This window comes from Castor canadensis, chromosome 14 (genome assembly GCF_047511655.1).
Source record: "Castor canadensis chromosome 14, mCasCan1.hap1v2, whole genome shotgun sequence".
NCBI lineage: Eukaryota > Metazoa > Chordata > Mammalia > Rodentia > Castoridae > Castor > Castor canadensis.
The window spans coordinates 17,321,185-17,393,273 of record NC_133399.1 but is presented as its reverse complement, the minus strand read 5'-3'; the positions used below and the strand labels follow the sequence as shown (position 1 = coordinate 17,393,273).

At 36.7% G+C, this 72,089-nt stretch overlaps 1 protein-coding gene, 1 long non-coding RNA gene and 2 pseudogenes across 2 annotated transcripts; all 4 read right to left on the bottom strand.

Moving 5' to 3' along the window:
* Positions 1-10,236: 10,236 nt before the first annotated feature.
* On the bottom strand, positions 10,237-19,995 carry LOC141416119 (olfactory receptor-like protein OLF4; annotated as a pseudogene).
* Positions 18,760-18,826, bottom strand: LOC141417088 (small nucleolar RNA Z39; annotated as a pseudogene).
* Positions 19,996-39,532: 19,537 nt separating the features above from the next.
* LOC109678943 (putative olfactory receptor 7A2) lies at positions 39,533-40,501 on the bottom strand. Its single transcript, XM_020154315.2, has one exon. It carries the CDS (start codon positions 40,499-40,501, stop codon positions 39,533-39,535), a length of 969 nt encoding a protein of 322 aa, XP_020009904.2.
* Positions 40,502-51,955: 11,454 nt separating this feature from the next.
* LOC141416695 (uncharacterized) lies at positions 51,956-58,784 on the bottom strand. Its single transcript, XR_012441305.1, has 2 exons — positions 58,375-58,784; positions 51,956-56,481 (listed from the first exon to the last, which is right to left on the bottom strand). It is a non-coding gene; the product is annotated as an uncharacterized lncRNA (long non-coding RNA).
* Positions 58,785-72,089: the final 13,305 nt, after the last annotated feature.

Sequence of the window (72,089 nt, the reverse complement as noted above, 5' to 3'; positions counted from 1 at the left end):
CATTATTTGGCCTTTTGTTATTTAATGTTTGTCCTATTTATATTCTGGATATTAATATTTTATCTGTTGAATAGCTCGTGAAGATTTCCTCCAATCTGGGGGGATGTTTCTTGATTGTGGTAATTTTTCATTTGAGTATACAGATTTAATCACAATTGTTAATTCTTGTTCTCATTTCCTGAGCAACTGGGTTCCAATTCAAAAGTTATTTCTTCTTTCTCTCTTTACAGGTTTTCTTATAATATTTTCAAAGTTTCAGGTCTAATATTAAGATCTTTGATCAAGTTTTAATTGATTTTTTTTCAAATGAGAAATACAGGTCTAGTTTCATTCTTCTACACTTGGATATCCACTTCACCCTCACCATTTGTTGACGTGTCTATGGTTTCTTCAATTTATGTTTTGTCATCTGTGCTAAAAATCAGATGGCTATAGCTGTTTGGTTTTATTTAAGGAACCCATATATTACTCTGGTGGTCAACATGTCTTTTTTGTACCAGTACCATACTGTTTTTTGTACTGTTGCTCTGTAGTATAATTTGGAGTATTGTATTGTGATATCTAAAGAATTACTATCTTTGAACAGTAGTACTGTGGTTGTCTATGGGGTCTTTTGTTTTCACATGAATTTTACATAGAAATTTTAAAACCATGACCAAACCCCTTTAAACAATCTTTCATGGTTCTCATTGTGGAGAAGCATTACCTCCTTTCTTAGGTCAATTACAAGTTACTTTATCTTTTGGTTGTTAATTGTGGGATTCTTTTCATAATCTGCATCAGACTTTTCATTATTGGAATGAAGTAGCATAGATAGAAGTAGTATAGATAGAAATGCTACTCATTTCTCTATGTTGATTTATATCCTGTTACTTTGAGAAAGTGTTTATCATATCTGCAAGTTCTTCTGACAGATTCTACTAAGTATAGGATAATATCATCTGCAAATAGGGAAATCTGACTTCTTCCTTTCCTATAATTTTTTCTCTTGCCTTACTCCTCTGGGTATGCATTCAAGCACCTTATTCGAGTAGAGTGGAGAGAGTGTGACACCCTCGTATCATTACTGAGTTTAGAAGAAGTGGTTTTGATTTTTTCCATTGCGTATGATGTTTATTACAGGTTTTCTGTGTATACTTCTTTTAATATCTTGAGGTACATGCCTTGTAGTCCTAGTTTCTTGAAGGCTTTAAATTATGAAGACACATTGGGTTTTGTTAAACAAATTTTCTGCCTCTATTGAAATGTAATTTTTACTCTTTGCTTGGTTTTGTATTACATCTATTCCTTTGCATAGGTTGACCCATACTTGCTTCCATGAATTGCAAGAGACTTGACAGTGGTGTATGATCTTGTAAATGAGTTGTTGAACTACATTTTACTGAGAATTTTCGTATCTATACTGATCAGGAATATTGGGCTGTAATGTTATTTATTGTTGTATCTTTATCCAGTTTTGTTATCTGAGTACTATTAACTTTCTAGAATTAATTTGGTAGAGTTCCTTACCTTTCAATTTTATTAAATAGTTGGAGGTGCATGGGTGTTGGTTATTTTTAATGGTCTGGTGAATTCAATGAATCCATGAATCCTAGGATTTTTGTTTTTGGAAAACTCTTTATTACTTTTTCACTTTTATTACTCAATATATATCCATTTAAGTGGTTAACATCCACTGGTTCAAATTTTGTAGTTTATATGAGAACAGAAATTCACCCATTTTTTCTAGATTTTCCAGTATTTAGAATACAAGTTTTCAAAATATTCCTGAATGACACACTGAACTTCATTGGCATTTGTTGTGATAATCTCCACTTTTATTAATTTGGATCTCCTTCTTGACCTTTGGTTAGTTTAAGGGTTTGTCAATCTTACATATGTTTTTAAAGAATGTACTCTTTGTTACATTCATTATCATTCTTTTAGTCTCCATCTCATTTTTATCATGAACTTTATTATTTCTTTGTGTCTACTGCTTTGGGGGTTTTGCTTATTAATGTTTTTATATGAGCTTGAATTGCATAATTTTGTTATTTGTATGAGATTTCTCTGATTTTGTGGGATTCTATAGTGGGATTGAACTCAGAACTTCATGCATGATAGGCAGGCACTGGACCTCTTCAACCATATGGCCAACTGTTTTTGTTCTGTTTATTTTGAATTTAGGGTCTGATTTTGCCCACCTTGGCCTGTATACTGGTCCTCCTATTTTATACTTCCCATCATAGCTGGGATGACAGTGCACCATACTCCACTCTTTTCTATTGAGATAGAAACTTTTTTTCACAGAATGGCCTGGAAACATGATCCACCTAATCTCAGCTACCAAGTAGCTAGAATTACAGGTGGGAGCCAATGGTGCCAGGCTTAATTTAATTTAATTTGATTAACATGAAATAATTGTATTATTAATGGTGCACACTGTGCTATTTCAACATATGCATACAGTGTACATTGAACAAGTCAGTGTTACTAATTATTTCCTTCTATTTGTAATAATTGAGCTCCTCAAATCTGTATCTTCATAACATATATAATAATATCACATGAAATACAGATCTTCCACCATCCTGTGGAACAACACAACTTTTTCCTTCATTCTGTATTCATACTTCAGTAATACTGTGTCATTCTTTCCTTTCATGTTTTCCAGGATTCAAGCTGACTTATTTAAACATCCACAGAGGATTCAAGCTGACTTATTTAAGCTTCCACATAGGAGAGAGAATATGTAGTATTTTTCTTCCTGTGTCCAGTTTGTTTCACATAATCACCAGTTTCATCCATTTTGCATCAAATCACTGGATTTCATTACTATTTATGAATGGATAATATTAAATTGAGTATATATTCTGTCATTTTCTTATTCCACCCCTACATGTACATGAATGTAAGTTCAATCCATACATTGACTCTTGTGAATAATATTGGAATAAATGTGGGAATATAGGTATAAATGTGTAATGCTGATTTCTTTTTAAAGTGTTATTATCAAAATCTTTGTCAATGAGTTTTTAGCATTTTTCTACCTTAATTCTCTCCTTATATCAGTCCACATTCACTTTTCTGGTTCACACTGTGTAGTTAACCATACACATCTAATTTTCCTCCATTCAACAAAAAAATCACTCTATATAAATTCTTTATCAAGAACTGTTCTAGATATTAAGTTTGCAAACACAGATGATATACACTTACAATTTGTGAACACAGATGAGGCACAGTTCTGAATTTCTAGGGACTTTTACAAAGTATGAGTCAAAAATCAGTAGACTGTGTGGACTTAAAGGAAACAGAAACAAATGAAAAGGTGAGAATGCCCTGACTTGTCATTTACTGAATCTCAGAACACATTTCTGTAAGTTACTTTACAAGACTACATTTTCAAAGGAGGTCCACTGGGATCAACTCTGAAAATAGGTGTTAAATATGTATGATGTAATTTATTTAACAAATCTAAAACCAATCACTACTGTAGGTAGCTAAAAAAATGCTTGATTGTAATCTAAAAAATTGACAAAGACTGGCTAAAAATAAAATGTGTAATCCAATTTACAAATTTATTTATAGCCAAGGGAGGAAAAACCCCAAATAAAGAAGCAGTAATATATAATATTTAAGCACACACACACATATATACATATATGCATGGAAAATATTTAATGAAGTACGCAGGGCTCTCTGGTCCTCAGTTTCACGCACATTGCTATATAAGAGGTTTCCTATCATGGCTCTTGAGAGGCTCTATCACACTGAGGAGTCTCCTCAGAGCCCCTTTCTCTCCTTGCTCCTCAAACTGTAGATGAAGGAATTCAGCACAGGGGTCACTATGGTGCACAGTCTTGAGACCATCAAATTGTCCTAGAAGACAGAGTGGCTGCAGATCTGAGGAAAACCCTAAGGAAACTGCTACACTTTGGTCTTAAATGTCCACCACAGGCTCAGGTATTGTGCATTTAATTGTCACCTTGTGGGCTGTGAGGAAATTGTTGACTCCTGAGGACTCTGAGCTAATCCATGCATTATCCCTTAATAGATTACTGATATGATGACGTTGAAGGTGGTGGAAACTATAAGGTCAGGGTCATAAGTTGAAGGAAGAATGTCAGTGGGAGTGTGCACAGGAAAGATGTATTTTGCCAACTTTCCTTGCTGTTTCTTCACTTCTTCCTTGATGTCATGAAAAGAGCAATTTTGCCCTGCCACATCCTCTGTGTTCTGTGTCATCAAGGTCCAGCAAAACTGAGCAATTCAACCTTGGATTAAATCAGCTAAAACCATGAGCCTTTGCAATGTTTCTCTTACATATTTGTCATAGTGATGAAAAATGGCTTACAAAGGTATGTCTTGACATCATACCATTAAGTGGGGTTAAATGAAAGGAAACTGAGTTGAAAACAAGGGAAGCAAGATGAAATTCAAAGTGCTTAAACACAGCTTGCTTGGATAGGTTTTCTTTTCTCTTTTATAATTTTAACTAAAATTTGTAATTTGAGATAATTGTACATTTATATTTACTAGGAAGACAAAGCAATGAGAGATTCATGTCCTTTTGCTCCATTTCCAAATAGTAACATGGAGTAAAACTATAAAACAACATGTGAGAGAAAACACTCAACCTTTGTTCTTATATGAGCTAACTTCACTTAAAGTAATGATGTCCAGTTTTTTCAAATGTCCATTCATTGCTGGGAGGATTACAATTTAAAAACTGTGTGCAGAAGCTGGAGAGGATGGAAGGTAGCACAGTGGTTCTGGGCTTCTCTGGAGTCAGGGAGGCCCTGAGTGCTATCCCTACCCCTGCACATAAAAGACTTCAAAATACTGTTTTGTGTGACATATAGAATAAGGCCATATAATTGATGTTGCCTTGAATTGTAAAAGTGAATGTTTAGTTTGGGAATATGGAAAGGGATCATGACATATAGGCATTTATTACCCACCCAAGGTGAGCTGGGATGATCAGGTGGTATAGGGATTTGAACTCAGGAAAATCAGCTCTAGGGAGGACAGAGGGGAGACTGGTAACTCACCACACAGCACAGCAACTATCCTGCATCACACAGGAGTTGGGCATTTCCTCACCCTCCCTCTGTCATGTCACATCTGGGAGATACAGGTGATGGGAAGCTTCTGCCTGGGGCCTGAGTGTCTCCACAGGTTTGGACAGGACACAGGTCCAGGTTGCAGGCCCAGCCCCACCCTAGGGTTTGGAGGGGATGGAGGGCCCAGCAACACCAGCAAGGGACTCTGTGAGGTCTCCTGCTGAGCCAGGCTGCAGGTCCAATATTGCCTCCCCCACACCACATCCTACTTTAAGATGTAAACCCCTCATTATTGCTCTGTGCATGACACAGAGAACAGATTACAGTACAGTCACCCTGTTGTCATGGCCACACGTGCTCTGCCAGAAGGTTCAGGGACCATCAAGGTCAAGTTAATGTTCAAGTGCTTTCTGTCAATGCCACCTTCGTGTTTCTTTATCAGTGGCACTTCTGATTGGACAGTTCATATAGCCCCACCCCCTCTTGACTTAATTACAGCCTGGAAGCCAGGTAGGTACATTTGATTCTTCTGTGCTCAGAATCTGTTCTTGTCAGCCACGTTTCCATTTGACCAGAATTTGGTCCCAACTTAGAACCAAGACTGCTATCTTCTCCCAGCTCCACCTTTCAAAAAACACTTCATTTTTGTTATTGTTGTATTGGGGATACATTATGACATTTATAACTTTTATTGCAATATATCATAGTTGAAATAACCCCCTTCATCATTCTCCTTTATTACCACTCCCCCCATTCCTGGAATAGTTTCAACATGTCTTATTTCATGTGTGTGTGTGTGTGTCTGTGTCTGTGTGTACAAAACATTTCCAATATTTCCATCCTCCTACAACCTTTCCTGATATCCTTACCCTTCCCACTGTTACAAATACTGCAAATAGGACATATTTTGCATTTCTGTTCTCTGCTTTTGTTTAAAAAATGACAATTTTGTCTAAGAAAACTATACAGGAGGTATGTATATATAGATTATAAATCTAATTAATTCACCCCCCTTTATTTTTCTCCTTTCTACAATGGTTGCTTTCTTTTAGTGATTTCAACAGGTTTTAAAATTCTATATCCATTCTTGTATAGAAAATGCCACAACCATATTCACTTTCTTAACTTCTTGCATTTACCCTCCACCCTCGTGTATGTAACCTTCCTGTAGCAGGATCTGTTTTTCATATTGTTGCTGTAAATCAGGTCTATATCCCACATATGAGAGAAAGCAGGTGGCTTTTGACCTCCTGAACCTGGCTAATTTCACTTAAGTTGTTCTCCAGTTGCATACATTTACCTGAAAATGACAAAATTTCCTTCTTTATAGCTGAATAAAATTCCATGGTATATAAATACCACCATTTTTTAATCCATTCATCTACTTATTAATCCCTTGTCAGATATATAGCTGGCAAAGATGTTCTCACAACTGTGGGCAGCTTCTTCAATTTAGAGACCATTTCTTCTGTTGTATAGAAGCTTTTTAATTAAATGTAATCCCATTTTTCAATCCTTACTTTTAGTTTCTGAGCCATTTGAGTTCTATTGAGGAAGTAATTGCCTATACTTATTAATTCCAGTGTATTCCCTCCTCTTTCTTACACTAGCTTCAAAGTTTCAGGTGTTATATTAAGGTCTTTAATCCACTTTGAGTTGATACTTGTACAATATGAAAGACATAAATCGAGTTTAGTTTTCTGCATGCAGATATCCAGTTTTCCAAACAACGTTTCTTTCTTTTTTTTTTTCAACATTCCTTGAAGAGGCTGTCTTATCTTCCTCACATGATCTTCATCCCTTTGTCAAAAATCAGCTGAACATATCTGGGTAAATTCATATCTGGGTCCTCTTTTTCTTTTGTTCCATTGGTCTTCATATCTGTTTTTTTGCCAGTACTATATGGTTATTGCTGTGGCCCTGTACTGTACTTTGAACTTGGGTATAGTGACACTTCCAGCGTTGCTGTTCTTTCTCAGTATTGCCTTGGCTATTCATAGTCTTTTGTTCTTCCAAATTAACTTTAGACTTGATATTTCAATCTCTGTGAAGAATGTCACTGGAATTTAGATGGGAATTGCATTTTGAAAATGTAGATTGATTTTGGTAATGTAGCCTTTCTCGCTTTGTTGATTCTACCAATCTACCAGAATGGGAAACCTTTTCATCTCCTGAGTATTACTCAATTTCTCCCTTCAATGGTTCATAGTTTTACTTCTAGAGGTCTTTATCATCCTTTGTTAAGTTTGTTCTTAGGTATTGTAAATGGAATTATTTTCTTTTATTCTTTCTCAATCTGTTTATTGTTTGGTGTATAGAAAGGCTTCTGATTTTTGTAAATTGATTTTGTATCCTGCTAATTTGCTTAAGCTGTTATGGTGTCTGGGAGTCTTTTTGGAGTTTCTTGGGTCTTTTAGGTATAAGATCATGCATGTGTAAATAGGAATAGTTTGACTTCTTCCATTCCTATTTGCAATCTTTTTAATTCCTTCTTCTTGTCATATTGCTCTGACTAGGAATTCCAAGACTATTTTCAATAAGAGTAGAGAGGGTGGACATACTTGTCTCCTTCCTGAGTTTAGAGAAAATGGTTTTAGTTTTTCCCCATTTAGTATGATGTTGACTATAAGCTTGTCATATGTAGCCTTTTTTATGTTTGGTAAATTCATTCTACTCCTAGTTTTGTAAGCGTTTTTGTAAGGAAAGCATGCTGAATTTTACTGAAGTCTTTTTCTGCATAGATTGAGATGAGCAAGTGCTTTTTGTCTTTGCTTCTTATCATAACATAAGTATTTTTTATTTTTTCTTTGCTAGCTAAAGGGCTTTTGAAACCTGAGGGCTCTGACCTACTCTCTATATAAATCTCTTGATGTATTAAATTATGGGCATTATTGGAAAATACTGAAAATTAGCAGGTAGATCCTCGTAGGAAAAATCAGATCACTGGGTCATGCTCTGGAAAGATGTGTCTTGTCCCCCTGTCCTTTGTTTTTTCATCTCTGCTTCTAGGCCACCATGAGGTCAGCTACTTTTATCCACCACACTCTCTGGGATACTCTGCCTCACCACAGTCCAGAAACAATGGAGCCAGCTTGCAATGGACTGACACCTCTAAAAGCAAGAGACATAATAAATCTTTGTTTCTATCATGTATTTGCCAAAGCAATAAAAAATTCACTAACACAAATATGTTATAAAAACCTATGGTCATGTGGGTGAAATTGAAAAGGAATTTTGTGTTGAAGTTGAAAAGGAAAACAAACCAAACTTGAACTGTATCCAAACAGCTTGCTCTGCAAACTTTTCTCATGTGTAATTTAAATTTTTTAAATATGAGATACTTGTAAATTGACCTGCAATGGAAAGAAATGACACAGAGAGACCATGAACGCTTCTATAACTTTCTACCATGCTAACATCAAGCAAAACTATGATGTAATATCACTCCCAGAATATTAACAATGGTAACCAGGAAAGGACATCAGCAGAACATACAGCCACCTGCACAACCATGTTTATTGGGTTATTATTCACAATACATAACACAAGGAATCAACCTACACCACATCACATGCAGAACAGATGAAGAATATGTGGCATGTTCCCACAATGGAATATTAGTGTGCTTTAAAGAAAATGGAGTTCTGTCATCTGTGGCAACATCAGTGGAAACGGACAAATATAATACTGTATAGACAAGCAAGATTCAGTAAGACAAGTACAACATGATCTCTGCCTTACCCACTTAAGTTGTAAAAATGTGACCAGAATGAAAGACAGTGATTACAAGAAGTTCAGAAGTTTTAAAAAGTTGAATGAAAGGAAGCCACATTTGATCAGTGTATGTTGAATTCATGTGTGGGAATTCCGTACTGAATTTCATTCGTATGTATAATTGATGCAGGTATCTCTAAAAGAAAATATTTTTAATACAGACAAGTATTCCAAGTATTGATGTTCTATGGTCACATCCACCTCCCTTCTTTTCCAGTGTCTCACTCCTAAAAACTACCCATTTATTCATCATTTCTACATCATTACCCTGACAGTAACGTTATCTTAAGCAAGACAATATTCACCTGGGAAATATGGGGAGGGTAGATATCTCTGAGTGTGTGTGTTGCCCAAGACTGTGGCAGACATTGAAGACATCAAGTTGAAATATAACCAAGATCCTAAACACAAGAAAAATCCAAATTATGAACAATAAAATACCCTAATATGCTAAAGTCTACATTATCAGGAAAGGCAAAAACTTACACACCAATGAATGATAAACACACAAGCAAACAACTATTTTCTCTGATTTGATTTCTCTATAAGATCATATAAATTATCTGAGTTACCAGATGTCTTCTGCATAGGAGTGCAGCTTAAGCAACCAGTTTTGATGTCCATCAACAATGAATGGATAAATAAAATGGGACAGAGAAAGAAAGTAAGAGAAACAATGGAAAATTATTCAGCCATGGATAAGAATGTAATTATATATTTATATTGCAGAAAAATGGAAGGATCTGGAAATCATCATGCAAAATAAGCCAGACTGAGAGAGACAAATATCACACATTCTTTCTCATATGCAAAATCTAGACCAAAAATGCCATGAGTATAAAATGAGGGATTGCTTCTGTGTGGGAACCAATGGGAGAGAGAGGGTGAAAGGAGAAGGGGATGGTGATTATGATTAAGCTACTTCATAAGCATGTATCAATATAGAGCAACTAGCTCTTAAAATTGTTTAAACAGGGCAGAAGGGATAAGAAATAGTAATAAATGGGGTAAATTTGGCAAAAACACGTTGGTGCATGTATTGAAATGTTATGATGAACCAACTTTGTAAAACTGATAAACAGTAATAAAATCAGAAATAAAAAGTTATTACTACCATACACATCATCTGAGATGTAAAATTTCTAAAACTCTGTCTTAAATAATCATAGTGAATTTCCAACTGATTTGAATGCAATGTTGGAAAAAGATCAGGAAATAATAAAATGAGATAAGCATAGAATCATAGAGAGCAGAAAGTGATAAAAGAGTAAATTTTGTATTTGAAATGTAGAAAGAACCTAAAAAAGACACAGAAATTCCAGAACCCCCAGGAATGTAAATAGAATGAACAAGTTCTACATCCAACATCTGAGCAAAGAATCCAGCGCCTGACTAGACCAGGCTTTGTGTCACACAATCACAGGCACTTATTTATTCTCAGAACAATTGACCCTCTGATTGTTTCTATCTCAGAAAGTCTTTTCAGAGCCTTCTTGATGTCCTTATTCCTCATACTGTAAATGAAAGGCTTCAGCATGGGGGTGACCACAGTGTACATCACTGAAGCTATTTCAGTAGAGGGAGAGTTTTTTGTCACAGAAGAACTAATATAAACACCCAAGCTTGTGCAACAAAATAAGGAGACCACTGAGAGGTGAGATGCACAGGTAGAAAATGCTTTGTACTTCCCCAGAGATGAAGAGATTGCATGAATAGAGGACAGTATCTTACAGTAGGAATAAAGCATGCCAGTGAGAGGATCACCACCAGTACAGCACCAAAATATGTCATCACATTGTAAAGAAGTGTGTCAGAACAGGCAATTTGGACCATTTGGTTCAGTTCACAGAAAAAGTGCCGAATTTCTGAGTGTCCGCAAAAGGACTGTTGAGCTTTGTAAGATGGAATACAGGAAACTCACCATCCAGGACACCAGAACCAGGAACACACAGAATTGGAGGTTTATGATGACTGTGTAATGTAGAGGGTGACAGATGGCCACAAAACGCTTATAAGCTATCACTGTCAGCAGAAAAATGTCCAACGAATAAAGAGTATGAATAAATGCATTTGGATGATGCAGGATTTATAGGTAGTGGTCTTTCTCTGTGTATGGATGTTCACCAGAAACTTTGGGAGGATGGTGGAAGTTAAACAAATGTCTACAAAGGACAGGTTGGAGAGGAAGACATACATGGGTGTGTGCAGGTGGGAGTTTGAGATTGTAGCCAGGATGATGAGTAGGTTTCCAAACACAGTGACCAGGTACATGAAGAGGAAAAGACCAAAGAGAACAGGCTGTAACTTGGGGTCCTCTGAAATTCCCAGAACCAGAAATTCTGAAATCTGTGTGTCATTCTCTGGTCCCACATACTTGATGAGACTAACATAAAAAGAGAAAATAAAGGCATTGTTTTGTAATGCAAACCTGACAGAAATGCTGTCTTACACGTTCTGTAATTACGATGTGAGCTATCACGCTTTGTACGTGAATCTTCTCCATTTGCCATTTCTGAGATACACACCAGTCCAACTCTCAGCCTTTTCAAGAGAGGACATTCATTCAAAATTTTTACACACTAATGTTTGCATGCACTAGAAAGATATAATTTAGTGTTGCTTATGTTTACGGCACTGTTCAGGGGATGATTGATTTGTGCAAAAACAGCAAGTGTTCCTAAAACCTATGAGGGAGAAATAAGACCAGCAAATGAAAAGGAAGTATGTTTAGAAAGAAGGGGAGAGAGAGAGAGAGAGAGAGAGAGAGAGAGAGAGAGAGAATGACCCTAACGGGGGGAAATTCAAATTGGTCAGTAGTCCTAGAAGAGTTATAAGAACAATCTTCCCTGTTCCTAGCTGCTTTCAGCTCCAGACATATCCCCTTGAAGTCTAGCAAGAACTATCAGAAAAGCACACTGATATAAAGCAAGAATTCCCCAAAGAAAACAACAAAATTTGGACAGTTTTAAATGAAGAATTAAAAAAGATTTTCCTGCAAAATTCAGCATTAATTTGGTTAAGTTTCAATGATATTTCATTTTAAATGAAACATAATAATTGTCCATATATGTTGTAAAATGTGATGCTTGTATACACACAACCATGGTGTAATGATCACCTTAGGGTATTTAGCATGTCCATCCCTTCAACTATTCATCATTTGTTTGTCCTTGAGAGTACTTATAATTCCACTTTTAGCTATCTGAAATAGATATGTCATTGTTAACTATGGTGACCTTCCTATGCAGCACATCGTTATAGATATTCTTCCCATCTAACTGTACCTATGAACCCATTGATCAACTTTTCCCTATTCTATCTCTCATGCAACTTCCAAGGGTCTTCTAGGCACTATTATTCTCTCTTCTTCTGTGAGACTAAGATTTTAGATTGCACAGGAATCCCAATTGGTATTTCTCATTCAAGTTCATAGATTTTTTTTCACACACAGTAGTGGGGAGGGCAAGGGCAGATGCCATTTCTTCACTCTGTGTGATATCCTCTCTGTGTTATTTCTTCAGTTGAAACCTTTGGACAAATACAGTGGGCATACTCCAGACCTGCCTATGCTGTCATGCCACATGCAAGATTTCCCAGTGCAAATTCTGTAAATTCTTCATACACCATGAAGATTCATCCCTTTTCCACTGGACAGAATCCTGCATTGGCTGATCCCAGGGGACACCACATCACATACACACATTTACTACACTGTTCTGAGTCTCAACATCATGATGCAAGATCCAAATGAGCAGAGGCTTCACCACCTTGTTCATTGTTCTGTGTTCACAGAGGAATATGAGTGTGTGTTTGAGAGAATACTATCTTTAAAATACATTGTGAAATGGAAGAATTGAAAGGAAGAGCATGTTGAGTGTTGTCAAGATAAGTGTATTAAACAAAATGTAGTGGAACATAAAGAATAAAGTGAGCATTGATACATAACACCAATAATTTAATGCTAACAATACATAAATAATTAAATTGTCAAAGATCTAGATATTAAAATATATAACAAAAATGTTCCTCAAATATTAGGTCATATATGAGGTGGTCAATTACTATTTCTTGAATGAATCCTGGATTATGCATCAGTCTACACTGACACTTAAAACATGCCAAGGTATTTTATTTGAATTGCCTTGTAGAAACTTGAAAAATAAAGCTGATATAAAAGGTTTGTATCCTACAGAAAATGAAGCTGGTGCTCTAGCTCACAGAGCGACCAAAACCAGAGGTTCTTTAAGGCCTCAGTATAAAACTAAACATTTTTGAAGGAACATCAAGAAAGATGGAAAAACTCTTTACCAGCGGAACCTGGGTGACCAAAGCCATAAAAGATAACAAGACTACTGAGTCCTGCTCAATAGCCACTTTAATGAAGCATACTGCTGCTTTTATAAACTTTTACACAGAGAGCATTTGGTCAGAAAAAGCTTGCCAAGTATTATGTGTCAAGGTTACATTAGCATAGGGAAGCACAGTTAAAATTAACTCTTTGTTTTGTCTCCTTTAAAATGGGAACAGAGAAGCAGGAGAAGGACACGGTCAGCATAACTTTCTTATTTACATCTGAAGGACACGAATCCATCTGGGAACATTGAATACTGTTTTTCTGGATGTCTGGCTTTCTTACAAGGCCAGATACCCTTCTCACACAGGCAAGGTCTGGTCTGAGACTTTTGCCCCAGTTCCTTGGAGCTTTCTCACAAGGCCAGATGCCAACTCACACATGCAAGGTCCCGCTGCTGGCTCTGACAATTCCCTCTTTTTTATTTTTTTAAACATAGCAATCCTAGCATGACCATGGCTTGTAGAAGTTTTGTAAGATTTTAATTGTTGTTGGAGACAGGAGTGTCCTATACAAAAAATGACAAGACCAACTCTAGCAAGAAAAACCCATTTGATAAGTCTTTTTGATCATGCCAATAATTTAGACACTATTTTAGTCATTAAACCTTTTAAGAGAAATTGGTGTCATTCTCTTGTTAAGTTCACAGGCAACCAAACATCTTTTCTTGCCCTTAATATAAACAATGCTTGAGAAGACCAAATAATAAACAAAGAATTGTCAACACAGGAGTATCTACAGTCAAAGCAGTCAACACTTTTTAATGTAAAATTAAAATTAAAAGTTACAAGAGCTAAGACATATGGTGAGCTAACACATGCTTGTGTATAAAAAGACTCATTATAATCAAAGACATAATCAAACTAGTAACATTTGTTTCCAGAAAAGTTTTCTTTCCAATAAGTCATCGGTGTAGAGGCAGCAACCAATTTCCAGATCTCAGGTTGTTCTGGATAAGTAATATTTTGTATTAGCAATCAGGGCCTTGGGGATGACATTCCCCCATCATGCCATGCCATTAGTCCTTTCATGTGATGTTCTCTATATAATGGACTATTTTGCCAAGTAATTTTGTTAATATAATCACAGACCATCCTATTCCAATCTTCAGGACAATTGTGTACAAAACGTCCATGAGGACCCCAATCAATAAATGAAAAATTACAAGTAGATACAAGTAAATTTCCAGCACAGGCATGACAATGGCTCCAATGAGGAGGGGAATATTTCCAATGTTTTTATGATATAGTCTTGTATGTGGCCTGCTCCATTTGTTCATCTTTAGAAGTCTCCCTCAAAGGGGCGGTCATCACTGTGTTGGACATGTTCATTGGTTTTCCTGGGCCTGATGCTCTGAAGAGGAACCCACAGTGTTTTGGGGGATCCATGTACATCTGTAGAAACACAAGCATAACCCTTGCCCTTTTTAAGTAAGAGCCCAGGAAGCCAAGAATTAAAAGATTTGTACCAAATTGGGATTTGTATGTCTGGCAAAGAAGGAGGTTCACCAAAATGCTTATCTGTTGCAGTCAAAATATCATCGTGAGGTAAATTTTAAAAATTTTAAGTGAAAAGTGTTAATACAAGGTATCTCGGGGAGTTCCCCCTTTTTTACTTTTTTTTATTTTTTTTCATTTTTCTTTTATTATTCATATGTGCATACAAGGCTTGGTTCATTTCTCCCCCCTGCCCCCACCCCCTCCCTTACCACCCACTCCACCCCCTCCCTCTCCCCCCCTCAATACACAGCAGAAACTATTTTGCCCTTATTTCTAATTTTGTTGTAGAGAGAGTATAAGCAATAATAGGAAGGAACAAGGGTTTTTGCTGGTTGAGATAAGGATAGCTATTTTTTAACAATTCTGTTTTTAAAGTTCTATGTGCCCTTTTAACAATAGATTGTCCTTGTGGATTATAAGGGAGGCCAGTGACAGGAACAATGTTCCATTCTTACAAAATTGTTTAAATTGGAGACCTGTATATGCAGGTCCATTGTCTGTTTTAAGTTTAGAAGGCACTCCCACAACTGCAAAGCATTGTAATAGAGAGGCAATGATGGCTCAACCATTTTCATTGCATTGAGGAACAGCCCAAATGAATTTAGAATAAGTATCAATAACAACATGTAAATATGGCTGCTGTTGAAAAAAGGTTATGTAAGTCACATCCATTTGCCATAATTCATTAGTAAGTAGAACTCAGGGATTAGCACCAGATGGGTGAGATCTACAATGTAAAGGAGCACATACAGGACAAGATTTAACTATATCATGAGCAGTATGAAGAGGAATTTTATATGGCACATGTAATCTGTTGGCATTAGTATATAAATGCTGATGTTCTTTTCAGGGGATGAAAACACTGTACATGTAAGTTTATCAGCAATATCATTTCCTCACAGTAGAGGGCTGGCAGATTAGAACGAGCTCTAATATGAGTAACATATAAGGGATCAGTACGGGTTTGTATTAGATGTTGTAATGTGGGTAATAATGTTTTCATAACTTTATGAGTAGTAGAAATAAGAGCAGTTTCAATATCTGGAAATGGTCCTACTACATAAGCTGAATCTGAGACAATATTTAATGGTTTATCTGTAATTTTTTGCAATAAATAAATCAGAACTGATAATTCTACCTGTTGTGCAGAAGAATAATTAGTTTGAATAGTTTCATGTAAATCAGGTCCATGTATGCCTCCTTTACCAAATGATGATCCATCTGTATAATAAACTGAAGCATGACATATAGGATTTAATTTTACTATAGTGTTAACAATAAGTGGAGTTCATTTTTTAAATATCCCACAACTTTCTGCTGGGTAATGCTTACCTATATATCCATAATAATTACTTATACTATTCCTTAAATTGTCATCAAGGGGTAACAGATTTTTAAACTGTTTGCTAGTAAGGGGTAAAATAATGAGTTGTGGATCAAATCCCAAAATCTGTAAGCATCTTGTTTTTTCCTGTATAATTAAAGAGGATGTTAGATCAATATATGAAGTTAACACTTTTTGTTTGAAATATACCACTCTAAAGGAGAGTTCTCTTGGGCTAAAATTCCTGTAGGAGAATGTGGAGAAGGAAATATTAACAGGGAAATAGGTTTTAAAGTATCAAATCTTGTTGGAAAGGCAGCCCATATCCATGACTCAAAAAATTGTAATTCATTTTCAGCAGCAGTTGTTAAAATCCGAGGGCTGTCCAGGGCGGTATCACCTTCTAAGATAGAAAACAAATTAGTAAGCTTATAATTTGGTATACCTAAAGAAGGAAGAAGCCAATTAATGTCTCCTAGTGACTTTTGAAAGTCATTTAGTGTTGTTAATGTGTCTCTTCATATGGCAGATTTTTGAGGATGAAGAGTGAGTCACTCAACTGCATGACCTAAATACTGAAAAAGTTTAGTAGTTTGTATTTTTTCAGGAGCTATTACCAGTCCTCCACCTTGTAAACCTTTTTGTGTGGTTTTAAAATTTTTATGTAATTGTTTAGAACATGCATGAGAAATTAAAATGTCATCCATATAGTGGATGATATATCCATCAGGAAATGTTACTCTAATAGGTTGTAACATTTTTCCTACAAAATACTGACACATAGTGGGGAATTAGTCATACCCTGTGGCAGCACTGTCCATTGATATCTCTGTAAAGGTTCTTGTTGATTTAAGCTGGTGACAGAAAATGCAAACCTTTCCCTAACTTTGGGATGTATAGATATAGTAAAAAGCAATCTTATAAATCTAAAATAATCAAAGGCCATTCTTTAGGAATACATGCAGGAGTAGGCAATTCAGGTTGTAAAGCTCCCATAGTTACCACAGATGCATTTACATTTCTTAAATCTGTTAGAAGTCTCCATTTTCCAGATTTTTTCTTAATAGCAAACACTGGGGAACTCCAAGGAGAAAAGGAAGGTTCTATATGTTCGTGCTCTAATTGTTATTGAACTAACTGTTTTAAAGCCTGTAATTTTTCATTATTCAGGAACCACAATATAAAAATCATAATGAATCTACCCAGCATCATTGCTCCATCCTGTCAAATATTCTCTACAGAAAGGAGAAGCAGGACCATAAGTTGCACAAGCCTTTTTAAAAATTTTTAAAAGATTCATATCCAATCCATTATAAATGTTATTGCCATTCATATTAAACATAACAGGAAAGAGCAGTCGCAATTCATGTGGCCATGGGGGGATGGGAATGCGAGCTGCTAATGAAGGATCATTCTTTCTTCCCAAGCCCTTTTAGGGGCAAATATGTAAGTAACACGTTTCCTCTTAAATGTTTCCCCTTTCAGGATGATCATTCCAATCGTCCTCCTCTGGAGGAGGAGGAAAAAAATCAGCAGTCTCTCTTGGAGGAGCCATTGCAATTGCTGGTGCTGCAAGTGGCAGTGGTTTACTTTCAGTTTCCTCCAGCACAGTAAAGCAAAGACGAAAGCACAGTTTACTTTCCTCAGAGATTTTTTCCATATCTCCTGTATCTAATTCATACTCATGAAGGAAGGCTACAGTATCTTTTTCTAAATTTTCTTCCCTTCTCTCTCCCCCAAGTGTAAGAATTACAGATTTAACCAGAGCCCAGGTTATCCAAAAATGAACAGGTATCTTTTCTCCCTGTCTGTATGCCTTTTCAACATTTTTACGTGCTCACTCCCAAACTTCTTCACCTAAAGTACCTTCCTCAGGGAACCAGGGATTATATTCACAAATTACTTCTAAGCAGTCCTTTAACTGCTGTTTGGAATCTCAAGCTCCTCCTCATAATAAAAAATGATACATGAGTGAAAGAAAAGGCTGGACTCTGCACTCATTTTGCCCCATCTTGTCTCACTTACCTCTTTCTGTGAGGGTCTTCACATCACTTTCAAAATTCTCCTTCAGGTCCTTGTTTCAGGCTCCAAGTGTAAGCCATTTACCAGCAGAACCTGGGTGATCAAAGCCATAAAAAATGAGGGTACTACTGAGTTCTGCTCAATAGCCACTTTAATGAAGTACACATTGCTTTTTTTTTTTTTTACTTTGAAAGAAGATTTTATTTTCACATTTGTCTACAATTAGAATAAATGCATTTCCTGGAATAAAGACAGAGCCTTTGGATTTAAAATACCCCACTATAAGATTACATACATAAAACTCCAATTTTTTTTGCATAGGGGATTAAAAAATCAAATTAGAATAGTTATACAATCTAGAATAAATGATAAAATGTATCACATAAATAAAATAAATTTATATTTAAATTATATATATGTATAAAATAGTATCTTGTGTGTTATAATTCAATTAAGCTTCAATTTCACATAAAGTATAATGACTAAATAACAGTAGTTAATTTAAACTGAAAATGAAAGAGAGTCAAAATACCTTAAAAAGAGATATCACTTTCACATTGGTCTACAATACAGTAAACAAATTTTTTGGCATAAAGACACAGACTTTGGAGTTTAAACTATCCCCATTACAAGATTACATCCATAAAACTCCAATTATTTTTTCTGCAACAGTGGATTAAAGTTAAAATAGTTATACTGTCCAAAATAAATGAAAATAAAGTAGAATTGAAATGAAAAGATTCTTACATATTTTAGAAAGCATATACAGTATCATGACTTTATTCATACTGATTTGCTTCATCATATGCAAAAAGATTTGTATTTAAATCATAAATTTATAAAATACCATCTTGACAATTATAATTCTATTAACCTGCAGTTTGAGGTGAAGTGTTTTTTTTTATGTAAAATGTAATGACTAAAAACAGTAGTAATTTAAACTGAAAGTGAGACAGAAGTCAAAAATATTTTCAAAAGAGATCTTCCTTTTTCTCTGGTCTACAGTTATAGTAAATATAATTCTTGGCATGAAGGCAAAGCTGCTGGGATTTAAAATATCCCCACTGCAAGTTACATACATAAGACTGCAATTAATGTTTATGTAATAGAGGATTAAATAATCAAGTTAAATATTTATACTATCTAGATTTAAATAAAAATAAAATATATCATCTAAATAAAATATAATGGCAATAATATAACAGGATTCATAGTTAAATCATCTACACAATATTATTCTGAGAACTATAATTCTATTAATCTTCAATTTAAGGTAAAGAATAACAAGTAGGTAATAGCAGGAATTTAAATTGAAAATGAGAGAGCAGTCCGAAGTACTTTGGAAGAGATCCTAATGTTGCCAGGTTTCTTCTCCTGGTTTTAGAAGTTCAGTAGCAAGATCGTTTCAAGGTGGAATCGACCTGCAGAATACTCACTTCCTCTTTGATCATGTGGATACAGTGGGGGACATCCAGCTCTTGGGGGGAAGATGACTGGGGAAACCACTCAGTCAACAGACATTTCTCACTGGGTACAAGGGACCTCTGAGTGGAGGAACAAAACAGGGCCCACTACCTTGCTTTCAACAGGCACATTTGAATTGTGTGCTGGGTCAGTAAGTGGTTGTCCTGATGGAGGGACCATCACCCTTCCCTGCTGTTTGCACAGAGGACACGGGGACCCTTTCTCAGGAGGTGCTCCATGATGTCCAGTCAACCCATCACAGCTCGAGTCCCCTCTTTCCTTGCCAGTGTGATGCTCCAGTGGATTATCGGGGCTTCTTGAGTCTTTTCCTTCTCCCTGTTGAGGCACAGGTGGAGGTCTGAGTGGACCTTCCAACACAATAGGAGAGAGGAACGCTCTCCTTTCAGATGAAGGTTGAGCCAATGGTGAGGGACCACGTGGAAAATGCTCCCTGCCACATGCTGCAAATGCATTTGGATCTTCTTCTAAAAGTTTCAATTCCGACTCCAATTCCATTAACTTTTGTCTGTTGTTGGCGTTGACTTGCCTAAGATACTGCAGCTGTTATTCAGCATCCTGGGCCTCCAAACAATTAAAGTGAGTTTTCTTCTCATAGGAAATAATGTCCCTTTGGTGATTAAGTTTGGTTCTCTCCAATTTTTCTTCAAGCTCTCTGGCTACCTTCTTATAGGTCTGCAGCACTGCAGTTTTGTGGCTGATGTTTTCTTTTACTTTGGGAAGTTTCTCCTCTGCGTCTCGCTGGTGGTGATCCTCTACCATTGATTTCCTGTAGAATTTCATTCCTTCTTCAAACACTTCAGGAATTATTTTAGCTTTCTGCTGAAGCTTCTCATTCTCAATTTCAAACTGTGCATGTTCAGACAGTAAAATGACTTGTTTGCTCTGGACATTTTGTCCCTTTTATTATTCATATGTGCATACAAGGCTTGGGTCATTTCTCCCCCCTGCCCCCACCCCCTCCCTTACCACTCACTCTACCCCCTCCCTCTCCCCCCCACCCCCTCAATACCCAGCAGAAACTATTTTGCCCTTATTTCTAATTTTGTTGTAGAGAGAGTATAAGCAATAGTAGGAAGGAACAAGGGTTTTTGCTGGTTGAGATAAGGATAGCTATACAGGGCATTGACTCACATTGATTTCCTGTGCGTGGGTGTTACCTTCTAGGTTAATTCTTTTTGATCTAACCTTTTCTCTAGTTTCTGGTCCCCTTTTCCTATTGGCCTCAGTTGCTTTAAGGTATCTGCTTTAGTTTCTCTGCATTAAGGGCAACAAATGCTACCTAGTTTTCTAGGTGTCTTACCTATCCTCACCCCTCCCTTGTGTGCTCTCGCTTTTACATTGTGCTCAAAGTCCAATCCCATTGTTGTGTTTGCCCTTGATCTAATGTCCACATATGAGGGAGAACATACGATTTTTGGTCTTTTGGGCAGCTCTGGACATTTTTAATATGTTCTGTCAGGTCTTTGCTTGCTCTCTCGACTTCACGTAGCTGAGTGTAAACTTGGTCTCTTTCTCATTCCAAGGATTTTAAAGAAGCATTTAACTTCACAGCATTCATCACGTGCTGCAGAGCTCCTTTGGTCTGAGTATCTAAGTGAGCAGGATTTTCTGAGCCAAGTTTCATCGCTGTGTCCAAGTCACCATCATGTGTTATGTGTTCTCCCAGAACAAAGGCCCAGACTTTCAGCTTTTGAATGCCTTCAGTTAGCCACCTGACATGATTGTCTTTGTCTTTTAGAATTCATGCTGCAGCTGTCCCAGGCTCTTCAAGTGTTACTTTGTGTTTATTAAGGTGACTCACTTGTTCCTTCCACACTTCAGCTTCTTGGAGCAACTGTTTGCAGCTTTCCTTCAGCTGATAATTTTCACTCAAAGCCTGTGCTGTTGAATCCTTAAGATTCGCTTCACTGACTCGAAGTGTTCTTAAGGTTGTTTTGGCTGTAGCTACTTTGGGTTTGAGAGATTTTAGTTCATCTTCTAGGGACTGTATGGTTTTTGACATTTCCACATTCAATTCAACTTGTGTATAATGCTTACATTTCTCTTCTAGCAGCTCTGTTTCCGGCAGGAGTACTTCCTCCAGTTTATGCTTGGAGATGTCCAGCTTTCCACAGGCTGCTTCTTGCTGTTTCTCAACAAGGCTAAGTTTTTCAAGTAGCTCACATTTTTCTTCAATCAGTGTAGAAAGCTTTAGAGCAAGCTGTTTTCTCTTCGAGCGTAAAGCCGGCTTCTAACTGATTGAAAACTTCTCCACAAAAACAATGGGGTAGAGAAAAACCCAATCATAGTTACGCATATTACTAGTTCCCATGGAAAATCATGGGGCTTTTGCCTCAGTTCTGCAGGGTCTGTTGTCATAATCCTGCCAAATTCCTGCAGGACCAGCCCCAAGTTCATTAGAGTGACAGCTTTGGGCACTTCCATAGCTTCAAGGCTGCTTTGGCTGTTGCCAAGGCCAGGCTGAGCCTCGAAAGACAACAAACACTCAAAGTTCTGCCTAGAACACTGACTCCAGAGCAGACCACTGTGGAGTTGGGGGAGAGGGGTGTTGGTTAATGTGCAGTTTACCCCTCACACAGGGGAGATTTATATGGTACTGGCCAGACCTTAACCAGGAGTAGGCATTGTCTTTCATAAAATGGACAGGGACATCTCAGATGTCCTAAAGTTCACCTAGGAACCTTCACAGATAGAGCCTAAGAAAAATACTATTGGGGGGGAAGAAGTTACCATTTTTTATTAATGAATCTGCACGTAGATTTCATTGCAGACAAGTCAGTTTATTCACACCTATCACACCAGTGTTAATTCCCCTTGCACCACAACACAATTGCTCTGCTGCCATCAGACTGGTTCCATTGGTACTTCCTTGAAATGCTGAAGAGAGACTTTCCTTTTCATTATTCTACCTTTCATATATTCTTCTTGTTTTCACTTTCTTAGGATATATCATTGTACAGGGGGGAATCATTGTGCTAATTCCCAACAGCCTTACATTGTACATTGCTTAGACCACTCTCATCAGCTCCCCCATCCTCTCTCCCTACTCAAATCACTTGCAAGAGATTTCATCATTCTATTTCATGTATGTATATGAAGCCCATCAAGCATATTCCCTCACCTTCACATCCTTCATTCACTCTCCCCTATCCCACAAGTATCTACCCCACACTATATCTATTTTACAATCCTATCTTTAATTTTGAATTCCAAAGTCAATGTTCAAAGGGGTTTCCTGATGTACCTAGCTGTGAGTATACTTTACTTTGTTCAATTCAACCCAGTCTATATGGTTTCTTTCCTTCCAAATGTATTGAGACTTGTTTTATGATCCAGAATTTGACTCTGGATTAACAATCATCATGAATGATCTCTGTGACCTTTAAAAGAATTTTCCACCCCACCATTGGGTGGACTGTTCTCTAAGTTGGTTAAATGGCATTGTCAAGTATTTAGAGAATTACCAATTTCTACTTAACAATTCTGAGAAAGAAGTATGAAAATCTCCAACTGCGATTGTGAATTTGTCTATTTTTCCTTTTACTTCTACTAGTTTTTAGTTTGTGTGCTGTGAAGCCCTGCAAATGGGTCCATTTGCATTTAGTTTGTTGCAGTCACATGAAAAACTGATCTTTTCAGTGTTATCAAGTGTCCCTCTTTATCTCATATAATCTGTTTTTTCCTCTGCCATTTACTCTGTGTGATAATAATATAGCCATTCCAGGTTACCTTTGCATGGGACATCTTTTCTGGCCTTTTACATTTAACCTATCTGTGACTTTATACATGAAATGGGTTCTTGAAGAGAGGCTGTAGCTGTCTCACTTGCTTTTCAATATGAAAATATTTGCTTTTTAACTATTGTGTTTAGATCATTCATATCTTTGCTGTGTCATCGCATTTAAATATTCCATCTTTTCATCTGTTTTTTGTCTTTTCCACCTGTCATATATTCTCTTTGCCATTTTTGGATTCAGTATTTTTAATCATCCATTTTATATTCATTTTGGCTTATTTACGTATGCTTCTCTGCCTTTTTTCTGCTTGGTCTGTAGGTTACAATGTACACCATAAACTCATTGTGTATCTTCAAATAACATTAAATCATCTCACATATAGCTTAGGAATGCTACAATTGTATATTTCTATCACTTTCATTTTCCATTCTTTATCCTATTTTTGTCATATATTCTATAATATATTGCTTTTCCTTTAATCAATCATCATTAAAGAAATTTAAAGCATGGAGGGAACGTCTTCTGTACTTTACTCTGGATAGCCTGCTTTGTTCCTGTGCAGATCTGAATTGCCATCTGGTGTCATTTTCCTCTTCCCTGATGAAGTTCCTTTAATCCTTCTCATAGTGCAGATGTGCTGCCAGTGAATTCTCTTATTCTGTCCTATCTGGTCTTTGGCCTTTGATCTTGAAATCCGTACATTACATAGAATAGCCTACCTGGCAAACCTTCTTGCGTGAAGCCTCAGTAAAAGTCCACATTGCTTTTCATAAACTCCTTTTACACAGAGAACATTTGGTCAGAAAAAGCATGCCAAGTATTATGTGTCAAGGTTACATTAGCACAGGGAAGCACAGTTAAAATGAACTCTTTGTTATGTCTCCTTTAAAACAGGAACAGAGAAACAGGAGAAGCGCACAGTCAGCATAACTTTCTTATTTACATCTGAAGGACATGAAGCCATCTGGGAACCTTGAATACTGTTTTTTGGGATGTCTGGCTTTCTCACAAGGCCAGATACCAACTCACACAGGCACAGTCTGGTCTGAGATTTTGCCTCAGTTCCTTGGAGCTTTCTCACAAGGCCAGATACCAACTCACACACGTGAGGTCCCACTGCTGGCTTTGACAAATAAGGAAAGAAACTAATAAGTAAGAAGATAGACATATTCCTCTAAATGCAATTTAACATTTGAGGGGAATATACCATTCTAAAAGTAGGTGGACACATATGGAACTCCAAATTTGTATTGAAATGCAGCTAACTCTTAATTTGCATAATATAATAATGAAATAATGAAGAGGTTGCTCCATATCAGAAATAAGAAACCCCCTGCAGTCACTTTGTGTCTCTCCACAGATAAAGCAATTTTTCATTTCCACCCATTAAATACAAAGGTCATTGAAGACACATTCTACTCACATTGAACCCACTTTAATCTTCTCAGTTCCTCATCTCACTGGGTTTCCATTGTCATCACTTCACTGTTCAATGTTCGCTTCCTTTTCTAGTATGATAAATAAACACATCGATGAATTAAATAAAACAAGCTACAGCCAGCTCTCAGCTCTAGGCTGGGATGCCTGCTGGGCTGTCAGACCCACCTGGGAATGTTTTCTGAATAGGAGGTACCCATATGCTAATCCAAATCACTTCCAGGATAGTTGACCCTGGAGACTCAACTCACACAGGCAGACAATATGGGAGAAACAGTTGAACTTCAGTCCCCAAGCATATAAAGTCTTCAAATCAAACAACTATCTCCCTTCTAGACCAAGATTGTACTTGCTGAATGACCATAGACTGGGCAGTATTAACAGCTCACTACCTCTGGTCCCTAAGCACATATCCCCCTTGTTGTTCCAATCCTGAGCACATCTTTTCCCCAGGGGACATGGCTCTGCACTGAAAACAATTTTTCTTTGTGATTCTCCCTTTCCAAGCCAATTCATTAAATATCCAGCCTATCAGTTTTTATTCCTAGCTCTAAGAAAACTCATCTGCATTCTGGAATCTAAACTCCTAACACTATATGAAACCTCCGTGTTTTCTCCAAAGTCTAAGATGAAAGAACCCATTTTTGACTGAGCTCTTTGGCTCCTTAAAGCTTTGTCTAGTGTTTGGACACCATACCTGATATCTCAAAACACTTCCTAATTCTTCAAAGAGATGATCTGCAATCATTTCATATAAAAGCATGGTCAGTAAATCCTTGACTTCATACTTTACCCAAAAAATTAAAATATTCTGTGCATAACTCAAGAGCTACTACTCATACATGTACAAGTACTTTTAAAAATCAAAGAAATACATTTACATCATTTCATGCACACTACCCTGAAATTAGCAACTGGTAAGCATTCTTTTCATTTTTATAAAAGTTCATTCTTTGTGGTCTGAACTGTTCTGAGTATCACTCTACTTTTGTATAAACGAGCTCACAGTGCTTAAGTATTCTTCCCAATTGAGCCCATTGGCAAGTAGTGTCCAAATATATGTTTTTTGATTTAGGTATGTATGTATTATCTCTTTATTTATTTTGATGGTATTGGGATTTGAGCTCATATTCCCACACTTGCTAGGCAGGCACATTACCACATGAGCCACTATTCACTCAGTAACAAAAAATATACCATAAGTGCAAGGACTGCATGCCTGGAACCCAGCAGGTGCTCCTTAGATATTGTTGAATCACTGGATACATTAATGAATGGATAGGACCACTCTTTTGTCTGTAGCTATGCATACTTTTTTCCAAATTGTTTTGGCTGTTCAGTGTATTTTCTGGTTCTGTACAAATTTATGGCAACTGTCCATATTTCTGTCAGGAATGTCCTTATTTTGATGCAACTTACATTAAGTCCACAGATCACTTTGTCTATTTTGAATATTATTATAATATTGATACTTTGCACAAATGAACACAGGATCCCTTTGTGTTGTTCAACTTCTTTCATCAATGTTTTGAGTTTTTATTATAAAGAAATTTCACCTTCCTTTTTTCTAGATATTGTACAGCTATTATCAATGGAATTGGCTTCTTCATTTCTTTTTCTGCTAGTTCATTCTGGGTGTATAGAAATGCTATGGACTTCTGCATGATGGTACTTTATCCTGAGCATTACTGAATGCCTCAATCACTTCTAAAGATTTCTGGTGAAGCATTTAGCTTTACCTGGGCCTCAGTAAGACATCACCTTCCCCATCACCATTGCTGTCACTCAGGATGAGGGCAATGACAGACTCAGTTATGTCCCAAGGAAGATTTTTGGTATCACAGTCAATTTAGTAAATGTAGAGCAAGATAGTATTTACAATGATCATCTGGTGGATGCCAGATGATTTTGTATGAGTTTTAAAATATTCACACATGAACTGCATAAAGAAGGTGGAGATGTCAATGTTTTTCATATAAGGAGCCAAAGTCAAGTTTGCTTTGCTGTCAGGATGGAGAATATAGGACAGAAATATAAACTTTTATACAGAAAATCAACCACTGCATCCAACACCTGACAACCTAAAATTAGAACTGATTTGGGTGGGAGCAAAGTTCATGGGAAAAATCCTCAAAGTGCCTACACTTGACTTGGACCATAGACCATAACCTTGGTACTCAGTAACAGAATTACAATGTGATTTCACAATCTAATATCTACAGATATATATATCCAAAAGGCATGAAATTGGAATCTCAAAGAAATACCCCTATGCTTATGCTAAAGGCAGCATTGTTCAACACAGACATGATATGGGGTAACTTGGAATCCACTCAGGATCAGTGGGGTAGGTAATGTAGCACAATGCAGTACAAGTCAGCCATAAAATTAATGCATTTTTTTTCTTTAGGGATAGCATACATGTAACAGAAGCCACTATGTTAATTTCAATAAGGAAGACAGAGAAAGAAAATGTCACATGCTCTCACTCATAAGTGGAGTCTAAAAGAGTTGCTTTCATTAAAATAAGGTTATCAGGGACTCAAGTAGCTGTTGTAGGGTGGATGGGGGATGATGAGCAACGAATATTATTAAATTATATTTTAATATTAGGAATGAGTTCAAGAGATGTATTGTATAATTTACTGAGTATAGTTGTCATTATAGTATGTACTTGAAAACTAATGGATTGATATTAAGTGTTCACAAAACAAAAGAAATGGTAACCATATAAGCTAATGCCCTCTTAATGAGATACATGTATTCATTCTATAAAGCATATATACTTTGTTGTATAAATACTTCACAACATCATGCTGCACTTCATGAATAGATGCAATTTTATTTTTCAATTAAAAATAAGTGTGTGTCACTAACGTCTAAGGTTTGCTTCATCAATATTTGGGAGGTGGCATAGAAATGCATAATGTCTAGGCCATGCTGCACCTGACAAATCACAATCTGTATTGAACCAGCTCCCTAAGTGACCCAGTTCACACTAAATAGAAATCAGATCTGCGGTTGTGCTTCTCATCTACACCACTGGTGACATTTGTGGTGAATGCTTCTGTTCATCTTAGAAGTTTGGACAACATCCCTGCCTTCAACCCACTAGGGAAAGTAACACCTCCACAGTTGTAGCTATCAGGGTTTTCAGCAGACATTGTCAAGTGCCTGCTGAGTACCTTATTCCCTAGGACCACTGACCTAGAGCACAAGAATGGTAGATATCATGATGGAGTTCAAACAAAGCTCAGCCTTACTCATTCATAGCTGTGGAAAGATCACTGAACCTCACTCAGTCACAAGTCTTTCATTCAAAAACATGAACGAGTAAAAAAAACATGAAATTGGCTTTTTAATTTTACTGTTGATTAATTAAACATTAATAATACAAGGGATTCTCATTGTGATAATTTCATCCATGTGTACAGCATACCTTGAATAAGTCCTCCCTCGCTACATTCCTATTCCAGGGCTCACTTTCCCCTCTCACTTCTTGAAATTTAAAATGAATCCCTAATAAGACTGACATTATATAATTGGTATGTGTAAAAATTAAACCAGACAATACTTTTCAGATTCAAACTTCAGTCCAGAATGCATAAAATATTTAATTTTTTCTCTTAAATTTGTCTATATTCAGTATATGGAAATGCAAACAGCAACTTTTAACTGGAATTCCAATCATAAACTCTTATGTGATTTGTAGAAAACAACCAAAAAAAGCAAGGGTTGTTGTAATGCCCATGATTTTATATCAGTTCTCTTCCTTGAAGAAGAAGGAAGAGGAATTTCCTGAACTGTTCGTGATCTGTGGTCACTCTATATGGCAGGGCTTTAGAGTTCCAAGAAATCTAGAAAATTCAGGTACCTTGTAATTTGGAGAAAATTGGAAGAAAGAATTGGGCAGAAGCAATGAGGATGTTACATCTCAGGAGAACAAGAGATAATAAAGACTGTATTCACCTAATTTCTAACCTACTCTCTTAGGAACATAGTAGGAAGAGAAAATTATCCTTTCTGGTCAGACAAATGTTCCTCTGGGAAACAGATGTTCAGAGGTTGGAATAACAAGAAGAAATGTGTAAATAAGCAGGTATGGAAGAATAATAAATACAACCACTAGAGGTTTCCCTCAAAGGGTGCAATCCTCAGCTGGACAAGATATAGTGGTTCCTTCTTTAGTCCAAACTGACTAAGGGAACAATACTTTACCCCTTCCTGCTGTCCTGACTAGGAAGAGCATAAGTCTCCATCATCCACCATACAGGAGAGAATCCAGACCTACACACAGAAATCGTCTTCTCAAAGATCCCATCCAGATGAGACTGAAACTTTGGTGGTACTGACAACAGATGGCAATGGTAGAAAATGAAATAAATGCACTTACTGAATAACCTCCACAGGGTGAATCCTATTAAGAAAGAGGATAGATTGCAATGACAAGCACAGGATTTTTATATAGATTATGATAAATTGGTCTGTGCTCAGAGCCAGACTTTCAGTGTTCACATATTCCAAACTTTGAATAATCTTTTGAACATGCTTTTTTAATTCATTTTGTTACAATTTTGTTGAGCATTTTCAATACATATCATCAAGGACATTGACCTGAAATTGTATTTTGTTCTAAGATTTTTATTTTATTTTATTTACATTTCATTTTTATTGTTGTGCTGGGGATACATTATGGCATTTACAGATGTTCTTACATCTGTAAATTTACATCTGTTCTTCTTCAACTTCATGTGTACACTACCTACCATATTCAGTAGTAAAACTGATTAGCAAATACATAACTCTAAGTGAGTTCTACAGGGGAAGGCACTTTAGAATTAAAACCTTGATTAGTTGGACCTTGACATCGGAGAGAACCTGAAATATGGTTAGATGTATGTCTTCATTCTACATTGTATCTCTGTCTAAATTTTTAATCACACTCTAGTTATAATCAATGAAGCTTGGAGTTTTCTGTTTATGTGTGGGGGGTTATTCATTAAGAATTTATGGCATGTGTTACATTTAATTATTGAATTAGTTGTTTGGGTCATCCAGGAATGTGCCAGTGTTACCAATAAATCTGAATTTTCCCATTTTCGAAATAAAATTTCCACTCATTTCTGAATGCTGTCATAATCAATAGAAAAGTGTCAAGTAAACAGTATCAAACTCATCCATTCTGCTCAGGAACAACTTTGATCTTCATAATCAAGACAGATCATGCAGGGAACTTGAAATCCTGCTCAGTCTTTCAATTTTGGGTCATGAGCTTTCTTGCACAAACATCCATCTTCTTTTAGCTGGACTGTGACCTCCATACATAGTCTTTTTAAATAGAGTTATATCAAATAAACTTGAATAGAAGATTCATGGTGAGTGTTATCTTTAAATATAAAAGCAAATGACAAAACCCGAAAGTAACATGTTACCATAATTGCACTCAGGCTTATTGTTTTTGGTTAAATAAGGTTAGCAATTGGTGCAGAACATATTAAAAGCAAGTCACTTAATACACTGCCTTTATTATCAATACCACTATTCAGCGGGTTGCTCTGAGCTCTTCTGGTTCCCTTCTGTGTCTGCATTCACCTGAGGGTCAGCTGATAATGGCCAGTCTTCAAGGTATCTGGATTCTGCTGATGCTGGGTCATCTACAGTGGCTTTCATCTGGACACTGGCTTCTCCACAGTTCCTCTGCAGTTCCTATTCCTATCTTGGATTTGTCATGTGGTTGTGGCAGGATTCCTACTTATAGCCACAGAAGTGTCCTGAGAGGCCCTTGAGGTATGCCAACAACCCCAATTCATTCTATTGTCAAAGCAGATTAAAATCCCAAATCCTTCTCAAGCCTTGGAGAATGACTCCTTCCACTTCCCTTCTCAGCAGATGCATGACCTTCTTATAGAAAAGACTGAGCTCAAGGGAAAAGCACTCCTCAATTTTCAGGTTCCAAAAACTCCACAGAAACCAAAGCCTGCCTTTTTGTCATGAAATCAGTTGCATACACAGATTGAGAATATGCAAGACAGTGAGCCAGTAAAATTTTATGTAGAAAAGCAGGTCACAGACCACATTCAGCCACACACCATAGTTTGTCATTTTCTCTCAGAATAAAGAGGAATTATTGCAGTCTGAATATCTTGAACTTGAGGGTGGAGAAGTCCCTGGAGAATATGAAACTCAGAAGAGAAATAGCATAAAATGATGTACAAGGACATGTACCAGTGTCCTTTTCAGTGACAGATAGGTTTCATGACCACCAAGTCACTTACACAGAAATGAAAATATCCTTCTTCTTTGGTCCCCTGTGGCATTTCCTTGGGTCTGTCTGAGTTATTCTCCTGTAGATAGCTGTTCATATGAAACTTCCATCAGAGAATAAGAATGTACTGCAATTGAAAGGCAAGGAACATGTAAACATGCAACCTTGTTACTTTCTTTCCAAATTTGTCAGGTTTTCTTTTTTCTTCTTTCATATTGTACTAGCATATATTAATTACACAAATGGACTTAGTTACTATGTTTCTATGAATCCATATAATATACTTTGATCAAATTCCCCCTCTCCATTACTCTCTATTAAATACCTTCCCTCAGTTATAACAACCATAATGGACTTCATTTTTGTATTTTGTTTTATGCACACAAATTATTTCTATTATCCTCTCACTCTATTACCCTCTCCGTATGCCTATGCTTTCCCTCTAGTTCTCTAAAGAGTCCCAATTTAAAGTTCATGCCAGTTTGCAGATTTTGCATAAGAAAATATTTACAATGATTATGAGTAGGGTTTATTTCATTTAGTATGATCATCTCCACTTGTGTCCATGTGTTTTTAGCATTTCCTTCTATTTGTCATTCTTTTGTGTTTGCTCCTCACTTCCATATCTTCATAAAATACATAACAAATTCATGTGGAATGCAGGTTCCCCACTATCCTGTGAAACACCACATACTTTTCCTTCATTCTGTATTTTGGTACCAATTATTGAACATTACTCTGTTAGTCATCCATCTCATCTTTTCCAACTTCTAGTAATGATAATTCTAGATTCAAGCTGACTTATTTTAACCTCCATGTCAGAGAAAGAACATGTTGTATTATTCTTCCTATGTCTGGCTTATTTCACGTAAACTCCAGCTCCATCCAGTTTGTATCAAACAACAAGATTTTATTGTTATTTATGGCTGAATAATATTCCATGGGGTGTATATTCCCCCATTCTAAGTTTCTATCCATACATGAATGTGAATTGAACTTGAATCCACATATCAGAATAAGCGTGGGATTAAAGTTGTATTTTTGGAATGCTTATTTCTTTTTTAGTTTCATTGTCAAACCCAATATTAATGTGTTTGAATACTTATCTCTACCTCAAGTATCTTCTTAAATCAGTCTGCACTCACTTTTCTGGTGCAGATCCTATATTCAACCATCTCCTGTCTAATTTGCCTCCATTTCACATGCAAAAAAAAACATTGAGGATAAACCATTATCAAAATCTGTTCTAGATACTAAGTTTTCAAATGCAGATGAGATACAGTTCTGAATTTTAAACATGAATAACATACAGGTCTGCATTTCTAGTCAGTTGTATATCGTGTAAATTTTAAACATTTTTAAATTGAGTGGACTGAAAAGAAAGAGAAACAAAAAGGTGAGAGTATTCTGATTGTCATTTACATCAGCTCAGAACACATCTCCTTAAGTTACTACACAAGACAATATATCCAATGGTGGTCCACATAGCATCCATTCTGAGAATATGTGTAAACTATGAATAATATTATATATTCAGCAAACCTAAAACAAATTACTACTGTAGAAAGCTGGAAAATGTCAAACTGTAGTCATACAATGTTACAATGGCTAGATAAAAGCAAAAAAATGTGATCTAATATATGACTTGATGAGATGTAGCTAGGGCAGAAAAAACTCCTAATAAAGAGCCAAGTAATGACTTTCTTTTAAATATATAATAATGCAAGCAGTAAAAACATTTAAGCAGTAGGCCAGATTTTCTGGTCCTCAGTTTCATGCACATTGCTACTCATGATTGTCCTGCCATCCCACTTCACTGAAAGACACCATCTTGCTGAGACTCCTCTTTCTCTACCTGCTCCTCAAACTGTAGATGAAAGGATTCAGCACAGGAGTCAGTATACTGCAGAGCCTTGAGACCACCAACTGGTCCGAGAGGACAGAGGGGCTGCAGAACTGAAGAAGACCCCAAGGCCACTACAGCAGCTTGGATCTCAAATGTCCCTGACATGCACAGGAGCCCAAAGCTTTGAAGTTATTTTGGTACTTATGAAGAGGTTAAACTTAGAATGTTTAAGAGGTGGATCCTGGTACAAGGCCTTAGGTCATTGAAACACACACTTAAAATACATGTGGGACACTATTTTCCTGTTTCTTTTCCACTTTTTGGCCATAAACTGAGCGTCCTCTATATGTTCTCAGTCCCTCGTGTGTACTGCCTCACCAAAAGCACAAAGCCATAGAACCAGCTCATCATAGACTGGAATCACAAATGCTGTGAGCCCAAATAAGCCTCCTCTGTGTATAATTTAATGATATCACATATTTTATTTCAGTAATGAATAGCTGATTAACAAATCCAATGCCATGGAACCAGGAGATCAACGAGTGGTGAGCTCTACATTTAGAAAAACTTTGTAGTTGCCTGTACTGCATAAAATTATCAGGATGACATAAAAAAATCTGAGAATTAAAGAAAATCCTGAAGAGAAAATGCCAGTGACCACTTAGAATGATAGTCACAATCACACTACAATGTAACTGGTGAGAGTATCAGAACAGGTAAGCTTTGGGAATTTAAAAACATCAGAAAACAAGGAAAAGGTAAGTTTGTGCAACAGAGAAGAAACTGAAGATGTTCTCCTGTGTCTATTTTGACATTGATCTGAAAACAATTTCCTCAGAGACTTCTCTATATCTATTTTATCACAACATGCCCAGAATGATAAAAGTTACAGTCTATTGCCAGCATGACTGCATTCAACAACACAATGTTACGGAAATTTTCAACATAATAATATCATTGGTGTTTGAGTATGAAAGTCCTCCACAAGCCTACTTGTCATCTTGTGGTCACTGAGAAATTTATTGGATCCTGAGGTCTCTGAGCTAATCAATTTATTATCCCTTAATAGATTCTTCATGGAATGGCATTGTTGGAAGATCATGACAACTATAAAGTGGGGGCCTAGATGGAGGGAGAATGTCACTGGGAGTATGCACAGGAAAGATGTATTTCGTCTCCTGTCCTTTGCTCTTTTCTCTCTTCTTCCTTTATATCACGAGGTGAGGAACTTTGCCCCACCACATCCTCTGTGGTGTTCTGCTTCATCACAGCCCAGAAACAAGGTAGTCATACAACCTTGTAATAAATCAGCTAAAACCCTGAGCCTTTACATTGTTTCTCATATTTTTCACAGTGATGAAAAGTGACTAACAGAGATATGTCTTGACACCATACAGTTAAATGGGTTACAATGAAAGGAAATTGAGTCAAAAAATAGTTAAACAAGAAGAATTTGAAATGCTTAAACACAACTTGCTTGGATCAATATACTTTTCTAACTTTAATATTTAACTAAAAAATTTTTGTTTCTGTTAATTGTATCTTTACATGCAGTAGTAAGACACAGCAATGAGATAGTCAACTACTTTTGCCTTGTTTCCATAGTAGTAACATGTAATAGAAAACAGACATTGGCCTTTCTGAACTGGGCTAGCTTAGCTTAATATAATGAGTTAAGACTTTCCATTATAAGGGGGATTACAATTAAAATACTGTGTCCTACAGCTGGGGACATTGGTGGAGGGTAGCATAGTGGTACTGTGCTTCTCTTGCATGATGGAGGACCTGAGCACCATCCCCAGCCTTCAAAACAAAACAAAACAAAAGCAAAGTGCTGTGTATATAAAATATATAATGAATATATATATGATAATGCCATGAGTTGTAAAAGTGAATGTAGAGGTTGGGAATATGAGGGAGGGATCATGAAATCTAGAGACTTATTACCAACCGAGGGAGAGAAAAGTTGGTGACCAGGGTTGTGGATTTTATCTCGGAGGAAAGTCAGCTCTAGGGAGGACAAGTGGGAGGCTGGGAACTCCACACACAGTGCTACTCTAACCCTGCTTCACACAGAAGTCTCCCCACCCTCCCTCTGTCATTTCACAGCCTGAAAACATGGGGGCTGCAGGCAGCTCCTTGCTGGGCATCAGGTCTCTGCACAGGTTGGTTCAGACTGCAGGCTCAGCCCTACCCAAGGGGATAGAGGAGATGGAGGGCCCAGGAGTACTGGCATGGGACTCCATGAGAGCTCCTGTTGACCAAGAGCACAGGTTAAAAAAAAAGCACCTCCAACCTCAGCATTTCCCACATTTGGAGAGTCCTAGCCTCTTCACAGTGGCTCAGTGTTTGTCACAGAGGACAGATTACAGCACTGTCATGCCGTCATCTTCATGGCCACAAAGTCTGTGACCAAAATATGCAGGGACCTTCAAGTTCTGTTCATGGTCACACCCATTCTCTCAATACCCACTTCAAGCTTCTTTTTCAGCAGCACATCTGATTGGATCATTCACATAGCTCTACCCCTCTTGTTTGAAAGACAGTGTGGAGGGCCAGGTAGGTACATTTGATTTCCCTGTGGTCAGAACCTGGCCCTGCCAGCCATGTTTCCATTTGACCTGAACTTGGTTCCACCCCAGAATCCAGACTGGTGTCCCTTAGCTTCTTCTGAACATGGCACACAGTGTGCACAGGGACTTCCTGATCCTTTGCATATGGGTTGTCCATCTAGTCCTACCCAAGAGGGAAGCCGAGCCCAAGTCAGAGCAGAACAGCAGTTTCTCATGTGCTCTGAGTCCACTTTTGAAATTGTGTTATTTGGCAAATCAGACATTGAAAAGTGACCAGATCACATGTACCTGAGTCTGGTTCCATTTTCATTTGGGGGGAAAGCTGAACAACCTAGCCCTCTTATTGGTATAGCCAAAAAGAAGCTAAGTGTTCTACAAAGTTGCAAGACATGCAGTTTACACTGGAAGGATAGTTACATATTTAATCATATTTAATAATTTATGTACTTATTTGTTTATTTCAAGATTTAGGGTCTGTTAAACTTTGCCAAACTGGCCTGAACTTCAGATTCCTCCTGCCTCCTCCTTCATAGATGGGATTACAGGCATGCACCACCATTTCTAGGCAGTTTAGGTATTTTAAACTATGAAAAAATTCGCCATGTTTGTTAGCTTTCTCTCATTTTGGCAAAATAGATGAGAATATAAACTTAATAGTGGAAGTTTTATTTTGGTGAACAGTATCAGAAGTTTTAGTCCAGGAACACCTTAATATGACATAATATAGTGTGTGTGTGTGTGTGTGTGTGTGTGTGTGTGTGTGTGAGTGTTATCTGAATTATGGCACAGTCCTTGCACCATGCTTGCACCAATCATAGCAGTCCCTTACGCAGAAAAGGATTATGTACTAACTACTGTCTTTCTACTGTGCCTCATAGCATGGGTAAAAGTGGCTGCAGGTTCATCTAGACATCACTAAGGTTACTAATGGCAAAAGGTTCATCAAAAGCTACTTGAAATAACTATAGCTGGGATGGTGCCCTCAGGAGCTGGAGCTGTAAACTTAGCAACAGCTGTGGCTATACTGTAGCTTTTTCATGGTCTTTAAGGATAGTTGAAAGTATCCAGGGCTTTTAGGGTGGAAGTCAGGCTGACTGATTCATTGATGGTCCTTTGCTCAAGGCAGCCAGGGCACCAGATATAGGTTAAGACATATCAACTAAGGGGTGAAATTTCCCTGACTCCCAACATCATAAGTTGTTTTGCCAGAAATAAACATTGAACAGGATGATTACACCAAAGGCTTGTAATTAACATTAGGAGTGCTTTAACAGTGTTTAAGAGTGCTCCAACAATGCTGACTCCTACCCACTCCTCAGGGAGAGATCAATCCCTAGGTCTGTCTCAATTGGGGGCAATGCTTGAAGGGGAATTTGGGAGCCCAGTATCTTTCTGTCCCATTTTCACTTTATTAGCAGTTTTTCTCCACCCAGTGCAGTCCAATGTGCACACTCTGCAAAGGAAAACACTAACGAAACCAATGAATCAGGATCTGAAACTTCCAAGTGGTGCCAAACTAAACCTGCTCTGTTTATAAATTAATTGATTTGGGTATTTGTTACAGTAAAAGAAAGCTACCTAAAAGCCATTGAATATGGAAATTGATCAGATGTGAGACCCATGGGTGGGAAAGGCTTCAGCAGGTCCCCAGCTGATGAAAAACTCTGGGTAGAGGATATAATCTCAGAATAAGAGAAGAAATCCAGGCAGAGGGAAAACCACTAAGGCAGTGGTCACAGAACAACAGGATGAGAATAAGGGATAGGTGAGGGTCAGGACTTTAGGAAGATGTCAGACAGCGTGGGATTTCCATGATTATGTGGAAGGGAAGAGTTATATGATGTTTTCTTGTGCAAAATTCACACTTCTATATCAAACTTCCGTCTGTACTATCTCCCTCAACCTCTCCACATCACATGGTGTCATAATAATGGAAGGTTAGATGATAACATTTGTTACTGTCCCAATTTCCTTTCTTTAGATTAACCTGAAAACAAACCATCACAGACTGCTGTATGCCTATGTGTTGGTACAATGTACATATTTGCAGAGAAAGAGCCCACTATCAACATTATTGCCATATTATTTATCTATTTGTATCAGCAAAAAATATGCTAGCATAATTTTAAGCATTGGATATTATTATGGTATGAGTATTTTGTATTTAGTTACCAGCCAAAGGACTTTTAGAACCTGAGGGCTCTGATCCACTCAAAAGTTGAATCTCTTTATGGATGAAACAATTGGCATCATTAGAAAATGTTGGAAAGTAGGAGGTGGATCCTAGTTGGAGAAATTAGATCAGATGGTCATGCTCTGGAAAGATGGATCTTCTCTTCTGCTCCTTTCTTTTATATCTCTACTTGTGGGCCACCATGAAATGCTCCATGAAATGCTCTGTGATGTTCTGCCTCACCACAGTCTAGAAATAATGGAGGCTAAAAACCTCTAAAATCAGGAGCCAGAATAAATCTTGTATCCTTCATATATTTGTCGAAGCAATGAAAAATTTATTAACAAAATTGTCACAACACATTGACCATCTGTATGAAAATGAAAAGGATTAGTGAGTTTAGGAGGAAAAGGAAAACATGTCAAACTTTGAATCACTTAAAAACAGCTTGCTCTGAAAACTTTATTTTCTCACTTGTAATTTTAATTAGTTATTAATTTTGACATGTGTAAATTAACCTGCATTAGAAAAAAATGATACAGAGAGAGTGTGAACCCTTTTGTCATTTTCCACAATGGTAACATCAACCAAAACTATGATGTAATATCACACAAGGAAACGACAGCAGAAGAAAAAAGAAACCTACACAGCCATGTTTATTGTCTCACTATTCACAGCACACAACACAAGGGATCAGTCCACAGGCCATCATAAGAAGAACAGATAAATAATATGTGGTGTATTCACACAATGGAGTATTAGTCAGCTGTAAAGATGAATGGAATCTGTCATTTGAGGTAATGTGAATCAAAATGAACAACTTGAGTGAAATAAGCCAGATTCAGAATAACAAGTATCACTTGTTCTCTCCCTTACATTTGAAGTTTTAAAAAAGGTGACCTGAATGAAGAGTAGTGATTACATGAAGGTGGGAAGAGTTGAGAAGTTGAGTGAAAAGAGGCTAGATTGGATCAGTGTATAATTATTCATGTGTGGAAATACCACTTCATTTTATTAACATGTACAATTGATACAGGTTGAAAGAAAATATAATTTAATAAAAAAAATTACAGCAATTCAAGAATATCATGTATTGGTCTTCAATGACCACATCTACCTCCCTCACTTACCAGTGCCTGACTCCTAAGAACCACAAATCTCTTCCTATATTCCACATTGTAATCATGTTAACAATGCTATCTTGAGTAAAAAATATCCAACTGGGATATATGGGGGTAGGGTAGATAACTCTGGTGTTTGTGATGCCTATGACTGTAGTAGGCACCAAAGACATCAAGTTGAAATTGAAACAAGACCCTAAATATGAGAAAACATCTAATTATGAGATACAAAAACTAATATGCTAAATTCTACTTTATTCTACAAATATTACACATTTATTCTCATATTCAAATTGCATAACAAAAATTTCCATGAGTACAAAATGAAGGGCTTGCTTTTGGTGGTAACCAATGGGAGAGGGAGGGTGAAAGGAGAGGCCAAAGCCAGCTGAATATGATAAAGGTATATTATATGACTATATTAATATAGAATATTAAAACCTGTTAAAATTCTTAAAACAGGAAGCAAGCAGACAAAAAGAGAAGTATATGGGGTGAATTTGACCAAGGTTCATTGGTGCACATATGGATGTATCATGTTGAACTCATGTTATATGAATTCATTCATATGCAGTAATAAAAAAGAAGTGGAAAGTTATTACTGACATATGCTTCATATGGAATTTAAAATTCCAAAAATATATCCTATAGAATTAAAAGGAATTTCCAAGTATTTTGAGTCCAATGTTGGGAAAACACCAGCAAAATTGGAAAATGATGCAATGACGGCATGTCATAGAGAGCAGAATGAGCAATAAAGTGAAATTTCTATTTGAATTATACAGAGAAAAAGAAACTCCAGAAATAAAATAGAATGACTAAGTTCTACATCCATTATCAAAGATTTCCAAGTCTGACCATGAGGCTTTAAGTCCTGCAATCATGGACACTTATTTGTTCTCAGAACAGTTGGTCCACTGATTATATGTATCTCAGAAAGTCTTTTCAGAGCGCTCTTTATGTCCTTATTCCTGAGACTGTAGATGAAAGGATTCAGCATGGGGGTGACTACCGTGTACATCGCTGAGGCTATTGCAGTGGAGTGTGAAGTTTGAGTCATAGAAGAACTGAGGTATACACCTAGGCTTGTGCAATAAAATAATGAAACAACTGAGAGGTGAGATGCACATGTGGAAAATGCTTTGTACTTCCCTTGAGCTGATGATATTGCACGGATGGAGGAAACTATCTTACAGTAGGAATAAAGGATGCCGGTGAGGGGACCACCACCCAGTAGCACAGCTCCAAAATATGTCACTACATTATAAAGAAATGAGTCAGAACAGGCAAGTTGGACCACCTGATTCACTTCACAGAAAAAGTGTGGAATTTTGGAGTGTCCACAAAAGGACATTTGTAATACTATTAAGCTTTGTAAGATGGAATAGAGGGAATTCACCAGCCAGGACAAAAAAACCAGGAACACACAGAGTTGGGGGTTCATGATGACTGTGTAATGCAGGGGGTGGCAGATGGCCACAAAGCGGTCATAGGCCATCGCTGTCAGCAGAAAAATGTCCAACATAATAAAGAGTATAAAGAAATGCATTTGTGTGATGCAGGATTTATAGGTAATTGTCTTTCTCTGGGTCTGTATGTTCACCAGCATTCTTGGGATGATGGTGGAGGTTAAACAGATGTCTACAAAGGACAGGTTGGAGAGGCAGAAATACATGGGTGTGTGAAGGTAGGAGACTGAGATCGTGGCCAGGATGATAAGCAGGTTTCCAAACATGGTGACCTGGTACATGACCAGGAATAGTCCAAAGAGAACAGGCTGCAAACTGGGGTTCTCTGAAATTCCAAGAAGTATAAATTCTGAAATCTTTGTGTCATTCTGTGGACCCATTTGGTTGATGTGACTAACATTAAAACGAAAATAAAGACATGACACAATTATGCAATAACATAACAGAAATACTTGTATATTCTATAATCAAGATTTGAGCTACTGGGTTTTGCATGTGAATCTTCTTCACTTGTTATTTCTTATTTACAAATCTAGTCCAACTCAGCATTTTGCAAAGCAGTCATGCAATACAAAGTTTATACACTAATTTATCATACACTAGAAAAATATAATTTATATTGGTCATGTTGTAGGCTGTGTTCACGGAACGAGGATTGATGCGTGGCAAAAAAGCAAGTGTTCCTGAAACCAGTGAGGGAGAAATAAGACCAGTAAGTGTAAGAAAATACATTTAGGTAAATAAATTATCGATAAAAATGACAGTGGTTGACTGGTACAATCAAGGAAAATGGAGATATAAAGGATAAAGTACATAGGAATTGTAATATTTTTTGGATTTTCAGGCATAATCAGCACTTTGCAAAGAAACCCCAGGAAGCCAGGGAGAAATTCACTAAATCATGCCTAGAAGTCTGTTGGAATGGATGAGTTCCCTGAGCAACTTCCTTGATTCAAGGTCAACATGAACACCATGTGACTAGGAAGATGAGAAAGAAGGAGAGTGCTAAGAGCTTTTGGTGGGAAATAATGAAAAAAATGTATCCATTGCTGCTGAAGCTCCAGACATAAGTGGTCAGTCTAGCCAGATGTTCTTGCATTTGCATTTTGGGATTTTTTTGTCCTTCTTGGAGAACAGGTTTATTTTTTAACATTTTCATTAGTATATGACATTTGTACATATTGTTTATTGTGAAATTTCCATATTTACATATCTTGTACCCAGGTTTGTTTCATCTCCTCCATTATCTCCCTCCTACCCCATTCCCCATCTTAAAATGACTTCAACACATTTCAGTGTTCCACATTCATACATATAGAGAAGGCACCTCAACCATATTTGCCTCCTTAATCCTCTTCATTTACCCTCCTCTCCCATTATTAACTTCCTCTCCCATTATTACCCTCTCTTAACATGACCTGCTTTATATTCCTATCTTTCATTGTTGCAATCTCTGTTTATTGTTCAGGAAGTGATGTCAGGGCATTTTACCTATAAATATATTATGCTTTAATCAGTCAACCCCCTCAATTATTTTTACTTAATCATTTTCCCCTACCCAGTATTGTCCAACTGTTTCGTGTGCAGTTTGTAGTTCAGTACACATATGATATGATTCAGGTAATCCATTCCCTATCATTCTTTTTTCTTTTTCTTCTCCCTTGGCCTCCTCTAAAAGTCCCATTTTTTGAAGCATGTTCTATATACATACATGCATGTGTATGTGTGTGTGTGTATGAAAATGTTTGCATTTGTATTACATTAACTGCAAAGGTGCCTTGTGAATTGGAGTACATCCCTTTTTTTATGTTTCATTATGTTCTGACCTTTGTATTATGGGTTCCTTTTTGGAATATACTAAGCCCAGGTTCTATTTTTCCTTAACCTACCCTCACTTTTAAGGGGTAGACATACACCCCAGTTGAAGTAATGTCACAGACCATGCATGGTCTTCCCGGACTTTGTTTATTTCATGCTATTCTCACCACCAGGCTCACTATGACAAAGGACAGCACACCAGGCATGCTTTCTTTATCAAGTCTTTCCAGAGAAATAGTGAAGTAAACAGAGAAATCTACATTGCAAATTTGCAACACATATTTAAACATGAGGCTCCATTTTGATATAGTCATTTTGATCCAGTATTCAAAGAAATATAGAAATTTCAGCTGGGTGTGTAGACCTGTGATACAACTTACCTGGTGTAAGCAAGGTCCTGGTTTCCATACCCACCACTGAAAGACAAATCTAAGAAGAAATTTCTCAGTTGGACAGAGAGACAGAGATGAGAGAGAGAGAGAGAAAGAAAAAGTGAGCGAGAGAGAGAATCACAGACAAAATGACTCTGATGGGGAAAACTTCTAATTTTCTAATTACAGATCCAGACATATCCCCTTGAGGACTATCAAAATATAACAAATCAAAAGATAAAGAAAGTGATATATTTTGGGTAGCTTGACACAGACTAAACCTCCAATGGACAAATAAAACAACCTAATAGAGAATGATAAATAAAAATTTTCCCAAAAGAAAGCAACAGAATTTGGGCAGTTTTTAAATGAAGTATTAAAAGAGATTTTTTCTGCAAAACTCAGTATTGATTTGGTTAGATGGGTTTCAATGATTTATTTCATTTTAAATGAAACACAATAATTGTTCATATATGTAATGACATATGACACTTCAGAACATACATGCATGATATAATTATCCAGTTAGGGTAATTAGCATTTCCATCCCCTCAACAATTCATTATTTGGTTGTGATTGAGAATATTCTAAATTCCCCTTCTACCTATTTTAAATATCCATGTCATTGTCAATTGTGACGTCTGCACTATGAACACAAAAACAAAACATACTTCTTATATCTATCTGCATCTTTGCACCCACCTATCAACATTTCCCTGTTCTACCTCACTTCCGAGGGTCTGCTAAGCACTATCCTCCAATCGAATTCTGTGAGACCAAGATTTTAGATTTCACAGGAAACCCAGGTGGTGTTTCTTTTTCTAGTGAATAGGTTTTTTTCATGCACAATAGCTGAGAAGACAGATCTCATTCCCATTCCCTTGTGTGATCTCCTCTCTGTGTTATTTCAGGGTTTCAGTTACGAACTAGAAAAAAATCCACTGGGCACACTCCAGACCTGACTGTGCTGTCATCCAACATATGAAGATTTCGCAGTGCGTGCACTATAAATTCTCTACACACATGATGATTCTTCCATTTTCCACTGAATAGAATCTTGCATTGGCTGATCCCTGAGGACACTGCATATCACACACACACACACACACACACACACACACACACACATTTACTTCGCTGTGCTACGTCTCAACATCGTGACACAAGAACCGAATTAGCACAGACTTCACCTGCTTTGTTCATTGTTCTCTGTTCACAAAGGAATATGAATATGTCTGTGTTTGAGAGAATAAATTCTCTAAAAAGATGTGAAATTGAATAATTGCAGGGAAGAACAGATTAAATTGAATGATGTCAAAATAAGTGCAGTAAAGAAACACAGTGGAAAATCAAGAATTAAGTGAAAGTAGATATATAACACATTGAAAATTAAATTGTCAAAGACCTATATATTAAAGTATATAATTAAAATGTTCCTCAAGTTATTGAGATAGGGTTTAAATGCTCAATTGATATTTGTTGAATGAATCAGGAATTATGCCTTAGTGTATAGTGACATTTAAAACTGACAAAGTAATTTATGTTAATTGGCTTGCAGAAACTTGTATAATAAAGTAGAAGCTGACATAAACACCTTTTTATCCTGAAGGAAATTAAGTTGGTGCCCTAGCTCACTTATCTGACAAAAATCAAAGATACGTAGAACCTCAGTATGAAAGTGAACAATGCATTTTAGATGGATAGCAAGAAAACGGCATATAATGGTGGTGTTAGGAAAAAATTATCTTGAAAAATGAAAGAAACTCAGAAGTAAGAAGGCATTTTTTTCTTAACAGAATTTAAGTTTGGGGAGGAAATTTTCACTCCAAAAGTAGGTAGACAAATAGAAAACTGTAAACTTTTGTTTAAATGCTGCCAACTGTGAAATGTGGTAAATAGCTAATGAAAAGTTTGCTCCATTTAAGAAATAAGAAGTGCCCTTGTGTCACTATGTGTCCCTCCACAGGTAAGGCTCTGTGTCTCTTTTCCACCTGATTAAATACAAAGGTCCTTGGACACTTGTTTCACTTACACTCAACACACTTTAAGCCTCTCAGTCCCTCTTCTAACTGGGCTTTCATTGCCAACACTTTATTGTCAACAGTCACCCGGCATTCTGAGTCTGATGTTCACCTTCCTTTCTATGATGGTAAATAAACACATCAATGAATTAAACAAGCAAGCTACAGCTGTCTGCCTTCCCTGGGCTTGGCTGCATTGACTTTCAAGTGACCTCAGGTAAATGTTCTTCTCTCCCATTTCTCAAAAGCTCTCCTGCAGCACCTGCTGGGCTCTCAGACTCACCTAGATGCATTTTGTGAAATCATGGTCTCCCTGTGGAAGTCCAAGTCCCTGTCTGAATAGTTGACCATGGAGACTCATCTCATGTAGGCAGACAGGATGCTGGAAGAGTTGAACATCAGTCTCCAAGCAGATGAGGGCTCCAAAGCAAACCACTATGTCAATCAGAAAAAGATTGTTCTCACTGAATGACCACAGCCTGGGTGATATTTACAGCTCTGGACCTCAGGTCCCTAAGCACATCTCCCTCTGGGTTTTCCAATGCTAAACACATCATTTAGGGACATGGCTCTGCACTGAAAAAATTTTATTTTTTTGTTGATTCTCTGTTCCCAAGGCATATAGTTAAATGTACAATTAGCTTTTATTCCTTGTTCTACAAAAACTCTTCTACTTTCTGGAATTCTAAACTCATAACATGATTCCAAATCTCAGCATTAACTCCAAATTCTCAAATAAAAGGACCTATCTAGACTGGGTCCTTTGGCTCCCAAAAGCCTTGACTATTGTTCATACACCACATCTGATATCTCAAAATATTTACTAATCTTTCTTCAACAAGGAGATTGTCTGTGGTCACTTCATTTAAAAAATCCCTGACTTCACACTTTATGCAAAAAATTTAAATATCTAGTGTATAACTCAAGTTGAGATCTACTAATCATGCATTTATAAGCAGTTTTAAAATTCAAAGAGATATATTTAAATCATTTTATGTACACCACCCTTGAATTAACAACCAATAAAAATTCTTTTTAAATTAAACTCCATTTCTTGGTCTGAACTATGGCAAATGTCATTGTATGTTGCTTTTTAAAAAATTTTTGTAATGGTCATTGTATATTCTGCAAATGAGATCAAAACACTTAAAAGTGCTTAAGTATTCTTTCCAGAGGACCTCATTATCAGTTAAAATCCAAATATACATATATATATATGTGTATATTATATATATATGTTTAATTATTTCTTCATTTATTTATTTATTTTGTCAGTACAGGAGTTTAAACTCACATTTATTAGGCAGGCTCTCTACAACTTGACCCCCTATTCACTCTAACAGAATGGACACCAGGAAGACAAGCACTACCTGCCTGAAGTATAGCAGTGGACATTCGTGGATTCAGTGGATACATAAATGATTTGATAAGACCACTGCTTTGTCTCTAGCTCTGTGCACCTTACTCAAAATATTTTTTGACTATTCAGGGTGTTTTCTGCTTCTACATAATTTTATGACAGCTGTCTACATTTCTGTGAGGAGTGTCCTTCTTGTTTGGATAAGATTTGTATTAAATCCAAACATCACTTTGTCTAGTGTGGACATTTTTATACCATTGATACTCCCCAGCCATGAATATAGGAACTCTACTATTGTTTAAATCCTCTTCAACTTCTCTCATCAATGTTTTATGCTTTTATTATAAAGATCTTTCACCTCTCTCTAGGTAATGTACAACTATCATATATGTGATTGCTTTATTTTTCAGGTAGCTCATTCTGGTATATGAAATAGATATTTATTTATGTACTTTATCCTGAAGCCTTGATGAATGTATTAATCACTTTTAGAGATTTTTTTCTGAAACATTTAAGCTTAACCTGTTATGTTTTTATTTTTTTGTATATTAATTATAAACAGGGTTTTTGTTGTGATGATTCCATACATACGTATATTATACTTTGATCATCCACTTCCTCTGTTACTGTTTTGTCCTCCCTTCCCAAATCCTATCCCTTATTTAAAAAAATTACTAGGTTTTATTATGACATTTCCAGGTCTGCATATAACACACTTTGTTCTGTTCACCCCCATCATGCTGTCATTCCACCCTTCCCTTTCCCAAGCCCTCTCAAAAGCAGCGCCTTTTATGTTTATGTCCTTTTTAAGTCAAGAGTCTGCATGTGAAAGAAAGCATGAGATATTTGTGTTACTGAGTCTGGCTTATTTCATTTAACATGATGATCTCCCATTCAATCCATTTTCATGCAAATAATATCAACTTATTCTTCCTTCTTTCTGAAAAATACTCAATTGTGCATTTTATAGCATATATTCTTTGTTCATTATTCTCTTGGTGGGCACCTAGTCTGATTCCATTGTTTGGTTATTGTGAATAGTGCTGGATGTAATAAACTTTGGTGTGCAGGTATCTCTGTTGAATGCGGTCTTCATTTTTTGTTGATTAATTTTTCATTAGGATATATTCCTTGTACAGAGGGATTAGTTGTGACAATTCCAAATAGGTTTATATTGTGCAATGGTTAGATCATACTCACAATCTCTCCTCTCTCTGCTCCGCTTAATGTTGTTGCAAGAAGTTTCTTTTTTCTATTTCATATAAGTATATGAAGTTCCTCAACCATATTCCCTCATCTTCATCTCCTTCATTCACCCTCCCTTATGCCCACAAGTGCCCCCACTGTATCTATTACACAATCCTGGCTTTAGCTATTAATATTTAATTCAATGTTCAATGGGGTTCCTCAACATATCCCCACTGTGGGTATACTTTACTATGGTTAGTTCAACCCCTTCCATTACTCTCCCTTTACCCTGTACCTCTAACCCTCCAATTTTCAATAGCATTCAATACATATCTTTATATCCTCTACCTTCACAGGTATTATTTTTTACCATGTTTTTGATGATCTATCAATCTCTTTTCCTGTCCCTCCTTCCCTAAGTTCCATAGAGCACTTTCACTATTATAAACATTTTCTACATATAAGATTGTATATGATCATGTTTGTTTTTGTGTGTAGGTTTATCTCATGGATCTATCTTCCATGTATGAGAAGAAACATGTGGCCTTTTTCTTTCTGAACCTAGCTTGCTGACTTTACTTAACATGATATCCTCCAACTGCATCCATTTATCTTCAAACCACCTGGGGTCATTATTTCTTATGGCTGAGTAAATGCCATATTATAAATAAAACACATTTTCTTGTTCCTAAATGTGGTCTTTCTTTCCTGGGATATATGCTCAAGTGATATAAGAAAATCACATGGTAGTTCTGTTTTAAGTTTTGGATTTTATTTGGAACATGAATACTGATTTCCATAATGACTTCACTAATTTATATTCCAAACAACAGTGTAAAGAGCTCCTTTTTGCCATATCATCACTAGTGTTTGCTGTCTGTTTCCTTGATGAGAGATAATCTGATTGTGTAAGTTGAACTCTCAATGTTTTTTTGATTTCCGTTTCACTTATGGTTAAGGGTATGGAACTTTTGTTTATGTATTCTTTGGCCATTTGTCCATGTTTTAAGAACTATGTCCTCAGTTTATTTGCCCATTTATTAATTGCGTTATTTTTCATTCAGTCCTCTATTCTATCCCTTTGGTCTCCATTACTTTTTGTCCCAATACCATACAAACAATATGTGTATAGCATAATTTAAAATCAGGTATTGTGATAGCTCAATCATCGCTCATTTTGGTTAGGATTTCTTTGGTTTTTAAGTGTCTTTTCTGCTTCCATATGAATTTTAGGATACTTTTATATTTCTGTGATGAATGCCATTTGGATGTTTCATGTGATTGCATTGGATCTGTGCATTCCTTTCTGTAATATAGCCATTTTCACAAATTAATTGTGCTAATCTGTGAACCTTGAAGCACTTTCAATATTCTAATGTCTTCTGTACTTTCTTTCATCAATAGTTTATACTTTTCACTGTAGAGGTCTTTAGCATGCTTAGTTAGTTTATTCATAGTTTATTCATATTTTAATGCTATTGTCAATGAGATTGTTTTCCTGATTTTTTTTCTTACCATGACCTTTGTTAAAATTGTATTTTTATTTTGTATCTTCCTAATTTGATAAAAGTTTTTTCAGATTTAAGAATTTATTGTGTAGTCTTTATAGTATTTAAAATACAGGATCATACCATCTGCAAATAGGAATATTTGAGTTCTTTTTTCCCATGTATAATCTACTGTCTCTTGGTTAATTGCTCTAAGAAGTCAAGCACTGTATTTAATAAGAGTGGAGATTGTTGACACACTTGTCTCATTCATTTAGAGGAAATTTTTTTCACATGAAGTACAGTATTGGCTATAGTTTATCATGTATAGACATAACTATGTTGAATTATATACCTTCTATTCTATTTAAATGGATCTTATTTCAATTTATTTAGGGCTTTCTTTATACATGAGTATTGAATGTGTTTTGTTTTTTTGTTGTGCTGGGTAGGGGTACATTGTGGCATTTACAAAAGTTCTTAAAATATATCAAATATACCATACTTGAATTCACCCCCTCCAACATTCTCCTTTATTGTTCTACCCAATCCCTGGAACAGTTTCAACAGGTATCTTTTTCTGGTTACCCAGTATCTGTGCCATATTCACCCTCTTATACCCTTTCCCTGCCTCCTCCCACCTCCCATTCATATCAAGCCCAGCAGGCAGAATCTCTTCACCTTCCTGTTCTCTGGTTTTGCAATAGAAAGAAAAAAGGAAATAACATTGTTCCTTGTTTAAGGTAGCTACACAGAGAGTTTCCTTCTAGCACTTCCATGTGTATATATATTACACCCCGATTTTTTCATCTCCATTTTTCTTCTTTCTACCTTAGTCCATTTAGTATGGTTGTTGCAACCAGTTTAAAAATTCTATATTCATTCTTGTTTGCAGAGTACATCAACCCTATTTACATTAACTTCCTTCTTTTAACCTCCCCTTCTCATGTAGGACCTCCTCTAGTGTGATCTATTTTTCATGATATATCTACATGTGATTTAGGTCTATATTCCACATAAGAATGAAAAAATGCAGCTTTTGACTTTCTGAACCAGGGTAACTTCACTTATGATTGTGATCTCCAGGTCCATCCATTAATTGTCAAACAACAAAATTTCATTCTTTGTGGCTAAATAGAATTCCATTATATATATATATATATATATATATATATATATATATATATATATATATATTTATTTCTTAATTCATTCATCCATAGTGAGACAGTTTGGCTATTTCCTGCTTATCTATTGTGAATAATGCTGAAATAAACATGGGTGTGCAGGTACCTTTGTTGTAACCTGACTTATAAACCTTTAGGTACATCCCTAAGTGTGGAATTACTGGATTGTATGACAGTTCTTTTTAAAGTTTTCTTCCAGAGCCTCAATACTGCTTTCCATAGTTGTTGTACTAGTGTACATTGCCACCAGCAGTGGATAAGGATTCCTTTTTCTCCACATCTTCTCTAACATTTGTTGTTGTTTGTGGTCTTGATTGTAGTCATTCTAACTGGAGTGAGGAAGATTCTTAAAATGGTTTTGATTTTCATTTTCTTTATGGCCAGGGATGTCGATCATTTCTTCCTGTGTTTTACCCATTTGGACTTCTTTCTTTGAGAAAGTTCTATTCAGTTCCTTTGCCCATTTCTTCATTGAGTCATTGATTTTCAGACAGTTTAGTCTTTTGAATTTACTCTATATTCTGGTTATCAGTCCCTTTTCTGATACATAGCTGGCAAAGATTTTCTTCCATACTGTGGCTTGCCTCTTCAATTAAGAGACCATTTCTCTTATTGTGCAGAAACTTTTAATTTCTTGCAATCCCATTTGCCAATCCTTAGTTGCTGAGCCACTGGAGTTCTATTGAGGAAGTCATTGCATATGCCTACTAATTCCAGTCTATTCCCTGCTCTTTCCTACACTAGCTTCAAAGTTTCTGAGATTATATTAAACTCCTTAAAACAATTTGAGTTGATACTTATATAGGGAGACAGGCATGGATCTAGTTTAAGTTCACTGCAGGCAGATATCCAGTTTTCCCAGCAGCATTTGTTGAAAGGCTGCCTTTTCTTCATCATATGTTTTTGGTGCCATTGTCAAAAGTTTGTGCCCATAGCTGCAAGGATTCATATCTGGTCTTCTGTTCTATTGGCCTTCTTGTCTGTTTTTATGCCAGTACTGCAGTTTTTATTGCTATGACTCTGTAGTATAGTTGAATATTGAGTATTGTGATACCTTCAGTGTTGCTGATTTTGCTCAGTACTTCCCTGGATATTCAGTCTTTTGAGCTTCCAAATGAGCTTTAGGCTTTATTTTGCAATCACTGTGGAGAATGTTATTGGAATTTTTATGGAAATTGCATTGAATATGTAGACTGCTTTTGATAGTATAGTCATTTTCATTATGTTGAATCTACCAATCCATGAGCATGAGATATCTAGGAATGGTGAATTTTGCCAATGAAATTTTTTTAAAGGAATAGGTAAAATGGTAGAGTTCTTTCTTAGTAAGTGTGAGGCCCTAAGTTCAAGCCTCAGAACCACCAAAAAATGTTTTGAATCTGTTTACATATTTGTGTAATTGCCATGTACAAGTCATTTGGGAATGTGGACATGAAAAATAATGTAACTTAGTTGTTTCCTTATTGTAGTGCTTATCACAAGTATGTATCTTGCACTCTGCAGTCAAGGCTAATGGCCATCAAGCCCCCCCAAAAAGTGGCGGGGCCAAACAAGTTTCCAAGCCTTAAGAAACTAGAGTCTGATGTCCAAGAGGAGTAGCAAAAGAGAATATGCTGTGCTCCAGAAGTAATAACCATACACAAACACACATACACACCCACACACACATATACACAGTGAGAGGGGGAAGGAGAGAGAGAGAACATCATACAACCTAAAATCACTGACAACCTAAAATCACAACTGCTTGGAGTGGAACAAATGATAATGGGAAAAACCTCAAAATGCCTACATTTGACTCTAATGGTGGACCATAGCCTTTGTACTCAGTCAGGTAACTACAATGTGATCTAACAATCCAACTTCAAGTTAAATATCCAAAGGGCATGAAATTCATATCTCAAAGAGAAACCTACACATTCATGTTCATTGCAGCATTATTCAAAACAGACATGATAGGAAATCATGTGGAATGATTACTCATGAGTGATGAATGGATAATGTGGAAATACACACAAAGAAATAAAATTCAGAAATAAAACAGATGCATTTTTTCATTAGGTCCTATATACATGTCAGTGGTGGTCATATTGTTAAGTGAAATGAGGAAGAAAGAAAAATACAAATGTCACATGGTCTTACTCCTATGTGGAGTCTAAAATAGTCACTTTCGCAGAAATAAGGTATAGAAGAATGGTTATCAGGGACTCTGTTGACTGTGGTGGGGCAGTGGGAGAGAATGAAAGAATGTTATTAAATTAGAGTAAACATTAGGAATAATTTCAAAAGGTCTACTGTCTAATCTACTGAGTATAGTTATCAATAAATAGTATTCTGGAAAAATAATGAATTGATATTAAGTGTTCCCAAAACAAAAATAATAAACCACATAAGGTAATGCATCTGTTAATCAGCTAATTTATTCATTCTACAAAGCACATATTCTTTGAAACATCATTGTGCACATCAGGAATAAATGAAATTTTATCTGTCAGCTAAAGTGAAAAGAATGGGCCATGAAATGCAAAGGGCAGCCTCAACATCTTCTGTGAGGTGGAGACAAATGCAAAATGTCTGGGCCATCCTATACATGCCAAATCACAATCTGTATTTGACAAAGTCCTTATGTGACCCAATTCATCCTGAACAGAAGTTCTGATCTGTGTTAGTGCTTCACACTTTCTCCACTGGTGACATTTGTGGCAAATGGCCCTGTGCATCTTACAAGTTTGAACAGTATCACTGGTTTCAAAGCACTATGGACAGCACCTCTGTCCCAGTTGTCTCCACCATGGATTTCTACAGCCATAGTGTTTTGGGGGGCCAGTCTTCTTAGGGTGAGGACCACTGACCTAGACCATGAGAACTGGGGATGCGATGATGTGGATTCAATCAAAGCTCTTCCTTTTTTGGTCATAAATGTTGGCAGATCACTGAGCCTCTCTCAGCCTCATTTCTGTTTTTCTTCAAAACAAAAGAATTAAAAAGAAACGTGAAATTATTTAATATTTTATTTTATTGTTGATTTATCATACATTAATAATGCAAGGGTATTTCAGTGTGATAAACTCATCCATTTGTACAGTATACTGTAATGCCGTTTACCGGGGGAACCTGGGTGACCCAAGCTGTAGAAAGATGAGGGGACTACTGAGTTCTGCTCAATAGCCCCTTTAATGAAGTATACATTGCTTTTTATAAACTCCTTTTACACAGAGAGCATTTTGTCAGAAAAAGCATGCCAAAGTTACATTAGTACAGGGAGGCATAGTTAAAATTAACTCTTTGTTATGTCTCTTTTAAAATGGGAACAGAGAAGCAGGAGAAGCACACGGTCAACATAACTTTCTTATTTATATCTGAAGGACACAAAGCCATCTGGGAACCTTGAATACTGTTTTTCTGGACGTCTGGCTTTCTCACAAGGCCAGATACCAACTCACACAGGCAAGGTCTGGTCTGAGACTTTTGCCCCAGTTCCTTGGAGCTTTCTCACAAGGCCAGAGGCCAACTCACACAGACAAGGTCCCATTGCTGGCTCTGATAATTCCCCCTTTTTTATTTTTTAAACATAGTAATCCCGATGTGACCATGGCTTCAGAAGTTGTGTAAGATTTTAATTGTCATTGGAGACAGGAGTATCCTATACAAAAAAATGACAAGACAAACAGTAAAAGTAATGCTGGCTCCTAATAAACTATGCATAATGCTTTGAAGCCAAGACCTAGGATCCATACCTTGTAAAGCATATGCAATGCCTTTTGTCAAGTCTTCATAAGAAATGCCAGGCAATTTACTTTTGAATGTGTTAAAAATGTCCCTTTTTAATTCTTTCACATCTAAGGTGATATTACCTGAAAGATCTTGTAAATGATATTTTATTTATTCCCAACTATAACAGGAAGCATTATATTTTGCTGAAATAACACAATACATAGTAACATTCCAACACAAGAAAGCATTAATTGATGTTGCATGCTAGCTATCTATTCCCTAGCCATCGTACAGCTGTTGTAGTTCTCCTATTTTGCTTTCTATCACTTCATTGATTTTAAATTGGGTAGTCCTTAGCATGTATGATTGATTTTGCCATTGTGCAACAAACTCATGTGTTTGAATGGAAGTCTGTAACACTACTCCTGCCATGGCAGCTGTAGTAGCAATGGCAATCAGACCAACCATAACAAGAATAATCCATTTGGTAAATCTTTTTAATTGTGTCAATAATTTAGACACTACTTTAGTCATTAAATCTTCTAAGGGAGAGTGTTGCCATTCTCTTGTTAAGTTTACAGGCAACCAAACATCTTTTCTTGCCCTTAATGTAAACAATGCTTCAGATGATCAATTAATAGACAAAGAATTGTTAACACAGGTGTATAACCTACAGTCAAAGCAGTCAACATTTTTTAAAGTAAAATTAAAACTAAAAGTTACAAGAGCTAAGACATATGGTAAGCTAACACATGCTTGCATATAAAAAGATGCATTATAATCAAAGACATAATCAGACCAGGAATATTTGCTTCTGGAAAAGTTTCCTTTCCAAAAGGTCATCGGTGCAGAGGCAAAACCAATTTCCAGATTTCAGGTTACTCTGGATAAGTAATATTTTGTATTAGCAATCAGGGCCTTGAGGGCGACATTCAACCATCATGCCATGCCATTAGTCCTTTCATATGATATTCTCTATGTAATAGACTATTTTGCCAAACAATTTTGTTAATATAATCACAGACCATCTTATTCCAATCTTCAGGACAATTGTGTACAAAGTGTCCATGAGGGCCCCAATCAATAAAAGAGAAATTATGAGTAGATACAAGAAACTTTCCAGTGCTGGCATGACAATTGCTCCAATGAGGAGGGAATATTTCCAATGTTTATATAACCTAGTGTTGCATATTCGGAGATTGGGTTTTCCCATGTTAGTGTTATTAATTTCTGTAAAATTTAAAAACAATCTCTCAGGTAGTCCAATTCCTGTATGACTTTCTTGTGTAGGAGGCAGTATGTTAAACCATGTTTGAATACTTACAGGAAGACGAGCTGGATGACCAACACACAAAGGCAGAATTTCATACCCTAAGGATATATTCATCCCTTCCTCTGAAGGGTTATTTGGTCTGGTACTTTTCCAAGGAGCAGGGAGGTGGGCAGAACCATTAGTAAAGACAATAGATCCCCTTTCAGACCATTCCACTAATCTTAGTAGAGGAGGATGGGTCCTCCTGTATTACACTTGTCCACTTACTGCAGATACACAGGTAAGGATAGCAACTATGGCCAAAAAAAGATTCTCTGGAGTAATGGGGCTTCCGGTGGATCATAAGACATTTTCACCTGTTGCTGATAATGTTTTAACTTGTCCCCAAATAAGGATGGAACTTTTCACATAATATGGATGAGAACATTTCTTCTTAAAAGTAAGAGCATGCATCTTATATGTGGCCTGTTCCATTTGTTCATCTTTAGCAGTCTCCCTCTGAGGGGAGGTCATCACTTTGTTGGACATGTTCATTGGTTGTCCTTGGCCTGACATTCCGAAGAGGAACCCATAATGTTTTAGGGTGTCCATGGACATCTGTAGAAACACAAGCATAACCCATGCCCTTTTTAAGTAAGAGCCCAGGTAATCAAGAGTTAAAATATTTATACAAAATCGGAATTTGTATGTCTGGCAAAGAGGGAAGTTAATCAAAATGTTTATCTGCTGCAGTCAAAATATCACCCTGAGGTAAATTTTAAAAATTTAAAGTGAAAAGTGTTAATGCTAGGGTATCTCAGGGAGTTCCCCCTTTTTTATTTTTTAACAATTGTGTTTTTAAAGTTTTATGTGCCCTTTCAACAATAGATTGTCCTTGTGGATTATAAGGGAGGCCAGTGACAGGAACAATGTTCCATTCTCTATAAAATTGTTTAAATCGAAGACCTGTATATGCAGGTCCATTGTCTGTTTTAAATTTAGAAGGCACTCCCATAACTGCAAAACATTGTAAAAGAGAGGCAATGATGGCACGAACATTTTCATTGCATTGAGGAACAACCCAAATGAATTTAGAATAAGTATCAATAACAACATGTAAATATGGTTGCTGTTGAAAAAGGTTATGTAAGTCACATCCATTTGCCATAATTCATTAGTACATAGACCTCGAGGATTAGTACCAGACAGGTGAGATCTACAATGTAAAGGAGCACATACAGGACAAGATTTAACTATATCATGAGCAGTATGAAGAGGAATTTTATATGGCACATGTAATCTGTTGGCATTAGTATATAAATGCTGATGTTCTTTTCAGGGGATGAAAACACTGTACATGTAAGTTTATCAGCAATATCATTTCCTTGCACTAGAGGGCCAGGCAGATTAGAATGAGCTCTAATATGAGTAACATATAAGGGATCAATGCAGGTTTGTATTAGATGTTGTAATGTGGATAATAATGTTTTCATAACTTTATGAGTAGTAGAAATAAGAGCAGTTTCAATATCTGGAAATGGTCCTACCACATAAGCTGAATCTGAGACAATATTTAATGGTTTATCTGTAATTTTTTACAATAAATAAATCAGAACTGCTAATTCTACCTGTTATGCAGAAGAATAAATAATTTGAATAGCTTCATGTAAATCAGGTCCATGTATGCCTCCTTTACCAAATGAGGTTCCATCTGTATAATAAACTGAAGCATGACATATAGGATTTAATTTTACTATACTGTTAACAATAAATGGAGTTTGTTTTTAAAAAATCTCACAACTTACCTGCTGGGTAATGCTTACCTATATATCCATAATAATTACTTATACTATTCCTTAAATTGTCATCAAGGGGTAACAGATTTTCAAACTGTTTGTTAGTAAGGGGTAAAATAATGAGTTGTGGATCAAATCCCAAAATCTGTAGGCATCTTGTTTTTCCCTGTATAATTAAAGAGGATATTAGATCAATATATGAAGTTAACACTTTAGTGTCTTTTGTTTTACATATAACCACTCTAAAGGAGAGTTCTCTTGGGCTAAAATTCCTGTAGGAGAATGTGGAGAAGGAAATATTAACAGGGAAATAGGTTTTAAAGGATCAAATCTTGTTGGAAAGTCAGTCCATAACCATGACTCAAAAAATTGTAATTCATTTTCAGCAGCAGGTGTTAAAGTCCGAGGGCTGTCCAGAGTGGTATCACCTTCTAAGATAGAAAACAAATTAGTAAGCTTATAATTTGGTATACCTAAAGAAGGAAGAAGCCAATTAATGTCTCCTGGTAACTTTTGAAAGTCATTCAGTGTTGTTAATATGTCTCTTTGTATGGCAGATTTTTGAGGATGAACAGTGAGTCACTTAACTGCATGACCTAAATATTGAAAAGGAGTAGTAGTTTGTATTTTTTCAGAAGCTATTACCAATACTCCACCTTGTAAACCTTTTTGTGTGGCTTTACATTTTTTATGCAATTGTTTAGAACATGCATAGAAATTAAAATATCATCCATATAGTGGATGATATGTGCATCAGGAAATGTTACTCTAATAGGTTGTAACATTTTTCCTACAAAATACTGACACATAGTGGGGAATTAGTCATACCCTGTGGCAGCACTGTCCATTGTCCATTGATAGCTTTGTAAAGGTTCTTGTTGATTTAAACTGGGGACAGAAAATGCAAACCTTTCCCTGTCTTTGGGATGTATAGGTATAGTATAAAAGCAATTTTGTAAATCTAAAACAATCAAAGGCCGTTCTTTAGGAATACATGCAGGAGTAGGCAATCCAGGTTGTAAAGCTCCCATAGTTACCATAGATGCATTTACATTTCTTAAATCTGTTAGAAATCTCCATTTTCCAGATTTTTTTTTAATAACAAACACTGGGGAATTCCAAGGAGAAAAGGAAGGTTCTATATGTTTGTGCTCTAATTGTTATTGAACTAACTGTTTTAAAGCCTGTAATTTTTCATTATTCAGGGGCCACAATATGAAAATCATAATGAATCCACCCACCATCATTACTCCATCCTGCCAAATATTCTCTACAAAAAGGAGAATCAGGACCATAGGTCACATAGCCTTTTTAAAGTCTTTATAAGATTCATATCCAATCCATTATAAGTGTTATTGCTATTCATATTAAACATAACAGGAAACAGCAGTCGCAATTCATGTGGCCGTGTGGGGGTGGGAATGTGAGTTGCTAATGAAGGGTCATTCTTCCTTCCCAAGCCTTTTTAGGGGCAAATATGTAGGTAACGCATTTCCTCTTCAATGTTTCCCCTTTCAGGTTGTTCGTTCCAATTGTCCTCCTCTGGGAGAAGAGGAAAAATATCCGCAGTCTCTGTTGCAGGAGCCATTGCAATTGCGGGCACTGCAAGTGGTGGCAGTTTACTTTCAATTTCCTCCAGCACAGTAAAGCCATGACTAAAGAACAATTTACTTTCCTCAGTGATTTTTTTCCATATCTCCTGTATCTAATTCATACTCATGAAGGAAGGCTACAGTATCTTTTTCTAAATTTTCTTCCCTTCTCTCTCCCCCAAGTGTAAGAATTACAGATTTAACCAGAGCCCAGGTTATCCAAAAATGAACAGGTATCTTTTCTCCCTGTCTGTATGCCTTTTCAACATTTTTACGTGCTCACTCCCAAACTTCTTCACCTAAAGTACCTTTCTCAGGGAACCAGGGATTATATTCACAAATTACTTCTAAGCAGTCCTTTAGCTGCTGTTTGGAATATTGAGCTCCTCCTCATTATAAAAAATGATGTATGAGTGAAAGTAAAGGCTGGACTCTGCACTAATTTTGCCCCGTCTTGTCTCACTTACCTCCTTCTGTGAGGGTCTTCACATCACTTTCAAAATTCTCTTCCAGGTCCCAACTGTAAGCCATTTACTGGGGGAACCTGGCTGACCGAAGCCATAAAAAATGAGGGGACTACTGAGTCCTGTCAATAGCCCCTTTAATGAAGTATACATTGCTTTTTATAAACTCCTTTTCACAGAGAGCATTTGGTCAGAAAAAGCATGCCAAGTATTACATGTCAAGGTTACATTAGTACAGGGAAGCACAGTTAAAATTAACTCTTTGTTATGTCTCCTTGAAAACGGTAACAGAGAAGCAGGAGAAGCACACGGTCAACATAACTTTCTTATTTACATCTGAAGGACACAAAGCCATCTGGGAACCTTGAATACTGTTTTTCTGGACGTCTGGCTTTCTCACAAGGTCAGATACCAACTCACAGAGGCAAGGTCCCACTGCTGGCTCCAACAGTATGCCTTGAACATATTCTCCCCCTCCATTACATTGCTATTCCATGGATAGTTATCTTTACCTCCACTCTCTTTTTGAAGTTGAAAATGAACAGCTAATACAATTCACATCATATAATGGACATGTGTAAAAATTAAACCAGTCAATCCTTCTCAGATTCCAATGAGTCTAGAATGCATAAAAAATTTTAAATTTATCTCTTATATTTCTCAAATATTCAATATATGTAAATGATTGTGACAATTATTAATTTGTTTTCCAATCATGAATCTCCTATGTGATTTGTAGAAAGCACCAAAAAACCAAAGGTTGTAGCAGTGACCCATGTTTTTATAACAAATAAACTCAGATATCTTCTTTGAAGAAGAGAAATTGGGAATTTCCTGAAACATTCTTGAACTGTGGTCACTCTGCAAATCAAGGTTTTGTAATTCCAAGGAATCCAAAAAGGTAGGTACTTTGGAATTTGGAGAAAACTGGAAGGACTTTGGCAGAAGCACTGAGTATGGTAGACCTCAGGAAGGCAAGAGACAATGAATACCAGATTCATCTAATTTCTGACCTTATCTGTTGGAAACATAGTAGGATGAAAAAAATATTCCTTTCTGCTCTGATCAATAACCTCCAAGAAATCAGTTATTCAGAGGTTGGATGAACAAGAGGAAATGTGCTAATAAGCAGATGGAGAGGAATAACATATACATCCCCTGGTGGTGTCACTGAGAGGGTCCAGTGTCAGGCTGGACAGGATATGCAGCTTAGCTTTGTAGTTCAAATCCTGGTGAAGTGACCAATGCTTCACTGCCCTTGAGAGCAGAACGTCAGTCTCCATTCCATCCAGGAGGGAATCCAGACTTCCACATAGTGAACTTCTACTCAGAAATTCCATCTAGAGGAGAATAAGACCTTGGTAGGTGCTGAAAAAAACAGCAATGGTAAAGAAGAATGAAATAACCACCACAGTGGTCAAATATTTTTTGATCATTTGCAATAATATCATCAAGGACACTGGCTTGAAATTTTATTTTATTTTCTTCTAGAGTTTTTAATTGACCATATAATGACTCACAGTAAACAATAAACAATGAAATGAATAGGGATCCATTCTGGTCTATAGGATGCCACTGAAATAAAAAGGATGGCAGAGACCAAGGAATGGAATGGGGCAAAATGCACTGGGATTTTTTTTAGTTCAAAGTTAATGTTGCTTCGATTAATTAATTTCTAAATATATACTATTCTTCACATTGCTAGCAATAGCAATATGATATTGTACACTTTAAAATTTACTGTGAGTATGGATCCCATGTTAATTGCTCCTAGCCCAGTAAAAACCAATATGACAAAGTAAGAAAAAAGGAACCCAAGGTGCTAGATGTGTCTATAACACTGGAGGTAGTGATGGTGTCACTGGGGCTTGCATGTGTCTAAATATCAATGATTTTACACATTATGTATGTGTGATTATTTATGTATCGATTATATTCAAAGAGGCTGCTTGAAACAAACTAAAGGACCACACAGGAATGGAGGACTCTCTGCATCTGGAAAATATTTAAATTTCTCCAGCAGCAGGGAGACCTCCCTCCACATTCTGAGAAAAGATCTTTCCTTCACTTCCCTCTGGCTCAACCTGCTCACCATCATGGCTTTGTTCTCAAATTTGATATGTGAAAAAATCCCAATACGTAGGACTTCACACTTACTATTCCTGTCAGGCACAAACTTTTTCAGTTACACTTGTGGCCCCAGTCCCATTTTCCAGGAAAAAAAAGTCTATTCAAATTCCTTGTTGTTTAAATGTCTTGCCAGAACCCAATAAAATATCACCTACATTAATTTCCTTTTTAACTGCCAACTTTATCTGCACAACAAATATTACTATGTGATGTTTTATATACTTTCTTTCATTTCACAGATACATTAAAACCATACATAGTTATGGGATGTTTAAATAAATACATACATTCTCTCATATTCAAATCTATCTTTCTCCTAAAGGATGTATCATTTCTTTAAGACCAATACTTGCTGTTATTGTTTGCTAATATCTTTCTATATTTGTACCCTTCTTCCATGATTGCATTGTAGGTACCTTTTTTAAATCCATCATTTTTGCCTAGACACTGCAAACTTAGTGGACTCCTCAATTCTATATACCATGCTCATTAAAACTTTAGGTGGAATGACACTGTGGCTCACACCCGAAATCACAGTTCCTTGGGAGCCTGAGTTGCAGAGAATAGCATGTCTATGGTGGCGGCAGGACAAAAGCAAGAAACTCTACCTGAAAAAATAGCTAAATCAAAAGAGAGCTTATAGTACGGTTCAACTGATAAAGCACCTGGTTAGGAACCCCAGGCCATGAGTTCAAAAACTGTATGCCAAGAAAATAAACCAAAAAAAAATGGTAGAATATTCTGCCTACTGGGGAAAAATATAGACAGGAACAGAAATAACTACAGATGCCACAGTGGTCATTCTAACCAGTGGGTTTCTTTGCCTGCTCTGAGCTTTTTCTCAATTTACTGAACATGAATTTTGCAGCTGCGATGCTGAGTGGTGGTCTACTTAGTGGCCTCATTCATTCTGACTTCAACATAGTTTCCTATATAACTAAATTCTGATAACATCAGGGAAATTATGAAGTATTTTCCTCCTGGGTATCTCACCTCTCATTTTATTGTACAATGGGAGCAATGCATCTTAGTTATTCTGCAACCCAATACTCACATTAAATGTCAATAGCCTTGTATCTAATAATATTAAAAGTAGTCCTATTATCTCTTCTTTGGTAGTCTTTGACACCACATGCAAGTATGAGATTACACCCAAATGGCAGAATTTTTTTCTTGTAATTTCAGAGGTTCCCATAATGCAAAAGTTTTAACTAAAACTATAAATTGCACAATATTTTGAAGAAAAGGCAGAGAGAATGAGAGAGAGAGAGAGATTCTTACTCAGAGTGGACACAGGGCAACCTAAAGTGGACAAATTAAAAAGTTTAGTGATGCTACTTTCCTCATTCCTGGTAGGAACATCCATCTCATGGAACCAAAAAATGATGCAAGATCTTCACCATTTTTTCTTCTGAGGTTTTCAGAGAAACAAGAATTTCAGCCCCCACTGGTTGGGTTTTTCCTATGTATCTGATTGCACTTTTTGGTAAACTACTCATCATTATGGTCACAATCTCAGACTCCCACCTGCACACGCCCATGTACTTCTTCCTCTTCCAATAGCCTTTTGTGGACATCTTTTTCATCTCCAAAGATTCTGGTGAACATCCAGACACAGTAGAATGCCATAACCTAGGAAGGCTGCAGCACAGACTTAAGTTTTTGTGTTTTGTAGAGCTCAAACCACTTTGTGGCCATCTGTCACCCCATGCAATATACAGTCATTGCTGGGTGGTGGTCCTTTCACTGACATCCTTTACTCTGACTCCAAGGTAGTGTCCTGCTTCCATGCCATCTCATCAGTGCAGAGGAAGTACGAAGCATTTGCACCAGTGCCTCTTACCTCTCAGTTGTTTCCTTATTTTTTGCACAGTCCTTGGAGTGTACCTCAGTTCTGCTGTGACTCAAAACTCTCACTCAAGTGTCACAGACTCAGTGAAGTATAATTCTGTCATCCCCATAATAAGCCCCTTCATCAATAGTCTGAGGATTAAGGACATCAAGTGGGCTTTGAAAATATCCTTTGAGGGAGACCATATAAAATCATCCATTATCCTGGGAATAAGGCACCATTGTTGGTCTACGGCTTGATATCTCAGAGTGATAAATACAATATTTTAATTGTGTAACTTGTTCCTATTTATTTTCTAAATATTTGACTTCTTTTACTTCAACTTCTCTAAAATAATGTGGCTTAATAATGAAAGCCAAAAAGCACTGTTTGAAAAAGTGGAGAGGAGTAGTGGGAGTGAGAATACAATGGAGGGTGTGAAATAGTTCAAATAACCTGTACATGTGTATGGAATTACCACAATGAAACCCTTCCATATTACTAACTCATGCTAAGTAAAATATGATAACGTGATTTTTTTAATTTTGCTTGGAAACTTAAACAACTTGTTATATCTTATATTCTGTTATACCTAGTAAGACCATTCCACTTTAACAATTCCATTCTTCTATAAAGGTATTTTAATACTTTTATTAAAATATTAGAAACAGTCACTACCCTTTGGGACAAAATTCATTTCTTAAGAAGAATTTAATCTCAAATGTTATGTATCAGTCTGAATTATCGCTCTATTGTTACACTAAACTTAACCATGTGGCTTAGTCTTTTCCTATTAGAAAAACCACAGTTGACAATTAAGGCAAATCATATGATTTTAGACAAAATGAAATTCTGATACCAGAGTTTGGCACTTGTGGGTCCATTATGCATCATTATATTAACTGCTCTGTCTTTAATGCAGGTTTTAAAATACCACTGTGTATTATATTTGGCAGTTAGCTTTTCCTCTCACAATTGGGATGGTTCTATTTTCTTCAACTTGGTGTCCACACTACCTACCAAACTCACTGACAAAAACTGGTTTCCAAATCCCTTACTCTGAGTGAATTCTACATGGAAATATACTTGAAATAATAACTTGACTAATTCAACCTCAAAAGCAGAGACGATCTGAAATATGATCAAATAAATGTCTTTAATACACATTGTATTTTTGTGCAAATTTTTTATCACATTGTAACCAAAACCAATGAATTGGAGTTTGCTGTCCAGTCTCAGTCTTCATTCATTAAGGATTGTATATCTTGTGTTACATTTTATTGCTGAATTACATGTTTGGTTGTGCTTGGAAATTTCCAGTGCTACCAATAAATATGAATTCTTCCATTTTTCTAAGTAAAATTCTCACTCATTTCTGAATGCTGTCATAAACACTAAGAGGGTGATTATTGAACAATATCAGGTCACCAATTATGTATGATGGTCATGCTCTGCAATAACTTTGCTCTTCATAATCAAGACAAAAGATACAGGGAACTTCAAATCCTTCTCAGTCTTGCAATTGTAGGATGTGAGCTTTCTTGCACAAACATCTTTGTTCTTTTACCTGGAATGCAACCTCAATGTAGACATTTTAATTAGAATCATATCAAATGAACTTGAATAAAAGAGTAATGGTGTTGTCCTTAAATATAATAGAAAATGCTAAAAAATAGGCAGTACCATGTCATTAAAATTGCACTCAGTTTATTGCCTTTGGTTAATGTGAGGGCTAGCAATTTGTGCAGAACAAACTTCCTAAAAGCAAGACGTTTAATACAATGCCTTTATTATCAATGTACTGTACATAGGGTGGTTATTCTGAGTCCAGCTGTTCTCCTTCAACTGCAGTCAGTTGATGGTCAGCTGAGTATGTTTGCTGATATTCGCCAGGTTTCCTAAAATAGTGGAGATTGAGCTGATGCTGGAACACCTAGCATGACTTTCACTGGGACACTGGCTTCTCTAAATGTCCTCTGCGGTTCCTTGTCGCTATCTAGGATTTTTCATGTGGCTGTGGCAGGATTCACAGTGGTAAAAATTTCCCAAAAGGCTACCTGAGGCACATGGCCAACCCAAATGTGTTGTCAAAATAAATGAAAATCTTCAATCCTTCCCAAGCTATGGATGGTGATTCCTTTCACCTGCCTCCTCAACAGCTGAACTTTCTTCTTTTAGAAAGACAGAGATTGAAGTACAGTCACCCCCGCAGTGTCCATGGGCTATGGACACCAGGAACTCCATGGACACAAAAGGCTGCCTTTACATCATGAATCAACCACAGGCAGACAACACATGATCGATCTGTATGACAGGGTACCAAAAAATTATTTATAAAAACCCTCCATAGCCAGACCTAGCCACACAATAGTTTCACATTTTCTATCTCAGGATCGACGGTAATTTGTCCAGCCTGAATGTCCTGAACTTAAGGGTACAGGAGAAGCAGAAGGCCCTGGAGAACATGGGATTCAGAATAGAAACAGCATGAAATGTTGTACAAACATGTACCAGTGACCTTTTCGGTGGCAGACAGGTTTCATGACCACCAAGACTTCACTTACGCAGAGAAGTTAAAATTACCATTTCTTCTTTTGACTCCTATGGCATTTTTTGTGGATTTTCAGTTCAAGGTACACATTGTTATATGACCTTGTTACTTTTTCAAATTTGTCAGGTGTTCATTCTTCTTCTTTATTATTATATTATTCTATATTACTTGTACAAATGGGTTTAAGTTCTGTATTTCTACAAATGCATATAATGCACTTTGTTCAAATTCACCCTCTCTATTAGTCCTCTTAAATTTTTTCCCCATATATAACACTCTTAAGGACTTCATTTGTCTACTTTCATGCGTGTATATAAATTAGTTATCTCATATTCAAACCCTGTTACTTTCTTCATATGCCCACTCTCTCTCTAGCTCTATAGACAGTCTTCATTTTGCTCTCATGCCATCTTTAGATTGTGTATATGAGAAAAATATACAGTATATGATTTGGGCTTATTTTGTTTAGAATAATGACCTCCAGATATGTCCATTTTTTATAATTTCATTCCACATTCATCTGATGGTCAGCCAAGTAGGCTTGCTAATGGCCAGGCTTCCTTCTCTCAGGACTCTGCTGATGCTGGCTCATCCAGGGTGGCTTGACAGTTGCTTCTCCACATGTTTTCTGTAGTTCCATCTGTCTATATTGGATTTGTCATGTAGTGGCAGGATTCCAATGTCAAGCAGCAGAACATTCCTGGAAATCCCCCAGAGAATTGTCATCAATCCTAACACATTCTACTGTAAAAAGTAAATGAAAATAAAAAATTCTTCTTAAGCCTTGGAGAATGACTCCATCCACATCCTTCCTCAGCAGCTAAATAGTCTTCTTATAGAAGAAACTGAGATAGAGGGATTATCCCCTCAATATCCAGACAACACACGCCGAATCTCCATGACATTGTGTAATAAAACTTTATAAATATGAACAGGCCATAGGCTAAATTTAGACACAACCCTTGGTTTGTCACTTTCTCTCTCAATCCAGCTTTGATGTCCTGAATGTAAGGCTGAAGGAGAATCAGAAGTCCCTGGGTATGAGCAGACTCAGAGGATAAGCAGCATGAAATGATGGACAAAGACCTATGCCAGGTCCTTTTCAGTGACAGGTTTCATGACCACCAACCCTTCATTTATGCAGAAAAATGAAACTATCCATCTCTTCTTTGGGCCTTTATGGAATTTTTGTGGATTTGTCTGAATTATTTTCCTGTAGACAGTTGTTCACATGAAACTTCCATAAAAGAATAAGAATGCACTGTAATTGAATGGCAAGGTACACCTAAACATGTAGCCTTGATTCTTTATTTTCAGATTTGTCAGGTTTTCTTTTTTCTGCTTTCTATTTAATAAGCTATATTAATTGTACAAAAGGACTTAATTGTTATATTTCTACAAATGCATGTAATGCTCTTTGATTAAATTCACTGTATTACTCTCTCTTACATCCCTCCCGCTATTACAACAAACTTAATGGACTTCATTTTTCTAATTTCAGGCATTCATATAAATTACTTCTATCATATTCACACACTATTTCCCTCTTCATATGCCCATGCTCTCCTAGAAGTTCTCTAAACAGTCATGTTTTTACACTCATGTTATTTGCAGATTTTTACATAAGAAAAAAATATATAATATTTATGTTTATGAATAGGGCTTATTTTGTTTAGTATAATGATCCCGATTTCTGTCCATGCATTCTTTGTGTTTCCTTCTATTTGTCATTTATTTATGTTTGTAATAATTGAGCTCCTTACTTCTATATCTTTATAACCTATATTATAAAATGATGTGAAACACAGGTCTTACACCTTCCTGTGAAACACCACAAACTTTTTCTTCATTCTATATTTTGGCACACATCATTCAAAAATATTCTGTAACTCATTCATCACATCTTTTCCAACTCCAAGTAATGACAATCCTAGATTCAAGCTGACTTATGTTACTCTCCACATAGGAGAGAAAACATATAGCACTATTCTCCTATGATTAGCTTATTTCACATAAACTATAATTCCATCTATTTTGCATCAAATAAAAACGATTTTATTGTTATTTATGCCTGAATAATATTCCACTGGGTATATATTCCCACATTTTCTTTTTCCATCCATTCATGGACGTGAATTGAGGTTGAATACATATATTGGAATAATCACAGGAATATAGCTATATGGTTGGAATGCTTGTTTCTTTTTTTCTTTTATTATCAAACTCAATGTCAATGAATTTGAATACTTTCTCTACCTCAACTCTCTTCTTAAATCAGTCCACGTTCACTTTTCTGGTGCAGATTCTATATTCAAAAATCTCTTGTCTAATTTTCCTCCAATCAACACAAAATATCACTGAGTATCAACCCCTTATCAAGACCTTTTCTAGATATTAAGTTTCCAAACATAGACGAAGTATACTTCTTAATTTCTAGGTATCTGTATAATGTGTAAATCAAAAAAATCCATAAATTGGGTGGAGTAAAAAGAAAGAGAAACAAATAAAAAGTTGAGAATCCTCTGACTTGTCATTTACATACTCTCAGAACACATCTCAAGTTACTTCACAGGACATTTCCAAAGGAGCCCCAGAGAGCAACAGTTTTGAAGATATGTGTATAATATATATGATATGACTTATTTAACAAATCACTACTGTCCATAGCTGAAAAAAAGCCAAATTGTAGTCATAGAGAGTTACAATGACTGGATAAAAAAAGTGTGATCCAATATATAAGTGTATGAGATATAGCTAGGGCAGGAAAAGCCCAATAAAGAGCCAAATAATCACTGTTTTAAAATATAAAATAGTGCAAGTAGTAAAAAGATGTAAAGACTTAGGCCAGGCTCTCTGATCCTAGGCTTCATGCACATTGCTATTCATGAGGGTATTACCATGGTCCCATCACTGAGAGGCACCATCTTACTGAGGAGTCTCCTCAGGGACCCTTCCTCTTCCTGCTCCTCAGACTGTAGATGAAGGGATCCAGCACAGGGGTCACTATGGTGCACAACCTTGAGACCATCAGCTTGTCCTTGAGGACAGAGTGGCTTCAAAACTGTAGAAGACCCCAGTCAGCTGTTTGAATCTTAAATGTTCCTCACATGCACAGGTACTAAAGGCTTTGAAGTTACTATGATACTTATTGAAGAAGTTGCAGAATATTTAAGAGGTAGAGCCTGGTGGAAGGTCCTAGGTCATTGAAACACACACTTGAAATTCATGTGGGACACCATTTCCTGTTTCTTCTGGACTTCCTGGATATGAACTAAGCATCCTGTATCACATCTCTTCTGTCCCTCAAAATATGCTGCCTCACCACAAGCACAAAGCCGTGGAACCAGCTCATCATAGACTGGAATCATACATACAGTGAGCTAAAATAAGCCTCTTCTTTTTATAATCACATGATATCACATATTTTGTTTCAGTAATGGATAGTTGATTAGCAAATCCATTACAATGAAACCAGGAGATAGCCAAGAGGAGCGATCTACATTTAGAAAGGATTTGTAATTGCCCTCACCTCATAAAATTCCCAGGATGGGGTGAAAAATCTGAGAAACCAAAAAAAATTCCCATCAAGGACCTTAATATCAGACCTGAAACTCTGAAGTTAGTACAGGAAGGAGCAGGAAACACTCTGGAACTAATAGGTATAGACAAGGACTTCCTCAATAGAACCCTAGAAGTCCAGCAACTAAGAGAAAGAATGGACAAATGTGACTTCATAAAATTAAAAAGCTTCTGCACAACAAAAGAAATGGTCTTTAAACTAAAGAGACCACCTACAGAGTGAGAGAAAATGTTTTCCAGTTATACATCAGACAAGGGACTGATAACCAGAATATACAGGAAACTTAAGAAACTAAACTCTCCTAGAATCAATGAACCAATTAAGAAATGGGCAACTGAACTAAATGAACTTTCTCAAAAGAAGAAATTCAAATGGCCAAAAAAACACATGAAAAAATACTCATCATCTCTAGCCATAAAGGAAATGCAAATCAAAACCACATTAAGATTCCACCTTGCCCCTGTTAGAATATCCATCATCAAAAACACCACCACCACACAGGTGTTGGTAAGGATGTGGGGAAAAAGGAACCCTCCATACACCATACACTGCTGGTGGGAATGCAATCTGTTTCAACCACTCTGAAAAAAATTTTGGAGATTTCTTAAAAATCTAAACATAGACCTGCCATATGATCCAGCAATCCCACTCCTGGGGATATACCCCAAGGAATGCGACACAGGTTACTCCAGAGGCACCTGCACACCCATGTTTATTGCAGCACTATTCACAATAGCCAAGTTATGGAAACAACCAAGATGCCCAACTACTGATGAATGGATCAAGAAAATATGGTATTTATACACAGTGGAATTTTACTCAGCCATGAAGAAAAATGAAATCTTATCATATGCAAGTAAGTGGATGGAACTGGAGAACATCATTCTGAGAGAGGTTTAGCCAGACTCAGAAGACCAAAAATCATATGTTCTCCCTCATATGCAGTCTTTAGATCTAGGGCAAATATAGCAATGTTGTTAGACTTGGGTTATATGACAAGGGGAGAACATATATGGGAGGTACGGGTATAGATAGAAAACCCAAAGCATGAAAGCATTTGATGTCCCCATTCCAGAGGAACTAATACAGAAACCTTAAAGCGACAGAGGTCAACACGAGAAGGGGATCAGGAACCAGTGTAAAAGATCAGTTAGAGATGAATCAACCTGGGTTATAACACATTTGTACAGGGAAGCAATGCTAGGAATCTCTCTGTATAGCTGTCTTTATCTCAACTAGCTTATTTCTACTCTTCAATGGAACTGGAGAAAAGCACAGAACAGTTTCTGCCTGGAAAAGAGGGTGGGGGGAAGGGATGGAGGCAGGGGGCAATGGGAAGAAATAACCCAAACAATGTATGCACATGTGAATAAAAGGATATTATAATTCTGTGTATTTTGCCTGCTGCTTCTAAGTAATAATGAAAAAAAAGAGAGAGAGAGAGAGAGGTCAAAGCAAAAAAAAAAAGAGAAAATCCCAGATAGAGAAAATCCTAATGACCACTTAGGATAATGGTCCCAGTCACACCACAATATAACTGGCTAAAGTATCAGAACTGGTGAGTTTCAGGACTTCAAGAACATCACAAAATATGGAGGGAGTACATCTGTGTAACAGGGAAGAGATAGATGTTTACTTGTGCAAAAAATTTGTTCTAGATCAAATTTCCATCTGTACTTATGTCCTCTCAGTCACTCCACAAGGTCATAATGATGGATGTTTGGATGCCAAAGTTTCCTGTACTCATTGTATATACTGCATTACTCAATTGTTCTTTCACTGATCTGAAACAGACTTCCTCACAGACTTCTCTATACCTACTTTTTCACAGCATGTGCAGAATGACACAAAGACACAGTCAATTATCAGCATTTTTATTTACATGCTTTTAACAAAACACAGTGTGTTAGGGTAATTTTCACCATAGTATATGGTTGTGGTTTTAGTATTTAAGGTCCCTCAAAGCTCTCGTAATGGGAACCTATTTGTCACCTTGTGGGCACTGTGGAATTTGGTGGATACTGAGGGCTCTGAGATAATCAATGTATTTTCTCTTCATTGATTCCAATTGTGATGAAATGACTGGAATATGGTGAAAACGAGGAAGTGGGGGCCCAGTTGGAGGAAGAATGACATTGGAAGTATGCCCAAGATGTATTTTATCCCATTTCCATTGCTCTATTTTCTCTTCTTCCTTGATGTCATGAGGTGAGCTGTTTTGTTCGACCATATCCTCTGTGGTGTTCTGCCTCATCAGAGTCCAGACACAATGGAGCCATCCAACCTTAGACTAAATCAGCTAAAACCATGAGCCTTTACATTGTTTCTCTCACATTTCATGTTGATGAAAAAATGACTAACAAAGGTATGCTATGACATCATACTATTTACTAGAGAAAAATGAGAAGAAATTGTGAGGTAGAGAAAAGGAAAACAAGGAGATATTTGTGCTGCTTAAACACAGCTTGCTCAGATACATTTACTTTTCCCACTTATAATTTTTCATTAAAATTTTTATTTTGAGATAATTGTACCTTTTCCTATAGTATTAAGATACAGCAGTGAGAGTTTCATGTACTTTTGATCCTTTTCCATAATATAGAGTTAAACCTTGGTACAACATGTGAGAGAAAACTCTCCACCTTTGTCTTTTTGAACCCAGCTAAACTTTTCTTAATGTAATTATTTCCAGATTTTCCAAAAGGCCTTCCATTACCAGGGTAATTACAAATAAAGTATGTATCCCAATGTTGAGGGTTTGGGGAGACTGTGCTTCCCTGTCATAGCAACACACTGAGTGCTATCCACAGCATTTCAAAATAAAAGACTTCAAAACACGTGTGTGAGTGTGTGTGTGTGTGTGTGTGTGTGTGTGTGTGTTATATAGAATGAAGGCCACACAGTTAATAATACTATGAATTATAAAGGTGAATGTTAGTTTGGAAATGAGAGGAATCATGAAATCTAGAAACTTCTTACCAGTCTAACAAGACCTAGGATAATAAGCAGAGTCAGGGATTTGAACTCGGAGGAAAGTGGGCCCAGGGAGGACAAACCAGGGTCTGAGAACTCCCGGCTCCCCACTCTCCACCGGCCACCTCTCCAACCCTGCATCACACAGGAGTTGGGTATCTCCCCTATCTTGCCTCTGTCACACCTTACAGTCTGGGAGACACAGGGATGATGGGCAGCTCCTGACCAGGGCTGGAATCTCTGAATAGGGTCGGAAAGGACAATGGTACTCTATCCCCAGGTGCGAACAGCACCAGTAATGGACTCCATGAGGGTTTCAAATGATGCCAATCACAGGTAAAATATCCCCTCTGGCTTCACCATTTCCCACTTTTGGAGAGTCAGCAACTCCTCACTATGGCCCCATGCACGTCACAAAAGACAGATTACATCACAAAAGTACTCTCATTGTCATAGCCAGAGTGAGAGACCAGAAGCTGCAGGTACAGTCAAGGTAAGTTTCTAGGTCAGGTGCACTTTCTCAGTGTCTCGTTCACACTTCTTCTGTGGCATACCTGATTGGACAGCTTGAGTAGCCCCACCCCCTCTAGATTGAATGACAGCATGGGAGGCCAGGTAGGCAGATTTGATTTCCCTGTGGTCAGAAGCTCTCT

Coding starts and splice junctions, on each gene's coding strand:
- LOC109678943 (XM_020154315.2), bottom strand. CDS start 40,501: ATGGGTCCACAGAATGACACAAAGATTTCAGAATTTATACTTCTTGGA.